Source organism: Phocoena sinus, chromosome 17 (genome assembly GCF_008692025.1).
Source record: "Phocoena sinus isolate mPhoSin1 chromosome 17, mPhoSin1.pri, whole genome shotgun sequence".
NCBI classification, from domain to species: domain Eukaryota; kingdom Metazoa; phylum Chordata; class Mammalia; order Artiodactyla; family Phocoenidae; genus Phocoena; species Phocoena sinus.
The window spans coordinates 79,464,442-79,532,650 of NC_045779.1; the positions used below are offsets into that span (position 1 = coordinate 79,464,442).

Genomic DNA, 68,209 nt, shown 5'->3' on the forward strand with positions numbered 1-68,209 from the left:
CACAGCAGACAATCCTCCTGAGATGCACGTCAGGTCCAAGCCGTCTACATCTTGCCATTCCACCCAGAGTAGAAGCTGCAGGCCTGTGGGGCCCGCCCACGGTCTCACCTGTCTGCTCTCTCTTCGTCACTGTGCCCCTGGCCCACAGGCCCCCTGCTGCTGCCAACCCTAACCCTAACCCACCTGCCTGGGTCATTCTCTCCCTTGCTGCAGGTCATAGCTCACACGACGTCTCACTGAGGCCTTCTCTGCCCCCATTTAAGACTGAGACCCTCAAAACACCCAGACCCCATTTCCTGCTTTACTTTTCATCACAGCAATCATAACTGTTAGACAATTTTCCCTCCCCCGCTGGAATGCAAACTCCTCGACGGCAGACATTTTTGTCTTTCTTGTTTCCTGCTGTATCCCCACTGTGAATGGCACAGAGCAAGTGCACAGCACGTACTTACTGAAAATGGGAGTCATCAAATCCAGGCTGGATGAGGAGCTGCCCTACAGTGAGAGAGTGAGAGGTCTCCTCAGGCAGAGACCGGGGCGGGGAGCTGGAGGGTGGCAGGGCAGGACTGCCGTCCAAGCTGCATCCCACTGGGGTGTTGCCTTGCGGGAGGGGCTGAGGTGGAGAGGAGGGTGTGACAGATGCCTCTGCAGGGCAGCAGTGCCAGCTGCTTTGCAGGGTCTCTGGGGCGAGGGTGGGCAGCCCATGCTGCCCAAGCCCACGGGACACACCTGTGCATCCAAGTCAACCCTTCCACACTCTGTTCTCTCCAAACTCCCACCACCTCTCCCTCCGCATCTGCCACTGCTGGCCTTGCCTCTACTTCCTTGAAAACACAGGAGCCAAGACCTTACCTTCCCACCATAAGTACAAACCTGACGATACCTGCCCATTGCTACCCTTTCTCCTGGAGCAATGCAGGAGGTGCTCCCCACCCCAACCTATCCATCCCATAACACCCCCAGGTCAAGGCCTCCCTGGTGGTAGAGGTGTTGCTTCTGGGCCAAGTTCCCCCGGCTTGGGGATTATGGGACCAGTGCCCACCTCCTAGGGGCACCTAAGTGCCCCATAAATGTCTGATGATGGATCTGGGAAAAAACAGCCTGGGAGCCTGTGGGGTGACAGGAGGGGCATGGAGAGAATGGACCTCTGTGGGTGAGGCCAGGACTGGAGCTTGGGAAAGAGCCTCACGTTTAAATGTGCTGCAGCCCTGAGTGGCCACGGGGGCCTGAGGCACAGCAGAGTGAGAACACACGACCTCAGACTGCAGGCAGGCACCAAGGAAAGGGGGCAGTGGGGGAATCCCATTATGGGATGGGAGGGAGAGGGGTGAGGAGTTGGTGGTGATGAGTATGCACCACCTCTGGGAGAGGGTGACAGCAACCAGACCTGAAACACTCTTGACCTGACTTTATGTAAACAGAATGCCAACTGCAGCCATTGACAGCGAACTCAGTTCTTATGACTAGTGACCAAACAAAAGAAGTGCTGTGGTCATATCTCAAACTGAATGTCAGTCTACTCCCTTGGTTATGTTCCGTTACAGTAATAAACTCTCTTCCTAAGTATGCAGCCTCTATAATTTTTTCCCTTCTAACAAATACGGCAGTCTGATAACAAACTGGAAAAACAAACCGAAAAGAAATGAGGTCACACGCAGCAGGAGCAACGGCAGGGGAGTCGGGGGAGGAGCCTGTCTCACACGGTGGGGAGCCTGTCTCACAGGAGGGTCTCTGGTTTGTGGACAATGGCCGCTGTGGGCAGTGGCTGTGGAGTGGAGGGAATGAGAGAGCCCAACTCAAGTCTCGGGATGGGAGAGGCTGGGACGTTGCCAGGGGAGTTGGGGTGGAGCCTCATGCGGTTTCTTTTCACTCCCTGGTGTGAACCAGCTGGTGCTTGACCAACTTTGACCGCTGGCTGAAGGCTTTCCCACAAGCTGTGCAGTCATAGGGCTTCACCCCAGTGTGAATCCTCTGGTGCTGGATGAGGACTGAGCGCTGGCTGAAGGACTTCCCACACTCACCGCACTGATAGGGCCTCTCACCGGTGTGGATGATCTGATGCTGAATGAGGTGCGAGCTCTGGCTGAAGCCCTTCCCCACACTCGATGCATGCGTAGGGCTTCTCTCCAGTGTGGACTTTCTGGTGGTGGATGAGGTTTGAGCTCCGGTTGAAGGCTTTGCCGCACTGGTTACACTCATGGGGTTTCAACCCATTATGGATCCTCTGATGCTGAATGAGAGTTGAGCTCTGGCTGAAGGTTTTCCCACACTCAGTACATTCATAGGGCTTCTCTCCAGTGTGAACTCGCTGGTGCAGGATGAGGTTGGAGCTGCGACCGAAGGTCTTCCCGCACTCGCGACACTCATAGGGCTTGTCGCCCGTGTGCACACCCTGGTGCTGGATGAGCGCAGAGCTGTGGCTGAAGGCCTTCCCACAGATGCTGCATTCATACGGCTTCTCTCCCGTGTGGATGATCTGGTGCTTTCTGAGCACTGAGCTGTAGCTGAAGGCCTTCCCACACACACCGCACACGTGAGGCTTCTCTCCAGTGTGGATTCTCCGGTGCTGGATGAGGCTCGAGCTCTGGCTGAAGGCCTTCCCACAGTCACTGCACTTGTAGGGCTTCTCCCCCGTGTGGACCCTGTGATGCTTAATGAGGTTGGATACGCGGCTGAAGGGTTTGCCACACTCGCTACACGCGTAAGGCCTCTCCCCGGTGTGGACCCTCTGGTGCTTCCTCAGGTGTGAGCTCTGGCTGAAGGCCTTCCCGCACACATCACACTCGAAGGGCTTCTCCCCTGTGTGGACCCTCTGGTGTTTGATAAGGTTGGAGCTCCGCCTGAAGGCCTTCCCGCAGGCGTTGCACACGTATGGCTTCTCCCCGGAGTGGATTCTTTGATGCTGGATGAGGTTGGAGGTCCTCCTGAAGGCCTTCCCGCACTCACTGCATTCGTAGGGCTTCTCACTCACATGGGACTTCTGGTGCTTTTTAAGGCTGGAGCTCTGGCCAAAGGCCTTTCCACACTCAGTACACACGTGTGGCTTCTCTCCGCGGTGGGTAAGCCGGTGCCTGAGGAGGTCTGAATGTGTGCTAAAGGGCCTTCCACATTCATTACATATGAAGGACTTCTGTCCAGTGTGCGCTGTCTGATGCTGAATAAGATCGGGGCCTCCTTGGAAGGTGTTCCCACACTCGTTGCATATGAACGGGCTTTCGGCTGCGTGAAGCCCCTCACAGCTGATTAGGTCCATGCTGTGTGGGAAGCTCTGGCCATGCGTGTCGTGCGGATGTGGCCTCTCTTCTGCAGGGGCTCCCTGACATGCCACTGGGCTTGGGCTCAGACTGAAGCCTCTCTTGACCTTGTCACAGTCCACCTCTTTCTCTCCTGAGGAGCTCCTGAGAAGCACTTGCACTGGTGTGAAGTCCCCCTCCCAGCAGGGGGACTGCGCCTGTCTCTCATCTTCAGGGACCTCCCAGTCTCTTTCTAATGCACCGTCACAGAGTTCTCCAAGCTCAGGAGTCTGGGAAACATCACTGGCATGGTTTTCTGATGTTTCTGCCTGTGATTCCAAATCCTCAGAAGCTTCTTCCTTCTGAAGAAACTCCTTGCCCTCAGTCCTGGGGTCCCAATCTGAAATGACAAACAGGAAGTCACATGGAAGGAAACAGGGAAACACAGACAAGTCTGGGAGCATGGGACCCAAGGTGGGTGGTGGTCCCAGGTCTCTTGAGGGGACTGTGAGGGGCTGGCAGAGCTGAGGGGACCAGGCTGCACGGCAACTGAAAACCAACCCTAACCTGACCCCCAGACTCCACATCTCAGGAAAGCACCTGCAGTCTCCCGACTAAGGCCACCCAAAATCCTGGCCTGAGTTGAGGCAGTCCCTTGGCTGTCCTTCCCCTGACCCACAGCAGGTCATCAGCAGGTCCTGTTGGCTTTACCTCGGAGCGTGTCACAAACCCAGGCACTCACCCTCCCACCTGTTCAAGGAAAACACAGCTCCCTGCACGTTGCATTGCTAGACATTCTACCTGCCTCCTGTTCCAGATGCACAAGCCTGGAGTCAGCTGCTTGGCCCAGCTCTCATTCTCTGGGCGCCCACCACTGGCTTCACAGGTGTGGGCCTGGGCCCAGGCCAGAAGGTGCAGGGCCCGTTCCCTTCAAGGAAGCAGAACTGGCTCCAACTGCATGGTGATGACTCTGGAATGTCAGACTCCATCCCACTTGACAGAGAAGCCTTCAGCGACCGTGCCCCATTTGCCAAAGCAACCTGTACCTCTCGGTACCTGCACTGTGACTGCACTTTGTTAGCTGGTACCAGGGCTCAGCTGCTGCATCCATCCTTCCGTGACAGAGACGTGCACAAGGCTGCTTGTCACACCGGGAGGCACCCCCTTTTTCACACCTGAAGGACAAGGAAACTCTGCTCTACTGTATCTCTCTCTCTCGTTATACCTGAGACATCCAGGCCAAACCACCCTTTGCTCCTGCCTGGATGGGGAGCAGCTAACCTGGCCTCCCACCTTCCCCTCCCGCCCACAGCAGTCTGGTGACAAGAGCACTTTGACAACCTCCCCCCTCTGCTCCCGCTTCTCCTGAGCAGGAGGGACCTGCTCCCCTTGGGGTCTGCCCTCCCCGATGGTCCTCACGCTCCCTCCTTCCCTTCCCTTCTGCTGGTCTTGGCTCAATCACCTCACGGGAGAGGACTTCTCTGACCACTGCCCCCAACAGGGCTCCATGTCCCAGGGCTGGGGCCACCCAGTGGTGCTGAGTGGGTGGGTGAAGGACACCCCTCCCTACCCCCAGCCTCCTTGGGCCTACTGCCCTCTGACCTACCCCTCAGCTCAAGACAACTGCCTCTCCCCACCTGGAACTTCAATCTACCACCACAATAGCAGTCTGTCTCCCCCACCCCAACTGGAGGCTTCTGTTATGCTTGGGTCTCAGTGCAGACCCAGCTTGGCCATACGCGCAGCCTGTTTGCCTACCATGCCCATGTGCCTGGTGGTGACAATTCACATTCTGGTCACCTGACCCACGGCCCAGCTGGAAGCCCCTGCATAGAGTCTCTGCCAGGACCCCCTCCTTGGAGCTTGGCCATGCGGCCAGCACACAGATGCAGGCACCATGCTTCGCCTTCCTGCTGACCCTCATGCAGGCCTGTCATCACTTGCTGCACGCGGGCTACCATCTTCTCCCAGAGCCCCAGCCCCTGGGCACCTGTGGTAATGTCCACAGGCTGCTGGACTGACTGACGGTGGTGGGGGGAGGCACAGTGACCCCTGCAGGACAGACAGGGAGGTCACTGGAGGAAACAAGGGTCTGGATGGGATGACACAGGGTTCACTATGTCCCCTGCTGCACCCCATGACTGATCTGCGGGGTTCCACCCTCTCCTGGTTGCGTGTGGGGAAGGGACGGAGCTTTTCCATAAAGGGTCAGAGAGGGACCATCTTGGACTTTGTGGCTACACGGTCTCTGTCATATGGTCTGCTTTGTTATAATCCTTAAAAAACCTTCAACCGTTCTTTGCTTGCAGGCCCCAAACAACTGGCTAGCTGGATCTGGCCTGTAGGCCATGGCTTGCTGAACCCTGACTGAGGTAAGGTCATTACTGTGGCTCAGGAAGTGGTGGCAATAGGAACTGGTTTTTGAGCCAGAGCTACTGTCAACCTGGAAGAAGTTTACTGAGACAGGAAACAAGAGCGAGTGAGGTGAGGATGATGAGACGGCATTTTTGATTTGCTAAACTGGATACAATTCTCCTCTGCAACATAAGAACTATTGGAAAAATAATGAAAGTTCCTCTTTTGAAAGGAAATATAAAGTCATAGAAATATGGCTTTCCTTAAGAAAAATCTTTAAAAAAATTGGGTTTAATGGTGAAGGAAAAGATTTGAAAACAAATACACTTGTTTGCACTGTGTTGCCCCCACAAGTGTGACACCAAATGGAGAAAAGGGTGAAGACTCTGAGCCCTTCCAGCACACAGCAAACCTGTTAGACTTCCTGAGAGACAACACTAAAGACCTTTATGATTAGTTGCTTCCATGTTTGTGAAAAAGTACCCCTGTCAAAGCCACGCTTGTGAGCGACACGTGTGGCTGTGGCTGTTGAGGGGCAGAGCTGTGGCTCTCCAGTGCTCACCCTGCCGTCTGCCACACAGACCCCAGCAGCACCGCAGACTCGGGCGGGGTCTCCGTTAGTCTCCCATCTCCCACAGGGGCTCTGTTTTCATTTTACTTAATAGTTTGTTGAGGTGAAATTGACAGACAAAAAATTAACTGTTTGAAATGAGCAATTCAGTGGCATTTAGTGCACTTACAATGTTGTGTGATCAACATCTTCATCTTGTCCCAAGACATTTCCATCACCTCAAAGCCCCTATGCACTAGTTTATCTCCATATTTCCTGGCCCCCAGCTCCTGGTAACCACAAACCTGCATTTTGTCTCCACGGATTTACCTACTCCTGACATCTTATATGAATGAAATCATATGATTATGTAACTTTTGAGGCACACTGCAGCAGGTGTAAATAAGGGAGCTTCACTCCCTTTTTTGACTGAATAATATTCCATGGTGTAGATAAAGCACATTTGGCTTATACATTCATCCAATGATGGATGTCTGGGCTGTTTACACCTCTTGGCTATTGTGAATAGTGCTATGAACACGATATACATGTACTTGTTTGGGTATCTGCCTTGAATTCTTGGCGCATATATCTAGCAGTGGAATTGCTGGGTCATATGGTAATGCTATGTTTCAACTTTCAAGGAACTGCCAAATTGCATTCCAGAGTGGCTGCACCATTTTACATTCCCACCAGCAATGTATGAGGGTTCCAGTTATCTCCAAATCCTTGAAAGCACTTGTTAATTAGTTACTTTATTATTACAGCCATCCTAGTGGGTGTGAAGTGGTAATCTTACTCGGGTTATTTATTTATTTATTTTTGTGGTACGCGGGCCTCTCACTGTTGTGGCCTCTCCCGTTGTGGAGCACAGACTCCGGACATGCAGGCTCAGCGTCCATGGCTCATGGGCCTAGCCACTCCGTGGCATGTGGGATCTTCCCGGACCAGGGCACGAACCCGTGTCCCCTGCATCGGCAGGCGGACTCTCAATCACTGCGCCACCAGGGAAGCCCCTTACTCGGGTTTTGACTTCATTTCTCAAATCACTGATGAATTTGAGCATCTTTTTGTTTGCTAGTTGGTCATTTGTATATTTTCTTTGGAGAAATGTTTATTCAAGTCCCTTGCTCATTTAAAGAGTGGCTTGTTTGTCTTTTGTTGTTGAGTTGTAAGAGTTCTTTATATATTCTGGGTACTAGACCTTTGCCAGATATACAATTTGCAAAGATCTTCTCACATTCTGTAGGATGTCATTTCACTTTTTTCATAATGTCCTTTCATGCCCCGAAGTCTTTAATTTTGATGAAGTCCAATTTACCTTTTTCTTTTGTTGTTCATGCTTTTGGTGTTGTATCTAAGAAGCCACTGCCAAACCCAACGTTATGAAAATGTAATGTTTTCTTCTAACAGTTTTATGACTTCAGTTCCTGAATTTGGTAGTTGGATGATTCTGAGTTAATTTTTGCATATGGCATGAGGTAGGGAGCCAAGTTCACTCTTCTGCACATGGAAATCCACTTGTCCCAGCATCATTTATTTAACAGAGTTCTCTCTCTTCACTGAATGGTCCTGACACACTGGTTGAAAATCAATTGGCCTCAGATGTATGGGCTTACTTCTAGACTCTCAATTCTATTCCATTGTTCTGTATGCTTATCCTACATCAGTACCAAACTGTTTTGATTACTGAAGGTTTGTAGCAAGTTTTGAAACTGGGAAAAATGAGTTCTCAGACTTTGTTCTTTTTCAAGCTTGTTTTGGTTATTTGGGGCCCCTTGAATTCCATATTGAGGACTGACTTTTCCATTTCTGTAAAAAGGCTGTTGGAATTTTGACAGGGATTGTATTGAATCTGTAGGTTGCTCTGGATAGCACTGACATCATAACACTATTAAGACCGAAACATGGACATGGCATGTCTTTTCAATTATTTAGGTATCCTTTCTTTCTTTTTTTTTTTAAATATATAAATTTATTTATTTACAGCTGCATTGGGTTGTTGTTGCTGTGCGCGGGCTTTCTCTAGTCACGGTGCATGGGCTTTCTCTAGTTGTGGTGAGCGGGGACTACTCTTCGTTGCAGTGTATGGGCTTCTCATGGCAGTGACTTCTCTTGTTGCGGAGCATGGGCTCTAGGCACGCGGGCTTCAGTAGTTGTGGCATGTGGGCTCAGTAGTTGTGGCTCGTGGGCTCTAGAGCACAGGCTCAGTAGTTGTGGCACATGGGTTTAGCTGCTCCGTGGCATGTGGGATCTTCCTGGACCAGGGCTTGAGCCTGTGTTCCCTGCATTGGCAGGCAGATTCTTAACCACTGCATCACCAGGCAAGTCCCAGGTATCCTTTAATTTCTTTTGGTGATGATCTGCAGTTCTCAGCCAACACATCTTTCACCCACTTGTTTAAATTTATTTGTAGATTTTTTTCTTTTTGATGCTATTATAAATGAATTGTTTTAATTTCCATTTCAGATTGTACGTTGTTGGTGTACAGAAGCACAACTGATTTTGTGTGTTGACTTGTACCTTGCAACTTTGCTGAATTCATTTATTAGCTCTAGTAGCTTTTTAATGGATTCTTTGGTATTTTCTATATATAGGATCATGCCTTAGGCAAACAGAGGTAGTTTTATTTCTTCTTTCCCAATCTGAATGCCTTTTATTTGTTTTTCTTGCCTGATTGCTCTGGTTACAACTTCCAGTACAATACTGAATAGCACAGGTGAAAGCAGGCATGTTTTCCTGATCTTTGGGGAAAAGCTTTTAATCTTTCACAAATGTGTATTATGTTAGCTATAGGTTTTTCATGAATGCCCTTTATCATGTTGAGGATGTTGCCTTGTACTGAGTTCCCTCAGTGTTTTTATCGTGAAAATGTATTTGGTTTTATCAAATACATTTTTTTGCATCAATTGAGATGATTATAGCTTTTCTCCTTCATTCCATTAATGCAGTAAATGACACTGATTAGTTCTTATGTTGAACCACTCTTGTATTCCTGGGTTACATCTCACTTGGTCACAGGATATAATATTTTAATGTGCTGCTGGATTCAGTTTGCTAGCATTTTGTTGAGGGTTTTGCATATATAGCCATAAAATGTCTTAATATATAATTTTCTTTTCCTGTGATGTCTTTATTTGACTTTCCTTTCTCTTCTATAGTTTGCAAGAGTTTGAGAAAACTTAGTGTTAATCCTTCTTTAAATGTTGTTAGAATTCACCAGTGAAGCCACTTGGTCCTGGATGTTTGTTAGTTTTTTTCTTTTTTTTTTTTTTTGTGGTACGCGGGCCTCTCACTGTTGTGGCCTCTCCCGTTGCGGAGCACAGGCTCCGGACGCGCAGGCTCAGCGGGCCCATGGGCCCAGCCACTCTGTGGCATGTGGGATCCTCCCAGACCAGGGCACGAACCCGTGTCCCCTGCATCGGCAGGTGGACTCTCAACCACTGCGCCACCAGGGAAGCCCAGCAAAATGGTTTTTAAAACATGAGCTACCAACAATCTTTTTTTCCTGGAGCAAGAATCCTGGCCTAACTCACCATTCTCTGCCTGGTATACCCCTGGCCATCTGGCAGCAGGCTTTGTCCCTCAGGGCCACTTCTTTGGCTCTGTCATGTTTTTCATCCTCTATCCATCTCCTCCCTCCAACACACCTAGGACTGCCTTGTGCCATCTCTGCCCTTAGCCCAACCTTCCCTGGCCACACAGGGTCTGAACAGGGTACTCTGGCCAGATGTCCTGAGTATGACAAAAGGTCCCACATAGTTAAGAGTGTCTTCTTGTAAAACAGCCACCATCAGATCCCAGTAAGGAAAGCTAACAGTGAGTAACCATCCTGATCACTGCTGAGAGGTCCACAGAAGAGGTGAGTTAGTGAGTGGTGTCCAGGAAGGACTCTCTGGTATCTGACGGGGATGGGAGCAGCTGGGCAGTGTGAATAGAACAGGGCCAAGGCTTGGATTAGGGCAGAGACCCGAGGGCACGGACTACCACCAGCCTGGTGAGTAAGTTAGGCAGGGCTCAGCTGGTGACCATCATGTCACACCCCTCTATGTCAGGTGAGGAAAGCAGTGTCCCACTCAGGGCACCAGGGCAGCCAGGTGCCAGGCCAATTTCCTCTGTTGGCCCCTTGACCTCCAGCCTTGGCCCCTCAAGTCCACAAGGCACTCTGCCCCTAATGGTGACACACACACCTCCTGAGGTAAGTGCAGGGTGATGTAGACAAAGTCTCCTCAGAACAAGGGCATCGGTGGGGAACTCACACCCAGTACCTGGCTGCTGATGGTGAGGGGGGGTGGCTTCTGGCTCAGCGTCACCACAGCAGAAGGGACCATGAAGTGCAGATCCAGGGTGGGTCACAGCGGGAGCATCACTCACACAGGCCTGTGTTCTGGGGGTCCAAGGAGATGGTCCAGGGACTGAGGGTTCCATTTCTGCCTCTTCAGGGCGTACTCTGAGGCTGGGCATGGCTGGGACCTGGAGACCAGCAAGGACACAGGTGAATGTGCAGAGGGGATAACTCCAGGGGTTCACCCATCCACCAGGTAGGGGTCACTTCCTTCACCCCTGCAGCCTGAGACCTCTGGAAGGCCTGGTGATTGATGCCACATTCCCTGATCTTGGAACCAAGGGAAGGGTCAGCCAGCCACGAGGACACAGACTCACAAGCCAGGGCCACAGGTGGGAAATGGTGAGATGCTGACCACAGAGCAAGGTGAGCACACAGTGCCCTGTTGGCACCACCTGGAAGGGCCCAAGCTTTACCTGATAAGAGGAAAGCAGCTCCCGTGGAGCCTGTGCCTGCTGTGGTGGGCTTGTTCCTGACACAATGCTCTGAAGGTGGACCACTGGACCCACTCACGGGGGAAGAGCAACTCCAAAGGTTGGGCTGCCAGGGGTAGCCTGAGCTGCAGACATGCACAAAGTCATCACAGTGCCACCCTATTGGTCAGCACTGAGTTGTGTCCCCCTGGCAGCATCCAGAGTGGGTGTCCCCATCCCCAACCTCCTGGGCTGTCCTCCCACTGCACCAGTGGCTCCCTCCCAGACTCCTCATCTCCCTCTTCACGTTGGTGCTCCAGGGTTCACTTCTGTATCTATACCAACTTCCTTGGTTAATCTGTCCAGTCCTGAGGCATCAACATCATTTATCCCGTGAAGACTCTCAAACCTGGCTCATCTCCAGGTTTAAGTGGTCTCTCTGAGCAAGGGACAGGACATTCCCACCCAGACACATGATGGGTTCCCCACATGGACCAAGTTACTGATTTCCTCCACCCCTCCCACTACCCTGTCTCTGAGCAAATGCACCATGCCATGCCCAGCAGCCCATCTGGGAGTGGGGCAACATCCCTCAGCCCCTTATTCATATTGTACCATGAGCAGGTACCAGTGACCCGTCTGCCCTTCAGGGGTAGAGAAGATGAGGCAAAAGCCCATTGTAGACACTGCCCGCCAACCCTTGGACTGAATTTCTCCTCTTGGGACACACGCTTTCAGTGTTTCCAAAACACCCACTATATGCCAGCGTGTTTCCAAAACACCCACTATATGCCAGCATCTATTCCAGGGACAATGTGACCATCACCCTCATGGGTTTCAGTGGGGAGACAGATAATAGCAAATGCATCAGTGAGATGGGCAAGTGCTCTGGGCACAGGTAGCAGAGAAGGGGTGGAGCCTGGGGCAGGCGGGCATTTAACCAGGCCCAGAGAAGAGAGGGTTTAGGCCATGCCTGGCTGGAAAGGTAGAAGAAGGCAAGGGTGAGATGGGGCAGAGGTGTGAACAGAGCTCAGAGACAGTTGCTGGAGGACAGACTATAAGAGGTCTTGACTGCCTGATGAAAGTGAGACATCAGCCACATTTCTACATTGGGAGACAGAACTAATGAAACATCTTAGGAAGATTCACCTGGCGTGGGCACTCAGAGGGATGGTGCATAAGATTCAAAGCAAGGAAAGCACTGACTCAAGGCACTCATCCATGTAGCAGCAGACAGAGAAGATGATGCTTCCAAGGGGCGAACCTTCACTTTCTTCCAAGGGGAGAGTCAATCATTTGTAACATTTATTCAGTTCATTTTATTTTAAAATCTTCAAGTTATCATCCCTGTTTCTGAATAGGGGCACAGTCATATGGCTCAAAATTCAAAAGGTTAAAGAGGACTTAAGGTGAAACATCTCCCAGCCAGCCACACTACTCCTTCCCAGTTTCCAACGTGTCCTTCCTGATTACTCTAAGCTTACACAAACAAATATGTGTATTCTTTCTTTGCCTTTTTATTATAAATTGTACCAAACTAAGCTCATTTTAAGATTTTTATTTGTTTATTTATTTATTTAGGGCTGAGTTGGATCTTTGTTGCTGCATGCGCCCTTTCTCTCGTTGCAGTGAGCTGGGGCAACTCTTTGTTGTGGTGTGTGGGCTTCTCATTGCAGTGGCTTCTCTCATTGCAGAGCATGGGCTCTAGGCGCCCGGGCTTCAGTAGTTGTGGCTCGCGGGCTCTAGAGTGCAGGCTCAGTAGTTGTGGCGCACGGGCCTAGTTGCTCCGCGGCATGTGGGATCTTCCCATACCAGGGCTCGAACCTGTGTCCCCTGCATTGGCAGGCGGATCCTTAACCACTGCGCCACCAGGGAAGCCCCGAAAACTAAGCTCATTTTACATTTTGTTTTTCTCACTTCAGTATTTGTGGGATCTTGCCCAGGAGGACACAGACTGATCAGTGGTAGCAGACTGCTCCTCCTCACCCATGTCCACATCCTATCCCTAGAACCTACACTACACAGCGAAAGAGATTTTGCAGAGGAAATTAAGTTTACGGGCCTGGATTACCTTGGTGGACCCAATCTAATCACATGAGCCGTTGCTGACTCAGATGCACGGGTCATATGCAAGGAGTGGGGCCTCCAAGAGCTAAGAACAGTCAGCAAGGAAAAAGCAACCTCGGGAATTGGATTCCACCAGTGAGCTTGGAAGCTGATTCTCCTGGCTAAGGGCTCAACCTGGTGCTAAGCAAAGATACAACTGTGAAGACCAGCAGCCACTTGTCCATAGCAGGCATCCACGGGATGGGCATGACCCAGCCTCAGTCCCACTCCCTTGGGGGAGAATAAATTCCTCCCCATCCCCAGAGCCCCTTCTCCATCTGGAGGGCGAATCCACCACCAACTGGGCCTCCAGGCAGGACATCTGATGCCAAGCGACAACCCCATTCATTTCTCACCCGGCTCCGTACAGTTCCGACGTTCGCACCAATTCCTGAGGCCCTTCCTCCGCCCCAACCCCGCGCGTCAGGACACTATTCGTGCACACTTGCCCGTCGCACTGTAGCAGCCGCGCCACGCGGTCCCGCAGCCCGGCTCCAGGTCAGGGGTTGCTCGGCTCCGCCGCGCACCCTCTGCAGGGCGCCCCTCGCACGCCCTCTCGGGAGGGGCCCTCGAAGGCTGTGACCCGCCCACGCCCCTTTACGGACCCCCGCGCACCGAGCCTAGGCCTCCCGGGGCCGGCACCCACCGCGGCGGCACCGGAGTCACGAGGGAGCGCGGTCAGCAACGCCGAAACGCCACCGCGGCAATCGCCAACTCCGGGAGTCGCTCCGGGAACAGAGGAAGGCCGCGGGCCCCAGGCCACTCGGCCCTTAGGCGGACCCCGGAAGTCCCGCTTCGACTTCCGGCTCGTGGACCCGCCCAGCCCAGCCCAGCCCAGTGTGGCCGCTCTAGACCGCGGGAGGACGAGCGACTCGGTGGATCCATACTTGACCCCCGCGAGGTGCCAGGAGCCGCCGGGAGCCCCGCGATCAGAGTCGGTTCGTGCAACTAACCAGGGTGGCAACTACCTAAAAAAAGACAAGCGATTATAAATGCAGGGAGAACTAGGGACTTAGATACACAGGTACCTAGAATCGGAACAGGTTTTGCTTGATGAAAACATGATGATGCACGTGGAAGAAACTGAATCCCTCAATCAGTAAATGATTCGACAGATAGATGGAAAAACTCAAATTCCTTAAGTGGGACTGTCCATGAAACATTTACAAAAATTGATTATACAGTTAGACATAAAGAATACAAATATTTTAAAGTATGCATTTAAACTACCAAAATTAGAATAGAAATACATAATAAAAAGTTGACTCCCAAAACTCTTTAACTATTGGAGTTTACGAAACGCTATCTACATAACCTTTGAATCAAAAATGATACTAGCTGGAAAATTACAGACTATTTATAAAGCAATGAAAAGCAAAACACTTCATTCTCACACCTACGGAACCCAGTGTAAAGTGTAAAATATATAATATCCACTGAATATTTTCATAGAAAAATATATATGACTATATCGCCTTAAATACTTTTTCTTTATTAAAGAAGACAAAAGCATTTATCCTTAAGAAGTTAGAAAAAGGAACATTTCTCCGAACCAGCAATAACCAATCAGGTAATGTAACAAAAATGAAATCTCTTGGGACTTCCCTGGCGGTCCAGTGGTTAAGACTCCATGCTTCCAATGCAGGGGGCCCGGCTTCGACCCCTGGTCAGGGAACTAGATCCCGCATGCTGCAACTAAAAAAAGGTCCCGAGTGCTGCAACTAAGACCCGGTGCAGCTAAATAAACAAATATTAAAAAAAAAAGAAATATCTTCCACAATAGCAACAAAAACTATGAAATACTGGGGAATTAACAAAGAGCACTCAAGTTTGTACGGCAGGTTCCCCTATGCAGTGATCAGGGACCGGCGTTCCTTGGCTGAGGATTTTCCACTTGCTGACTCGGAGGGGAAGAGGAGAACACATAATAGGAATAAGAAGCTGCTTCTCCCAGTTTTCCCACGTGGCCGCCTGCTGTAGCAGTATGCAGCCCTTGCCAAGAGTACAACCCAAGTCCCATCCCATCCCTGATGCAGCTCAGGTGAGTCCCTCTGGACAAGGTGCAGCCTCTCCACCAGGTCCTATAACTAAAGGGCAAGTTGCCTGCCCCCTGACACCCAAGTTGCAGTGTGGAGAAAGAGGATGGGCAACATAGCAGTGTCCAAACTATGCTGGCTGGGTCCGAGGAAAAGTCTGATGTGGGGTTGTTGTGCAGACTGTGTAGATATTTTATTTTTTAATATTTATTTATTTATTAGAAAAAATCTTTTGGCCACGCTGTGGCATGTGGGATCTTATTCCCCAACCAGGGATCGACCCTGCACCCCCTGCATTGGAATCGTGGAGTCTTAACCACTGGACTGCCAGGGAAGTCCCTGTAGATACAAATAAATATATATATATATATAACATATATATAAATATATATGTTATATATATAAATATATATATTTTTAAAAAATAAATTTATTTTATTTATTTATTTTGTCTGCATTGGGTCTTCGTTGCTGCGCGTAGGCTTTCTCTAGTTGCGGCAAGCGGCAGGGGTTACTCTTCATTGTGGTGCTTGGGCTTCTCATTGCGGTGGCTTCTCTTGTGGAACAAGGGCTCTAGGCACGCAGGCTTCAGTAGTTTTGGCACATGGGCTGAGTAGTTGGGGCTCGCGGGCTCTAGCGCACAGGCTCAGTAGTTGTGGTGCACGGGCTTAGTTGCTCCGCAGCATGTGGGCCCAGACAAGGGCTCGAACCCATGTCCCCTGCATTGGCAGGTGTATTCTTAACCACTGCACCACCAGGGAAGTCCCTGGTAGGTATTTTAAATGCAATGATTTCACACGTATAAGTGACTTTAGCCCTCATCTCTGTGCAGGGTGTGCAGAGTCTCCTGTGGGCAACTCCACATGAGTGCTGGAGACCCTCTCCCTGGGAGGGAGGAGCTCCAGGACAGCACCCGGTACCCAGAATCAGCTCCAGGAGGAGCTCTATGGGCCCTGGGACTCATCAGGTCTGACTTGGCCCTCCGGGGGCCTTCCTTGTCCATGACCCATCCTCTTGCCCACCTGCGGAGGGAGGTAATAGGCTGCCCTGGCTGGGACTGTCCAGATTTACAGGGGCCTCCTCATTGACAGTTGGAAGCCTGGGTCAGCTTCTTGTCTGCATACTTCCATTTAGTTCCACATGCAAAGGCCCCATCTAGTCACAGGTTAAAGCCCGAGGTCCCTTGTCTTTTATTTATTGCCCTCTAGATGCTTGCCCTCCTCCTCTCTCTCTCCAGCTCAAGGTACCTTGAGACCACCTGCAATGCCAGGCCTGCTTACGAGACTTGGTCAGCACAAATCACAGGCCATAGGCAGAGGGAAACTCCCCTTGTCCATCTCTGCTCTCCTCCACCTGTACCTCCATCTGCCTTCCCGCAGCCTGAGTCTCTCTAGGGGGGCTCTGTTGAAAGTGGCAAGAAGTAACCAACCCTTGCCAACATTTCAAACAATTCTGAACCAATTTCTCTAGGGTTATAGTTTTAGTCACACGTTGTCTACTCCTAATACATCATAAGCAAGGGTCATACCAAATACTTTTCCATGCATAGCAAGGGTTACCAGCTTTCTACCTGTAACACCTCTGCCCTAACTGCCTGATCATTAAGCCAACTGCACATGTAGTAGGTTCTGTTTCAGCACCTACCTACTGCCAGGTATCAAGTACTGGATTAGTTAGAATAAAGCTCAGCTGATGTAAAGAGGCTCAAAACTAACATTGGCTTCAGTGAGACAGAGGGCTGTTTCTGTCTCCTGTGATAGACCACATGGCTGTGGTGGCTGTCCTCTTGAAGATGGAGGGGCACAGGCCCCTTCTACCTGAGGGCTCCACCCTGCCCAGAGCTTAGTCACCATTTCAGCCAGTGGGAACAGGACAAGGTGACACCTTGAAGACGCACGTATCGCTTCTGCCTGTGACCCACATGCTACATCTCACAGCATTGCAACTTGGAAACATCACCTTTGCTTGGATGGGCAAGTGTCAGGTAAAATTTCCTGTCTGAAAAGGACAGGGAGAATGCAAAGACAGTCAGGAAGAACCAGCAGGCTCTGCATGTCCACCACAGGGGAAAATAACACAGTCAACCCAAAACCAGGCAGCAACATCAGAAAACTGAGGAAAAAGCTGATAGATGTCCAAGACAAAAACCCACCATAATGTGCCCATTGAAAAGCACGTTTGAATAGAATATGGTTGATCATAGAGCCTTTGACCAGGTCTCTGCCCAAACCCCGTCTCCAGTGGGCCTCAGGTTCTGGTCAGGGGTGGGGTGTAGGCTGGTGGTTAGAAAGTCACCACCTCAGGACCATTGGCTGTCCCTCTCAGTGTCAGCACATCTACCTTTGTTTTTCTGTGACAGTTCAGATTGGCTGAAAAGTAGTGTTTTTCATCAACCTTGCAATAAAATCATTTAATTCTAAACTAATTCATGAGATGGTGGCGTTTTTACTGTAATACATAATAGACCACTAAGAAATGTATTGAGAAGAAGTTATTTAATAAATTTAGAAGGAAAAGAAAGGGGGAAAAAACTGAAAATAAGAATGGGCCATAAAAACTATCCAAAATTGCTTTTCACAAGACAAACTATATAGTGAAGCCTGAAAATTTCTGTTAAATGGTTGATTGCTAAAAAACAAAACCAAAACATAAAACTAGATAAAAGCAAAAAATGAAGAAATCAGAACTAGTTGTTATGGACTGAATGTTTGTGTCCTCCCAACATACATTCATATGTTGAAGCCTAACTTCCCAAAGTGATGGGATCGGGAGGATGGACCTCTGGGAGGTAATTAGGTTTAGATGAGGTCATGTGGGCGTGGCCATTGACAGAACTAGTGTCCTTATAAGACACAGAACTAGAGTCCTTATAAGACACTGCAAAAAAAAAAAAAGAAAGAAAAGAGGAGAGCTGTAGAGAGAGGTCCCGTCTTCTTGGAGAATACATCAGTAATCATGTATAGAATGTCGGTAGAAATATGGACAGTAGAGGCCATTCTGGTGAGGCCTCAAATGGAAAAGAGGAACATGCTATCGGAAATTTGAAGAAAGGTGACCATGGTTATAAAGCGGCAAAGAACTTGGCTGAATTGTGTTTGTGGGAAGTAGAACTTGAGCAATAAAACTGGATTTTTAGCTGAGGAGATTTTTTTTTTGAGGAGATTAAAAAATAATATTTATTTGGTTGCACTGGGTCTTAGTTGCGGCACACGGGATCTTTAGTAGTGACATGTGGGCTCTTAGATGTGGTATGTGGGATCTAGTTCCCTGACCAGGGATCAAACCTGGGCCCCCTGCTTTGGGAGTGTGGAGTCTTAACCACTGGACCACCAGGGAAGTCCCTAGCTGAGATGATTTATAAGCAAAGTGTTGAAGGAGTGACTCTTAGAGTAAAATGTGAGAGGAGTGAAGTGAATTGAAGAGGCATCGTTAAGCAAAAAGGAACTAGAATGTAAAGATTTGGAAAATTCTCAGCCTGTCCATATTGCAAAAAATGAGAAAGTACATTTGGAAGAGGACACCACGGATGTGGCTAGGTTATTACTCAGTAAAGAGATCATGGGATTATATGAGCAGAAACACTTCTGAGATCCCGCAGGACTGAACCATAGAGCTATTTAGCTATGATGTGCACTTTTCTGCAAGACATGGGAAGAATGGTCATAAAGGCGATTCAGGTATCATCAGGGCCACCTTCTCGGTTTCAAAGGGGGAGCCCATCACCATGGTTTCAACAGGCCAAATAGTGGCCAACTGATGCCTTGGGGGTGTTCTCTGGAGCCTTCTCTTTTTTTTTTTTTTTTTTTTGCGGTACGCGGGCCTCTCACTGTTGTGGCCTCTCCCGTTGCGGAGCACAGGCTCCGGACGCGCAGGCCCAATGGCCATGGCTCACAGGTCCAGCCGCTCCGCGGCATGTGGGATCTTCCCGGACAGGGGCATGAACCCGTGTCCCCTGCATCGGCAGGCGGACTCAACCACTGCACCACCAGGGTAGCCCTCTGGAGCCTTCCTGATGCGACCCCGGGGGGTCACTGCTCACTCCCCATGTCCATCCTGCGGAGGCCCCTCACTGCTTTAACCCCGCAGAGTTGGCTCCCTCACTGTGCCAGCAGCAGCTCCACCGCTCCTCTCCAGGGCACCCCATTCTACACCTGGGGCCTCAAGTGTTCCCCGTGGCCAACACCATGCTGTCTTCAAGCAGCCCCACATTTTGAGGACTAGACTCCCGCTCCCCAGCAGCCCCCCTGTGCCCGTCCCAAAGCCTCACTGCAGGTGCATGCACTGTCTCTCTCAGACCTTGGGGCCCGTGCTTCATGCCCTTGTGCGGACTCCCCTCAGCTCACTGCCCTCCACGCCCTTCCTGCTGACCTTACCCAGCCTCACTGCTAGACTGGCCCTGGCTCTTTTGGTTCGGGATGTCACGGAAGACTGTCTGCACTTGCCGCCCACACGTGTGCATGCCTGAGACAGCCTGGCTCCGGCCCCTCTCCCACCTCTCCCAGGGCTTTATGGGCCAAGCACCTGGAGGTGTGAGAATGAACGCGTGGGTTGAACGGAAGCTCCATGGGGCTCCCAGCTTCCACGTTGATTCTCTGCTGCTTCCTGGGTCTCAGGGCTGCCATAGCCTGGTTCTCTAGTTTTTCTCATAATAAATGCCATGCGGAAGACTGGCAGGTCTGCTGCCTCAGGGAGGATCTGGTAGAGGTGGGTTCTGGGCAGCCCGCACTCCCTCCCACTGCCCTGTTCTCCCTTAGCTCCCGGGACCTAGGGGAGCTGTCAGTCCTTGGAGCCTGGGTGCACTAGATCAAAGCCTGTGATCCCAAACCCAGAAATCTGATCCCCTAACTTCTTCCCAAGGGTGTGCAGTTAGAAGTAAGAGGTGGGGAACGAGTGACTTGAGATTTCTCCATGGTTGGCCAGTGTTTGAAACACGCAGCGACCACTGGTCTACATGAAATGCTTAGGATATGGAAGCAAATAAAGACCAGGCCCCACCCTCAAGCAGGCCCCACAGTGTTGAGGGGAAAACAACTGTGCCCATCCCAGGGCACGCAGCCTGCAGGGCCTGGGGACCCGGGCCCTGCAGCTACTTGCTGTATTCTTCTAAGATGAGAGCTTCCTGAGGTGTTCCTTCAGCCGTAGTAGATGGAAAGGATACCTTACTTCTTCTGTTCCATGCCCAGCTATTCTACTCCCTTCCCCCCTCTATTTTTCTTCATAGAAAAACAGAATGTTGGAGCATTCACCACCGTCCATTTATCTGCTCACCATCTTTCTCCCATGCTAGAATGTATGCTCTATGAGGGCAGGGATTTTGTTTCATTCACGGCTCTGTCCCCAGCATCTAGAACCATACTCACAATAGGTACTAATTATATATGTTTGTGATTACATGAACCCATGAATCAACGATACTAGTTCTCTGTTAAGGTAAGAGAGTGCTCTCTGGGAAAAAATGATGCCACAACGTTCCATGGGTTATCACACATAAATCTCTTTGTAATACGAGTTGCCCCACACCCCCACCCCCTCTTCTTTTTTGGCCTGAGAAAACAGGCCAGTGAGGTAGAGGTAGGATTATTACCCAGGCTGTCCCTCTCCAAAGGCAATATGCTCTTTCTACAGTTCTTGCTGCTCTGACAAGCGTGGCAGGGAAGACAGCTGGCTTTGCTCTGCCCCTGCTGTGTTCTGAGCAGCACACTGGTTACTCTGTAAACTTGGTTCTACCTAACCCCCTAATAGTCCTTCAGAGATTGGTATTTTTATCCCCATTTTGCCCACAAGCACAGTCTGAGAGTTTAGTTTGCTCAGAGTAATCCAGTATACAAGGGGGGAGCTGGACCCACCTCCTGTCCTGTCTAATCCAAATATTCCTATCATAACAGCCCTCGCTCTGTGAGCCAGAGAACTCACGTGAGGATTCTGACATGGTCAGTGTGTGTACCCCTCCTATGTATTCTTGATCTGGGTAAATACCATGGGGTGATTTTTGGGTCCCTCCGATACTACCATGAGATGGTCTTGAGCTAAAACTTCATTTGCCCGTTGACTCCCTAAGCTCCTACACTGGCTGCTGAACAAGATTTTGAATTAACATCAATTCAGAGCCAGAGTCCAGTAACCCCTGCCATAGCCCAATCAACCTCAGACCACTTATACTCTGACAAAGTCAGGGTTATAGATCCATTACAGTGAGGGCGACAAACACACGAACGGCAAGTGTCTCACCAAAGAAAGGAAAACAGAGTTACAGGACTTGGGGAGGGGTGGAGTTTAGGTGAAATCTAAGCGGAGCACTGTCTTGATAGGCAGGCAAGGCAGGGCTGAGTCATCGTGGGTCATCCTCAGGTCTGGACTGTGAAATGGACCTAAGCTCCTGTTTCCTTGGAAACCACAAAATTTAGATGTGGAACTTGGTGTCCAAAACTTATCCGATTCCAGCTGTAAATCAAGGCTGCTCCTCTGTGTCAGTGACTTAGATCCACCAAGAGTGGGGTGTTTCATTCTTGATGTCGTTTCCAACACTTGCTGATGTTACAGAATAAAGTTTCTCCACGAGCAAGAAAGCAGAGGTAGAATGTTACATTTTGTAGCTGCACATCTCTTTGGGAGAAATATTGTTTCCTATTAACTCTGAAGCTGGTTTTTTTTTTATCTGTGTCTGTTATTCTAGCCTGATGAACAGTTTACCAGATTTTTTCTTTCTGAGTCCGAGCTAATTTTTACTTTCACATCCTTGAAAAGTGTGGGTATTTCCTGTCCTCTAATGTACAGTTACCCCATCAAATGGCCACATTCCCTTTGGGGGAGAGAATAAAACATAGTATAAATTTTTGGGAGAGTATCAGGGTCTTTCCCCAAGGGAAAGCTTGCCTCTTCTTTCATGAGGTTCAGGTGTCTTTTCACCAGATTTAATGTTTTTTTCACTAGTATTGATATAACCTTTAGTAGGCTGCCTACTTATTTCAGTCACCATCACCATTATCCAGGGCCAAAACATGTGGTCAAACAATTCTATTACTACTCTGGCCCTGGGCCTGTTACAGTGACATGACTGCCCTGTCTTTGAAAGGGTTACATGCTACTGTCTGCTATTTGACCACCCCCACTGAGCGTGGAAACCATTTTCATGACAGCCCCTCTTACCATCATTCCCAGCCTATAGAAAATAGCCACTGTAGTCTTTCATGGATGCTGGCACGTCCATCACCAATGCATTTCTCAAAACCTGGGTGAAAGAAGTGTCTCTAGACTCTCCTGGAGGACACAGGCAGGGGTGGGTGGACAGGTCCCGCAGCATCCACTCAGCATTCCCATCGCCCGAGCCTCTGACTGTCCTGCACTGTGAATTCTGGCAGATCTGACATACCAGCCTCATCAATGCAGGCCACAGCACATACAGACTTCCATAAGCCAGTCACTGCTGAGATAGCTCCCTGAATTAGCCATCTGCCATGTAACAAATTCAGTACCTTCTCTCCTCTAGTCTAACAGCCCTAGAATCTATTCCCATTTACATTACCCAGGTTTCTGTTGATAGTAAACTGACAAAGTCTTGCCATTCTTTGCTATGAGGCATTCCCTCTCAGGTCACACTGCACTCATCCCCTGGGTACGCTGGGGTTCAGTTGCTAGAAGCAATCAAAATTGGTGTGTATTTAGGAAAACCCACATTCCACTGCAAGGTGACAGCTCGTTGAGGCGGGTAGCTGAGGGTAATGCATTCTGATAAAGTTTTCCACTGTATGTATGAATAAAACCTTTTGTCTTCTCTCCACCTACATTAGATTGTTATCAGGTATTGCTATTACAAACACGGCTGCTATGAACATTTTGGGACACATCTCCTGGTTTTCACACAAGTCTCTGCTGTGTGTGTGTGTAGGAGTGGAACTGGGTTGTGGGCTATTTGCATCTTTGTTAACAGTGCCGGAGTATTTTCCAGTGTGTTGTTCCAACTTCATTCCTATCAACAGTGTGTGAGAGTAACTGTTGCTCTACATTTTTTGCAACACTTGTCGTCATCAAACTTTTAATTTTTGCTAATCTGGTGAGTGTAATACAGCATCTCACAGTGATATCATTTTGCAGGCCCGCGATTACTAATGAGCTTTGCCCATCTTTTCATACAGGTCGGTTGTGGGAATACCTTGAGCAGTGGAGAAGCTTTAGCAGGTTTTGTAGCAGAGGCTGGTGGCGGAGGCAGGAAATCCTGGAGGCTGGACACAGGGGTGGATGCTAGACCACGTGGTGCAGCCCGCATGCTAGGGACAGGGCATCTGCCAGCACTTCTGCCCACTGCTGAAGGAATGTCTCCAGGAGTCAGGCCTGGAACACAACTGCTGAACCCTAGCTCTTCTGTAGAGCTCACAGACTCAGGAGCAGCTGAGATGCCCCCCCCACCCCAAGCCCACATTTTAGGGACTTGGAACCTCAGTCCAGATGCCCTTGTGTCAGCATCTTTGTGCACCATCCCAGACCTACCCCTGTCCCCCCACCCCCTGCACTCACTCTAACCCTCTGTCCAGACCAGGCCACACCTGGCACGATGCTCCAACACCTGGAGACGTGGCCAAGCCCAAAGCCGATGCTGCTAGGACTATCTGAGTCCCCAGAGCAGGTTGCTAAGGTCGGGGCAGGACTTGCCCAGGCCAATTCTGGTGCCTATTTCTCCCATAGAGCCTGGTGCTGGCTGGGGGCTCATAAGTTCTGCTAAGAGCAGTAGGTTCCTTTCCAGCCCCTTTCCCATTCACAAGGCCCTCCTGTCCTCCAGCTATCCCTTCCTAGGTCGCTACGTACATGGCCTTCTATAATGCCCCCATGCCCTATTCAAGGATCTGCTCTTGTCCACTCAACAAATACAGTAGCCCCAGCAGCCATCCTGCCCCTCTGGACACAGCCAACTGGTCAGGTGTTGACATCCAACCCAGGTGGGCCAGAGTCCACTCCCCAAACTCTGCACCCATGGCCACATTCATTGGAGTCCCACAGGTTTATGGGTACGTGAATGGACACCAGACCAGAGACTGGACAGCATCCTCTCCTTAGAATATGAATTAAAATACTAAGTTCCCAGCCTTATTCTGGCAGGTCTCTTGGAAGAAGCAGATGTGAACCCAGTAACTGTGGTGGCAGCCAGTTTTTCAGCCCAGTGCACTATTAAACTGAGAAGGCAGGTCTGCAGGGAAACCAGGATATAATCCAGGGGTGGGAAATCCAGAAACCTTTCCAGTTCCTGACTGCAGCTGTTTCCTCACCTGGGGCCCCGTAAGACCCCCCTGGATCCTGACAGATGGTGCTCCCTTCTTTGCTCAGGTTATCTTAAGTAGGTGTCTGTTACTTACAACTAGGTAGTGCCCACAACTAAGCCCTCCAATTTCCATCCTGCAGTTTTCTTCTGGTCCCATCTTCAGATATACAGAAGATGCTGCACGTATGCAGTGTTAAAGTGAAAACATCCCAGTGCAGTCCCGCTGCCTGGAAACTCAGGTCCTCAGACTCAAGGCAGCAGCTTGAGTCACTTGCGACCCACTCTTGCATGAACATAAGCAATAATGGAATCCACCCGCTACCTTTCAATGCTTGTGAATAAACGCATGAAACTCAAGTAAAACCTAGAATTAGTGGGGAAAGAAGAAATGTCAACTACACATGATAAACCAGTAGGATTGGCAGGGGAACACACAACACATTAACAGGCACTTATGGGCAGACCACCGTTTACAGCAGAAAGAGCAGATCTTGGTCCCCTTATGATTCACATCTGCAGTTGTGGCTCAAGAGCTAGTGGTGGAGGTCAAGGACATGGGTCATCCTCAGGAGTCCACCACACCAAGGCATCAGTGGAAATACCATAAGACAGGCAGACACAGGAAAAGTGAAGGGCTCCTGTGACCCCTCAGCCCCTGCCCCCACTGTCTGGGCGTCCTTTCTCCCGACAGCAAAGGCCGCCCGAAGTCTCTGGGAATTTTACCTAATAATCCCATGTTCTGGCAATAGGCAGACACCAGAAATAACAAAACAACTCTGGATTTACAAATACGACACTCCTGACACCCACACAGGGAGCAGGTCCTGGCTGGGCCCCATGACCCACACCTTCATAGTGACGGCTGTCTGCCAGGAAGGCTGAGTCCTTGGGCAGCTCCTGCCGCACAAGCTTGAAGGTAGGGGCCCTTCTCAACACCCCCACACCAACCCCACCTACTGCCAATGTCCGGCCCCCAAGTCCAGTTAGGCTACAAAAGTGTTTCATGGGGAGCAGATCAACCAAACTGCAACCAACTCTACTAGTTCAATGAGTAGTAAACAATGTCTTCCTCCAAGTATTAACTGCCCTGAGTTCCTTCCAGTCATAATCCCACACAGCCTGTGGCAAGAACTACCAATACATGGAGATCTAAGGCAGGAGACTTCACCCGCCTGCTGTGCAGCAGGTAGGTGAGAGAGAACACCTGTCACCTCACCAGAACAGCGGCTCCAGGGGGGCCTGAAAATATCCTTATTCTTCCCCGTGTGAGGGTATTGAGCCCAACCAAATAGAGCAGCAGGAATAGGGGCGTCTTCGGGATGAGTGCTAGACAGACGGTACGATGTCTGCTGACCAGAGCTCAACCTCCTGAATGTCAAAACTGTCCTGGCCACTGTCCATCTCCCTGTTTCTAGTACCTTTCAGGTGATGAAAGCCCGGGCCACAGGGGGGATTTTGGAAGGTTGTACATCTGCTGGCACTGTCACAAAACTCCTTTAGAAACAGCTTCTTCGCATCAACTGGGGAAACCGAAATACCCTTCTCAACCGCAGGTAATCGGCTGGGTTTAGACGCCAGGCGGCACCAGGTGGATGGGCGCCCTGTGCTCCTCACCATGCAGCACAGAGAGGCTTCGAACCGTCAGGAGACAGTCTGGCTCCAACCAATACTAATGCCATCGCCCAGCTAGGTAAGGCTGGCTAACAGGGATATTTATGAATGAAATGGACAACATTAGCTATGTAAATAAAATTCAGTACAATTTGGGTAAAACATTTAACCGAAAACTAAGACATAATCCAAACTCACTGCAGGAATTACTCATAAAGACGTTTTAGACATACAACCTAAAACAGAGAATTAGAATAAAAGCTGAGGTTCTCAATTAAGTAATCTGTCCACCGTATGTAAAGATGAATGTATAAAGAAAAAAACCCCACATATTTCCTCCCGATTTGGCATTCTAATTGTATGGCTGCGAGGAAGACACTGCCACAGCCTCCGAGTCCTTGTGTCTCTTGCAAGGACGCCAAGGAGATCCTTGGAGCAAGAACAGGGAACTTCTTTTCCTTCCTCCCAGAAGTCCTTTCTCTACAGCAGAAGGTGTAACTGGATAAAAAGCTCCAAGGCCCCATCTCAGACTGAAGCCAGGAGAGCCATGGGAGGAGCTTCTGACACAGCTCAGGAGATGAAGGTGTCCAGTCACCTCAGGAAAAGACAGACATGCCCTCTCTTTTTGGAACACGGCAATCGGGCAATGATTAGTAAAGTCACAAGCCAGAGGCTCCCAACTTTGGACCATTTTCCCATTTTCCTTCATTGATGACACATCTACAAGACCTATCCACCAAACCACATTAAGTGAAACATACAACTTCAATGGGCCAGAATTAGTCAGATGGGTCAGCCTCAGGACTGCAAGCTCCCTGCCTGGGGTGCTGGGGGTGCAGCGGGTGTGGGCCTGGGGCAGGTGCCCAGTGGGGGATCCACAACTGTGGGCGGCAGAGCCATGTGGTACCAGAGCCACCCCCGAGCAGCCTCTCTCTGCCTCAGTCTCATTGTGGAACAGGGCTAATAAAAGTATCTGCTTCACTGAAGTGATGTGAGGATTAAATGAGAAAACCCAGGAGAAGCATTCATCACAGTGCCTCGCACATACTAAGGTAAAAAGGTAAAGGTTTGTTGACTCAGTCAGAATTTTTGTCTAGCACATGATAACCATTATTATCACAGTGTATTAATTCCAGTTTTAAAAAATGTCAAAGCTATTTGTGGTGAAGTGTGCTTAGGAGAAGTATCATTAAGAGGCAGATTTTTCAATCAGCTCCTCAAAATTCTAAAACGAGTGAAGACCAATACTACTGCTATATAGACAAGAGCCTGGAAAATAAGACCTGAGCCATAGGTCAAGTCAACATAAGGAAAAAAGGTCAGTTAACTTCTAAGAGAAAGTTTCTTTAATAAAGCAGGAAAATAGGAATAAACTTATTATTGAAAAGGATACTATAAAGGAATAGAATGTCCAGCTATTAAGCAATCCACTGCTCCTCTTTTACTCCATTCTTACCCTGCCTTATTCTTACCCTGCCTTATAAAGCGCCGTCCCACTGCAGCCCATGCCAGATCCTGTTAGCCCCTTCTCACGGGTTCACACACGGTACCAGCTTCTCATCAGACTCTCAACAGCCACTTTCAATTCCCAGATTTGTTTCTAGAACTGTCTCTCACAGACTCCTTCTGCTGAATCTCTCATATTTATAACCCTTTTTCAGCCCATTTTGATGCTAATCTTTCCTCCACAAAAACAGAAGGAAGTGCCATAGAAACTTCTGGAGAATGGGGTTCTGAGGACACTGCAGTGAACCACACGTGATGAACCAGGGGCAGCCACTCTGAAGACTGTGCTCAGGAAATCAGCTCCCAGGAGGTTTAGCATCACCTCAAGCATCAGGTGGGAGGACCACAGGCACTGAGATACCACTGACTAATACAGCTCCCAGGAGGGACAAAAGCATGTTTACAGCATGCAGACAGGGGTCCAAGGCTGACAAACAGCCTGCACGATAACCTACCCATGAAAAGGTGCTTAATGCCATGTCCCTGCCTCACCTGGAGTCCTGTCCTCTGGCAGCAGGAGGACCTGCCCTCCTCACCAGAGTCTGCTTGGTGCGAGGCCACCCAGTGAAAGGGAACAGCTCCAACCACTCACCTCCTTTCCCTCAGAAGTGGATCTAGAATATACCAACAGAATCTGTAAGCTGTGTCCCAGGTCCCACGCGAGCCTATGTCTACTTTATGCCTATTCCACCCCTCCAATTCATGGGGTTTTTTGTTTTCAAATTACCCTGTAGGAAACCCCAGTTTACATGAGTCACCTGACTTCCTAGCACCACCTCAACAGTTTGAATCTACACACAAGCCTCACCTCATTCCTTAACAAACTCTACTTATACTCATATGCCTTCTCACCTCTGTGGATTACTGGATGCTGAAAAGGGACAACCCCTTTGAAGTTAAAGGTATCATATCCCTCAAAATAGAACAAAAACATTTTGAAAAGGCCCTACAAACAAACAAATAAGAAAACCCCAACCCAATCACACTCGAAAGTTCAAGGATCTCAGTTACTTTTCCTGAAGCTGAAATAGATGATGAAGAGGAAAGAAAAGAAAGACAGGGGCCAAATGAAACACCTAACTGTACACTAAGGTCTGGTGCTATAAAAACATGATCTAGGAAAGTATATTTAAGTTGCATTCATTTAAAACACGCAAGCAGAGAGCCATCCTCTGGGTCTGAGGGAAGGCATGTTACCTTGGAACATTTACCACATAATTCAGCAGCCTGCCTTCAGTGAACAGCACATTGGGAGATAGTTTAATTCCTTAAGAGCTGAATTTCCAAAAGGAAAGTCATAAAGTGAGCTTTCTTATCAGTAGAACTCTCCTGCTGTAAAACTGTGAAGAATGTATCAGACAGAGTGAGTCACTCTCCACTATGAACCTTCCGGTGCTGCATGAACGCTGCCTGTGCGCCAAAGAGCTCCCCACACTCGTCACGCCGACAGGTTTGCTCTCCACCGTGGAGTCTGTGAACTTTCTCATGACTAATAAGAGATATTCTCTGGTTGTAAGTTTTCCCACATCTACTACACATGTAAGGTCGCTCTCCACTGTGGATTCTCTGATGTCGAATGAGGTGAGAGCTTTGTCGGAAGGATTTTTGACATTCAGTGCATTTATAGGGCTTCTCTCCAGTGTGAATTCTCTGGTGTTGGATAAGGGACAAGCGTGCACTGAATGATTTCTCACATTCACTGCACATGTAGGGTTTCTCTCCAGTGTGAACCCTCTGATGCTGAATAAACTGTGAATGCTGGCTGAAGGCCTTGCCACACTCACTGCACTCATAAGGCTTCTCGCCAGTGTGAACCCTGAGATGCTGAATGAGGGAGGAGCGGACGTTGAAGGCCTTCCCACAGTCACTACACGTGTAAGGGCTCTCCCCAGTGTGAATTCTTCGATGGCGGATGAGGTGTGCGCTCTGGCTGAAAGCTTTCCCACAGTCGCCGCACTCATAGGGTTTCTCCCCATTGTGTGTCCTCTCATGCTTAATTAGGGTGGATATCTGTCCAAAGGTTTTCCCACACTCGCTACACTCATAGGGCTTCTCTCCAGTGTGACTCCTCTGGTGCTGGATTAGGTGTGAGCCCTGACTAAAGGCCTTTCCACAGCTGTGGCACTCATAGGGCTTCTCTCCATTGTGCACTCTCTGATGCTGAACAAGGGAGGAGAGAACACTGAAGGTTTTGTCACACTCGTTACATTCATAGGGCCTCTCGCCATTGTGTGTCCTTTGATGGTGAATGAGATTAAAACTCTGGCTGAAAGCTTTTCCACACTCATTACACTCATAGGGCTTCTCTCCAGTGTGAATTCGCTGATGCTGAGTAAGGTGTCCCTTTTGACTGAAGGTTTTCCCACACTCATTACACCCATAAGGTTTCTCTCCAGTGTGAATTCTCTGATGCTGGATGAGGGACAGGCGAGCACTGAAGGATTTCCCACACTCATTGCAGATATAAGGCTTCTCTCCAGTGTGAACCCTCTTATGTTGAATAACTTGTGAGTGCTGACTGAAGGATTTTCCACATTCATTACACCTATAGGGTTTCTCTCCAGTGTGGATTCTCTGATGAACAATAAGGGTTCGGTTCAGGCTAAAGAATTTTCCACATTCATTACACTCATAGGGCTTTTCTCCTGTGTGAGTTTTCTGATGTTGAATGAGAGACAATCGTGCGCTGAAGGCTTTGCCGCACTCAGCACAGTCATGGGGTTTCTCTCCAGAATGGGTTCTCTTATGCTGAGTGAGGTGTGACTGTCTCCGGAAGGCTTTCCCACACTCCACACACATGTATGGCTCCTCTGCACTATGCACTCTCTGATGATGGATCAGGTTAGAGCTATGACTAAAGGTTTTTCCACACTGACTGCACTCATGGGGCTTCACCCCAGTGTGAACTTTACAATGCTGAATGTAAGACGGACATGTGCTAAGAGCTTTCTCACATTCGTTAGCCTCACAGGGTCTTTCTCCAGTGTAAGTGTTACAGTGCTGCACGGCGTAGGGACGGGCATGCGAAGCTCTGCCACCTTCCTCACACCTGCAGGGCTTCTCTCCACTGTGAATTCTCGGGTGCTGAATGAGAGCTCTGCTCTGACCAAAAGCTATTCCACACACAGCACACTTTTCAAAGGCTTTTTCTGGACTGTTAATCCTCTGGTTCTCACTGAAAACTGAACTCTGCCCGGGCACTTTCACAAACACATCTGCCTGACAGGCTTGTTCTCCTACACAGAAACTTTGGAGGTTAGTGAGGTCCTTACTCGTTTGGAAGTTTTCTACACATGACACACACTGGTGGAGACTTTTCCCTGAAGACAGTCTGCAGTTTCTGACAGAAGTTGCGTCTGCAGCGCAGTTTACCTCAGCTGCACTGAATTTCGGACCTCTTTCCCCCAAGGGGGTTTTCACATGTGTCACTGTCACTGGCCTGAAATTACTCTTCTGGGGGAAATCCTTCTTAAGTCCCTCCACTGCATATTTCCCCCAGCAATTATTTAGCTTTCCCTCAGTTTTAGTCATCTCTTCAAAATCAGATTCCTTGGAAATATTCCTTACATGCTCTTCTAATTTTGTTCTCTGGGATTCCATTTCTTCAGAAATTTCCTGCTTTGGAGTCAATTCTTTTTTTTCCTTCCTAGAAACATAACCTGAAAAAAAAAAAAAAAAGAGTTACTCATGTTTTACTATGGGAAATACTTAGAGCATAAATAGAAACATTTATATGAAACAATTATCTCCTAGGAGGATTTGGATTTTCAGAATGCAAAACCAAAAATGACCTTACTGGGAAGAGAAAAGAGAAGGTGAGGAGAGAGAAGCATGCTCTCAGAGCAATGAAAGCTGGTGTGGGAAGGAAGGAGGGAAGGAGGGAGGGAGGGAAGAAACCCAAGGTGAAATGCCTCCATTTCAGATGGGCTAACCAGGAACAGATGCAGCAGGAACCTCGAGGTGTGACCTGAGGGAGAGGCGCCCTCAGAAGGTGAGGAGGGGGGACTTCCCTGGTGGTCCAGTGGTTAGGACTTCACCTTCCAATGCAAGGGGTGAGGGTTCCATCCCTGGTCAGGGAGCTCAGATCCCACATGCCTCAAACCAAAACATAAAACAGAAGCAATATTGTAACAACTTCAATAAAGACTTAAAAAAAAAAGGTCCACATCAACAAAAAAAAAAAAAAAAAGAAGAAGGCAAGGAGGGAGATGGGGAAGTCAGGAGGGAAGTCAGTGGTGGAGGCTTGGATGGTCAGCACCTACACTGATGTCACTGCTGCACACTCTGTAAAAAAGGCATCTTCCGTGGCTTATACATAACAGGAATTCAAACATTTGTTGAAAAGTAAATGTATCACAAACGATATATAATGAATGAAGGGCATACTGAGTAACACATAATGGGAAAAATTATTTGATGTGGACAAGTTGGTTTCACAGAAGTAAATCATGGAAAATAGAAACAAAGAAGCAACCTACCCATTCAAATAGCAGGTATAGCACAAGGCAAAAAAGCCAAATGTGTACAACAGTCCACACCACATGTTCCCAACGGATAAAAGTACCTGAAAATTTGTAAAAACTGTGACACAACTGAATTCTGAGACTCAGTGAAAGGAAATGTACCAAAAACAAAACCACCCAGCCAAAAGCACTGAACAGTGAAAGGAAATGTACCAAAAACAAAACCACCCAGCCAAAAGCACTGAATCACGTGGCTACAAAGACCAGTGGAAGGACAACCTGGTGAGACCTGTGAGAGGGTAGCCTCTCACAGTTTTGAGAGACTGTGAAAGCACAATGGACTCTCTCTTTTGTAAACAGTGGTTATTATTAGGGCTGTCACTTTCAGACTGTTTAGCCAGAACAGAGAGACTGAGCTGAAAATATTAACTGGGTGGGATCTAACACTGGGCTAAGTTGTCTTTGCAGAACTACGCCCAGTACTTCAAAGGGACTGATTTTTACCATTCAAGTCTGAAAGGTAAAAAGCAAACAATACTTCATTCTAGAAACCTAGGAGCAGTCTGAAGGGGCAGGTTGCGGATGGTAAAGGTCCTGAATTCCTGTGGCTTCTGTCAGGAGTATCTGAGGAGTTAAGAGTCTTCAACATCCTGGGACCAGAGTTTAAAAAGATGATTCTTGTCAAGAAGTGCTATTTCACCAGGTAGGAAACAGAATGAAGAATGTGACGAAAAAAAGAGACCACAGAACAGAGTGATCTATGAGTCAAGAAGCAACATCTCCGGGACCTCCTTGGTGGTGCAGCAGTTAAGAATCTGCCTGCCGGGGCTTCCCTGGTAGCACAGTGGTTGAGAATCTGCCTGTTAATGCAGGTAACACGGGTTCAAGCCCTGGTCTGGGAGGATCCCACATGCCGCAGAACAACTAGGTCCGTGAGCCACAACTACTGAGCCTGTGCGTCTGGAGCCTGTGCTCCGCAACAAGAAAGGCTGCAATAGTGAGAGGCCCGCACACCACGATGAAGAGTGGCCCCCGCTTGCCACAACTAGAGAAAGCCCTCGCACAGAAACGAAGACCCAACACAGCAAAAATAAATAAATAAACTCCTACCACCACTTATGAAAAAAAAAAAGAATCTGCCTGCCAAGGCAGGGGACACGGGTTTGAGCCCTGGTCCAGGAAGATCCCACATGCTGCGGAGCAACTAAGCCCGTGACCCACAACTACTGAGCCTGTGCTCTAGAGCTCGCGAGCCACAGCTACTGAGCCCGCGCACCACAACTACTGAAGCCCATGTACCTAGAGCCCGTGCTCTGCAACAAAGAGAAGCCACTGTAGTGAGAAGCCCGCGCACCACAACGAAGAGTAGCCACCACTCACCTCAACTAAAGAAAGCCTGCGTGCAGCAACGAGGACCCAAAGCAGCCAAAAAAAAAAAAAAGAAGCGACGGCTCACACCAGTTCACACTGCTTCAGATGTCAGGGATCCTTGGTTGTCTGTTTGTGTTTTAGTTTATTTTTAATTTACTTTTATTATTTTTTTAGTTCTTTTGAAAATTGAATTATAGTTGATGCCTGTTTGTATTTTAAATTGAGGCAATAAAAAGATACTTGGGAACTCTATGAATGAGGGTATTCATGAATCAGAAGGGCATTTGAATGAGATGGTGGCTATAAGTCCAGGGCACCCCCAAATGCCAAAATTTGCAAGTCTTTACCTAGGGCTATTTGGTTTTTTGAGGCAATTCCTTTGTTTTTGCCCTAGGTAGAAGATATTTTACTGCTGGGTGTTCTTTGTACAGGGTTAGAGGAAGGAGGTGGTAGGATTAGTTGTCTTCTGTATTTAGAATTTTTAGCTGGTATCTCAGGATTCAGGTTTGACCTTTTTATTTAAACCCTTAACGTTTCTATGAAGAAACTTTTACTCATGAATTGTCTAGTTATCCTGAGGGATAACCCATTTAGTAAAAGCAGAATCAATCCTTGATTCTTTTATTTACTGGTTTTCAGAATAATGAACCAGGTCCCTAACATTCCTCAAAGGGGAACAATGAGTAGGGAATTTTCCTCTGAGTATCAGACCAGCCCTAACAAAGCTTAAGACCAACCCCTTAACATGCGAAGGTGATCCAATGGCATTTTATCTGTCTGCCAGAAGGAGACTTGATCCTCTTTCAAGAATGTAACATCACATAAAGCCTCTATAATTTTTAATCTATAATAACTGATACAACTGAATATCAGAAATCATGTTTTAAAAAAAAGACTAAACGACAAGAAACCAGGAGAAAAATATACAATTGAAGCAAACCCACAGGCAATTCAGATATTATCAAGAACCAGCTTAAAACAAACAAACCATGATTAGTATATGTAAGAAAACAAAGAGATAGAGAATTCACTAGAAATCAAATGAAAACTGAAATTAAGAGTTCAACAGACAAGACAGTACATTGGCAGATAGCAGGTAACAAAACAGAGGATTATGTAACTGAAAGGTGCGTTAAGTAATATCTGAAAAGTATTCAGATTGAAACACAGCAAGGAAAAAAATAGGACAGGGAATACAGAAAAGAGCATAAGAAGCAGGTGCAACAAGGTGGAAAGTGTAATGTGTATATTCTCAAAATCCCAGGAGGAGAGGAGAAAAGGAATAGAAGAAATAATTTGAGAAATTTTGGCCTAGATTTTCCTACAACTGACAAAAGTCTATAAACTATAGATTCAGAAAGCTCGAAGAACCCTAAGTAATGTCAATGCAAAGAAAATCACACATGGGTATAACATAACCAAACTGCTGAAAACCAAAAAAAGAAATGTTAAAAGCAGCAAGAGGAAAAAGATGTATCACTTTCAAAGCAAAATCGCAGGCTGACTTTTCGACTTCAGAAGTGGAAGATGGCAGACAGAACGATATTTTTAACGTACTGAAGAATACAACTGCCAACCTAGAATTCTACGTCCAGCAAAAATATTCTTCAAAATTGAAAGTCAGGAAATTCCACTTTGATAACAGTGTAATAAACTCCATGGATCCAAGTCACAGCAAAACAAAGCTGGCAAGAACTATTAAAACAAAACAAAACAAAAAACCCAACCCCAACTAACAACCATTTTAATGTCTCTGGAAATTGTCCCAAGAGCAAAAAGCAAATGAAGAAACGGTTTTTCAAGAAAATCTACTAAAACTTGGCAAGAGCAGCAAGAGTGTGTGGCATGTGAGCCCTAACCCGCCGCACCTCCACCCACCCAGCTCAGCAATGACAGATGCTCTACTCCTCTTGGGTGGGGCCAAGAAGGGGCTCCCTCTCCCTGCAGCTCCCAGGGGAAGCTCCCCACATCTCATCAGGCTAGGCCACCAGCACCTATCATCCCCTCCAACTCCAACCTAAAGAGGTGAAATTCCTGGTGAGTGTGGCTGAGAGGGTGGGGGATTCCTTTCTGCATCCAGCCTCCTTGAGTCACAACAAACCTCCAAGACTGACTTTTAAAAATACTGCTGCGCAGATTTTACTGGACTGGACTGCTAGGGCATTTTCAAAAACAACAGAGCAATTTTCACTACTCTCATTACTTCGGAAATTCCGAGGGTTTTAGGAGCTCTGTGCCAGAAACGGGATGAGGACCAAATACATACTTCTTCTTATAAATCACAATATCACAGATAGAAATGTATTGCACGCGACAAAAACAGCACAAAGGAGGTGGGTAAGAGGAAAGATACACTGGAGTAAGGAAACGACAGCAGATGTAACTTAAACGCACAGGAACAAATGAAGAGAAATGGTAAATAAGAAAGTAGATGATATAACAAACTGTGTACATATATGCTGGTCTCATTTCTTTTAGTTCCCACGACAGACATAAAATTATATAAAGTATTATAAGAATGTATTGTTGAATTTATAACACACACAGATACACAACAATGCACAAAAAGGGAGGAGAGGGACTTCCCTGGTGATCCAGTGGTTAAGACTGGGGGCCCAGGTTCCCTGGGTCAGGGAACTAGATCCCGCATGCTGCAACCAAGGCCTGGCACAGCCAAATAAATAAATAAATATTTAAAAACAACAACAAAAAACAAAAACGAAGGAGAGGAAATGGCGTTCTATAGTCATAACTATTCTATAGTCACTGCAATTGTTAGTATAAACCAGAAGTAGATTCTGATAAGTTAAGATGTACACGGTAAGTTCCAGAACAACCACTAAGAAAATAACAGTATTAGCTGTGGCCACATAACTGAATTCTCAGCAGTGGAATGTGAGTAGAAGTGACATGGGCAACTTCAAGGTCACAGACAAGGTCATAGACTCCATGGCAGTGAAATGGCCTCCTCCACTCTCTCCTCCCATAACCCAGTGTTAAACCTGGAGGTGAGTGTTTAGGCATGTCGCTCTAGAGGGTGGCGGAGAAATAAGACAGACGAGCTGGCCTCCTAACAAGCATGTCAAACTGAGAATCCACCAAACAGGGACGCTGTTACACGAGGGAGACAAACTTCTATCTGGTCGAGCCAATGCATCTGGGGTCCATGAAATACTGTCACCTAATGCCGAGAATGAACGTTTCTGCAAGGCAAGATTTGGGGTGATGTTTTATTCTTGTCACCACACTTCTCTACAGGGATCAGTTCTGTTGTTCTACTAAAATGACACATGTTCACTGCACAAAAATAAATTATTTTTAAACACACATTCCATAGCTTTTCACCCTCCTAGGATAAGAAATCCAACAGAGCCTGACGTGGTCCTGTCTACCTCTCCTTTGACACCTCTGTCTCGGTTGATGTTTCTCTTCCCCTGGACACTATGGGCTCAGACATCAGACCTCTCCTGGGAGATGAACCACTTCTTAGTCCAGGTAAGGAGGAAAGACAAGATAGAAAAAAGGGTCACCAGGGGATGATGTTTAACAGATTGTGTGCCCCACAGAGGGTGGTGCATTGTATGTGGAGAAACTAAGAGGGACCCTAAAAGTAAGTTTAACTGGTTATGTTTTATCAGGGAAAATCCAGGTGAGAGAAACAGAGGCCATGGTACCACCTGTTTATTTCCAGCACTTTGTTACCCCTAACTCCTTCCTGCCATCATGGGCCCATTCCCCTACATGCCTACTGTTCCCATGGTACGCACCCAAAAATCAATTCTGTTTTTTATTTATAAGTAATAAACAACTAGAAATTGGAATTAAAAAAAAATACCATGTACAAAAACATGAAAAATATGAAAGAGGGCTTCCCTGGTGGTGCAGTGGTTAAGAATCCGCCTGCCAATGCAGGGTACACGGGTTTGAGCCCTGGTCTGGGAAGATCCCACATGCCGCGGAGCAACAAAGCCCATACGCCACAACTACTAAGACTGCGCTCCAGATCTCGTGAGCCACAACTACTGAGCCCGTGAGCCACAACTACTGAGCCCATGTGCTGAAGCCCACACGTCTAAAGCCTGTGCTCCGCAACAAGAGAAGCCATCCCAGTGAGAAGCCCACACACTGCAACGAAGAGTACACCCTGCTCGTCACAACTAGAGAAAGCCCACATGCAGCAACAAAGACCCAATGCAGCCAAAAATAAATAAATAAAATAAATTAATTAAAAAAAAGAATATATATATATATATATATAAAAAATGGTACAGCAGAAATTAACACAACTTTGTAAATCAACTATACTTCAATAAATGTGTAAAAAATATATGAAATACTTAGGAATAAATCTGACAAAAGATGTAAAATGCCTGTACACAGAAAAGTGTAAAATACTACTGAGAAATTAAGACAAATAAATGGAGACATACATCTTGTTCATGGGTTAGAAAACAATATATGTCAATTTCCCTCAAACTGATCTATGGATTCAATGCAATCTTAACAAAAATGCTAGCAGGACTTTTTTCAGATAGCAATAAGCTGATTTTTCAATTCATATGAAAATACAAAGGATCTAGAATAGCCAAAACAACTCTGAAAATGAAGAACAAAATTGGAGGACAAATGCTACCTGATTCCAGACTTTTAATGAAGCATCCACAACAGTGTGGTGTCGGAGTATAAAGATCGACAATAGAATAACGGAAGAGAACAGAGAGCTCCAAATAATCTCACATATATATGGACAACTCTCTTTTTTTTTTTTTTGGTTGTGCTACACAGCTTGCAGGATCTCAGTTCCTCAACCAGGGATTGAACTCAGGCCACAGCAGTGAAAATGCCAAATCCTAACCACTAGACCATCAGGCAGCTCCCATGGACAACTGATTTTTTTGACAAAGGTACAAAGGCAGTGCAGGTGGAGAATGGATAGTCTTTTCAACAAATGGTACTGGAACAACTGGACATTCACTTGTAAAAAATTAAACTTGGATCCATACCTCACACCAAAAATTAACTCAACATGAATCAAAACTTAAATGCAACACACAAAAATTTTAACTTATAAAATTTTCTTTTCAAAGAAGAAAATCTTCTGGGTTAGGCAAAGATTTCTTAGATATGACACTAAAAGCACAATCCATGAAAGAACAAATTAACAAACTGGACTTTACCAAAATTTAAAACTTCTACTCTTCAAAAGACACTGTTAAGAGAATAAAAAGACAAGGCACAGAGTGAGAGAATAATCCATGCAAAGTATATATCTGATAAAGGACCTGTAAATAGAACATTCCTGTATTTAGAAAGGAACTCTTTTAAAATCAACAATAAGGAAAGAAAAACACAATTAAAAAATAGGCAAAGATCTAAACAGACATTCACCAGTGAAGAAATCCAGAAGGAAAACAAGCACATGGAAAGATGCTCAACATCTTTAATCATCAGGGGAATTAAAAATAAGATACCACTACACATCCATCACAGTGGCTACAATTAAAAGACTGAGCACACCAACTGTTGGCAAGGAAGTTGAGGAAATGAAACTCTCATCCTTGCTGGTGGGAATGTAAAATAGTACAACTGCTTTGGAAAGCACTTTGGCAGTTTCCTAAAAGTTTAAATAAACACCTGCCATGTAATGCAGCCATTTTTTTTTTTTTTTTGCGGTACGCGGGCCTCTCACTGTTGTGGCCTCTCCCATTGCGGAGCACAGGCTCCGGACGCGCAGGCTCAGCGGCCATGGCTCACAGGCCCAGCTGCTCCGCGGCATGTGGGATCCTCCCAGACCGGGGCACGAACCTGTGTCCCCTGCATCGGCAGGCGGACTCTCAACCACTGCGCCACCAGGGAAGCCCTAATGCAGCCATTTTATTCCTAGGTATTGCCAAGAGAAAAGGGAATGTATGGCCAAGCAAACAAAGGTTTGTACACAAGTGTTCATGGCAGCTTTATTTGTATTAACCACAAATTGGAAACAATCTAAATGTCCATTAACAGAGAATGGATAAACAAATTGTGGTATATCCATATAACAGAATACCTATCAGAAATAAAAAAGAACTGAATTATTGACACACAACATGAATGGATTGCAAAATAATTATGTGAGTCAAGAAAAGCCAGGCAAAAAAAAACACATGCTCCATGATGTCAATTATATAAAACTCTAGAAAATGTAATCTATAGTGACAGTAAGAAGATCAGTAATTGCTTCAGGATAGAGGTGGGAAGCGGTGAGAGGGAGGGATTACAAAGAGACATGAGAAAACTTTTAGGGGTAATAAATATGTTTGCTATCTCTACCATAGTGGACAGTTTCATAGGTGCATACATACGCAAAAATGTTTCCAAATTGTACATTTAAACATGTACAGCAGGGACTTCCTTGGTGGCGCAGTGGTTAAGAATCTGCTCGCCAATGCAGGGGACAGAGGTTCGATCCCTCATCCAGGAAGATCCCATGCTGTGGAGCAACTGAGCCCGCGTGCCACAACTACTGAAGCCCGTGCACCTAGAGGCTGTGCTCCACAACAAGAGAAGCCACTGCAACGAGAAGCCTGTGCACTGCGACGAAGAGTAGTAGTCCCTGTTCGCTGCAACTAGAGAAAGCCCGCTCGCAGCAATGAAGACCCAAAGCAGCCAAAAATAAATAAGATAAATTTATTTTTAAAAAAGTTTAAAAAATATGCATAGCATATTATATGCTAATTATACCTTTAAAAAGCTGTTTTTAAAAAGAAAAAAAAAAAGGCGTGTGGTAGGGAGCCAGTCCACCTGAGATCCAACTCACCTCTGTCCCTGGCTGGCTGTGTGACCTTGGGCTAGCAACTGAACCTCTCTGTGCCTCATTTTCCTGAGCACCGACTCTGCAGGGATGTTGGAGGATTGTGTAAGTTCACTGTGCCAGCACAGTGCTAGGAATGCACAACAGGCCAAGCAATGTTAGTTGCCATGCAGCAAAGAGCACAGGAACTCTGCTCCGCTTACTATGTACGTGCCCAAATCCTTCGCCACACAAGAAGCAGCCCTAAGTCACGTGTTTCTCGGAAGCCCAGAATCAGCCTGGGAACTCTGAGTGAACAGCAGGGGTGAGAGTCTGGGCAGGATGGCAAGCCTCCAGGTGGACTCTCTAAGTGGTGTCTCCAGCAGCTAAGGCAGAGCTGGCCAGCAAGGCCTGAGGACTGGGTGACATGGAAACGACTGAGAGGCAGCCAGGGTAGGGAGGCAGCTGCTAGGGAGACACCCAAGCTCTTTTCAGGAACTGAAAGAGCATCTTCTAGGGTAGGGTAAACATGACCCCATTCAGGGGCACAGAATAGGGGCCATTAATAGCAAAAAAGAGAAAGAAGGTGGAGAAGGAAAGCAAAGCTCTAGTGGTGACGCAATTTGGCCCGGTGAAGTGGTGGCACCTGCCAGCAGGCGCACGAGAACGTGGGGGTGTTCCTGCAGACTCACCTGCACGCCTGCGTCTCCAAATCCAGCTCCCCTCAATTCTTGGTGAGTGTGGGGCCCATGGCTCTTCCCCCTGCTCCAGCTTGGAGATGACATCAGGTTTGGAACCTTGAAGTCCTGCTCCAGAGAAAGAAAGCAAGACTGACAACTCATCCAGGTCCAGGGCAGGATGGCCCCATGGGCAGCGTCTGTGTGCTGTCATGACCTTGCCTGCCACCTGGTCTCCAAAGCATGGACACAGAAGTAGGCCTCTGTCCCAGCTGAAGAAAAGTCAAACCCAGCTTTTCTGGGGGTCACAGTTAAGGGACAGACTTGGGGCCTGAACACATCATGGCAGAAGACTCATGGTAGAGGAGGTGTTGATGTACAGCAAACTAAGTATAAGGCAGGTATAAAGCAGGGCTCTGAAGCTAAATGGATGCAAAGCCCAGATCTGCCCTGACAGCCTGTGTGAACTTAATGAAGGAATATTTGCCAGTCTCAGGTTCACCTATAAACTATGTATCCTACCACCAACCTCGAAGATGCATGAAGATTAACTGAGGGGATATGAATATACTTGGCGTTCAATGAATAATGTTCTCCCATACTTCCTACAAAGAACCTGGGGGAGTCCCTGGCACCACCTGTCCCCTCCTCTGCCCAGACCAGGCCTGCCTGGGCCCAGGGTCACAAATGCCCCATGTCTGGCCCCAGGGGCTGAGAAGCCTCTGAGCCTTGAGCCCAGCCCCAGTCCCAGTTCCCAGAGCCATTCATGGAGCAGGAAGCCCAGAGCTGAGCTCCTGGGAAGAGCCTCACCCAGCGAGACCAGGTTCCCATAGGTTTCCAGCATCACATCCCTGTAGAGCCTCTTCTGAGCAGGGCCCAGATGGCCCCACTCCTCTTGGGAAAGGAGCACGGCCACTTCCTCGAAGGAAACCAAGACCTGGAATGACAAGATCTTGTTGCAACCCCAGGACAGGCCTGGGGGTAGGGAGGCACTAGGCTCAGGATGGGCAAAACCCCTCTGAGCACATGCACCAGACTGCCTTCCCCACAAGAGCGGGCTCTTTGGGGCAGACACCATTCTGACTCGTGTTTACCTGCCCATTCCTTGCCCTCCTCTGTGCCCAGTCCAGGGGTGAGATGACACAGTCCAGAGTGCATTTCAGGGACTTGAACCCAAGGGTTGAGGACATCAATGAAGACAGGGAGCCAACTACCCTGAGACCAGTGCCTCAGAGGGAACCGTGGATACTCCAGCCAGGAAAGGGCTGAGGCCACACTGAGGCGTCTCCACGAAGACCACTCACCTGGGGCCCAGGAAAAAGCTGCCTGTGGGCCATCACTGGGTCTCCAAGCTTGTCCCGAGGAGGCAGGCAGAGCTGTAGCAAAAGGGAAGAGTGTGATGGAGCCTGACCCGCCTTCTGCTCCCCACAGCAACTTGAGACTTCCGCGCCTGTACCTCAAGAGGTCTGTGGCAGCAGAGACCCAGTTGTAGGCTACTTGAAATCCCCAAGAAGGAACAATGGTCTCAGCACCCAGTGGCCTGAGACTATATATTCCCTTGCCCCCCAGGAAGCGTCCTCAGCAGCCCGTAGTACAACAGCATAACAAGGCCACACGCGAAAGCCAGGTCCCCGGCGGTGCACCTGACAAGGGGAGACGACGGTTTGCATCTCAGGCCCACCCAGGAGAATCCTGCGCAGCGGGCAAACAGCTGAGGACAAGAAGAACAAGCTCCTACTCTACAGCAGTGCACAAGCCGTAGGGAAGTTGACAGACATGATGCTTGTGTCAGGGGATAAGGAAGAGAAACAACACGCAGCACGAGGGCAGCAACTACTGGGAGGAGACATTTCACGAAAGGCAGCCAGGGAAGGCACCTCTGATAAAGTAACATCAAAACAGATATGGATGGAGTGAGGGCCGGCACTAAGTAGGTATCAGGGGAGATACATCCTGATACATGGGGAGGCGCAAGTGCAAAGGTTGCAAGGTGCAAGCATACTTGACGTGTTCAAGGAAGGGCAAGGAGGCCAGAGGGGCTGAAGCAGAGTAGGGGAGGGCAAGACAGAGGAGGGTGGGGTAACTTTAGGGCTACAGGACTTAGGCTTTTATTCTGAATGAGATTAGGAGCATCTGGAAGGTCTGGGCAGAGTGATATGACTTGACATGCGGCTGCTCCGGCTGCTGCTTTGAAAATGGACTAGGGGGCAGGGAGGAGGGTGTAAGGGTAGAAGCAGGAAAACCAACCGGAAGGTCCCAGCAATAACACAGCTAGAGACGATAGTGTCTTGGACCAGATGGTGGTAGCAGGTGATAAGCAGTCAGACTGCAGATACCTTTCAAAGGTACAGTCAATAGGATTTGCTGACAAATTAGATGTGGGATGAAACACCAAGATCTTTGGCCCATACACCTGAGATGATGAAATCTCCAATTACCCAGGAAGACTGTAGAAGTATATCTGAAGGATAAAAATTAAAAGTTGTCTTGTACATGTTATGTACAAGATGCCTATCAGACCTACAAGTGGAGAATGAGGGCATTTCGATCCACAAGTCCAAATTTCAGGAGAGAGGCTGAAGCTGGCTGGGTATACACTGGTAACTGTCAGCATACATATGACATTTAGAACCACAGATCTGGTGATAGTTTAGGGTGACAGGTGACACGGGGTGTCACTCCCATGAAAACCTTCCCAACTGGCCTCTGATACACAGTCAGCCTCTGCCCCCACAGCCTGCTCCATACAAACAGACCCCTTAATTCAGGTAGAAATGTGCCCGCTTTCCTTGGCCCCAGCTACTTTGGCCCTAGGCCCATCTTCTGGTCAACAAGATGTAAGGGAAGTTTTCAAAAAGGCTTCTAGAAAAGGCTTTTCCTCCCTGATGATAAAAAAGAAACAGGGAGAAACACTTCTGTCTAGTGTGACCATGAGGGTAAAACCCAGGGAACCTCAGAGACACAACCCAGAACAAACCCTGCCTGCCCTGCCTTCGTCACTTAAGCCTCTGTTGGGCTCTAACTGACAGCTGAACCCAAGCTTATTAATGCCCAGTTCATTTCTCTTGGGCCATCCCGGAATCTCCTCCTCAGGCCACCCAGGCCAGAGGCAGCCTCTCGGTCCTCAGCCAGGGCTTGCCTTTGACAGGTCCCTGGTGCTCACGCCCTTTGCGTGCTGTGCACAAGTGGTCCTTCCAAATGCACTCTGCCTCCCCTTTCAGCCTCATGTGGGAGGCACGTAACACTCCTGTTAGAAGCATAGGCCCTGGGCTCCACCAGACTGAGTTCCAATCTCAGATACACCACCTCCTAACGAAGGGTCTCGAGTAAGTGACGTGTTTCTCCACAGACCATAAAATGAGAACATCACCACTTACCTTAAGTGACTATTTTGAGTTAAGTGAGAAAAATGTATAAAGTGCTTCGCATAGTGTTCGCAAACCACAAACAAAACCCAGTAAATCTTAATCATCACCAAGGCAGTGCGTACTGGGCGCCCACCGAGCGAATGAATGGGCCCTGGGATTGTTCAGCGCCGGGATGTGCACCAACGTCCCCTCGCTGCACAGACTTCGCGACTTCATCCTTTCACTGAACCTACCCCTAATGAGTGAAAGGTACTCTCTCTCATCTGAGAAAAAGCACAGGTTCGGTGCATCCCCAGACCGTGCCTAAACTTCGCCTCCTCCGTGAAGCCTGGCTCTTGTCCGCCGCCCCGCCTCCGCGCCGGGGTAGCCCGGACCCCACCCCCGCGCGGGTTTCCGCCCGGCCCGCCCCTCAGGCCACACGAACAGGCGCTCCCTCGGCTCGGCCAGCCCCGCGCCGTCCCGCCTGTCGCAGCGCCGCAGGCACCTCAGCGCGAGGGGAGTCTAGGACTCCCTCGGCTCCGCCGAGAAAGGTACACGTACCCCACACACCAGGCCGGCGAGGGTTAACCCGCCAGGCCGGAAACGTCCGCTAGGAACTTCCGCCCCGTCGCCAGCTTACCGGCCAATCAGATCCTAGGGTTCTGTCGGGTCGCTCTAGGCGGCTCAGAGGACTCTATGCCACTGGCCCCACTTGTCTTGGGAGAGGTTTTAGAAGTTCGTCAGAGAATTAGGAAGTGACACAAGAAACTCGGATCTACCCAGAGAAGGGAAAAGGATCAGAGAGGGAATAAGTGAAGGTAAAATAAAATCTTTTACTTGTCTTACTCCTAAGCAAAATAAAAGGTCATTGTTTTTCAGAGTAATATTGAATATTCGTGACAGTGTATTGGGTAACTGTCGCACATGTAAGGTGAGTGGCAGCGGTGTCCTAGGGACGGAAGAGAGGAATCGGGACACTGGGTTACAAGTACCTGTGCTACCCGTGAGGCGGTGTAGTGTTATTTGAAGGTGGACTTACATTAGTCCTAATATATATTGCAAACTTCTAAGACAACCATTAAAATTTTTTTGAAGTATAGTTGATATGCTAAATAGGAGAAAAAAATCTAATCTGATAAAATGCTCAATTAAACCGGAGAAGGCAGGAGAAGCGGGAAAGATTTTTTAAAAGAAACAAGTGTAATGAATAAAAAACAGTAACAACCATATTAATACTCACTTTAAAAGTGAATGGTCTAGGGCTTCCCTGGTGGCGCAGTGGTTGGGAGTCCGCCTGTCAATGGGGACGCGGGTTCACGCCCTGGGCTGGGAGGATCCCACATGCCGCGGAGCGACTGGGCTGGTGAGCCACGATTACTGAGCCTGTGCGTCTGGAGCCTGTGCTCCGCAAAAAGAGAGGCCGCGGTAGTGAGAGGCCCGCGCACCGCGATGAAGAGTGGCCCCCGTTTGCCACAACTAAAGAAAGCCCTCGCACAGAAACGAAGACCCAACACAGCCATAAATAAATAAATTTAAAAAGTGAATGGTTTAGATACACCAATTAAAAGACTGAACTGTCAAAGCAGGTAAAAAAAATAAGACATATAACATATAATTATATATTGTCCATAAGAAGCCCATTTTAAACACGAAGACACAGATAGATTAAAAATAAAGGGAGGAGAAAGGCATACCATGCTAACACTAATGGAAAGAAAGTTGGAGTATCTATATCGATTTCAGACAAAGCTGACTTCAGAGCAAGTAAAATTATCAGGGAGAAAAAGGGGTATTAAATATGATAAAGGGATCAAGTCTATAGGAAAACACAAGGATCCTTACCGTGTATGCACCTAACAACAGAGCATCAAAATACATGAGACAGAAACTGATAGCACAGCACATTTTTCCAACAGCATTTGCTCACTTCATGTCTTTGTATCATATTTTTGTAATTTTCGCAATATTTCACACCTATCATTATTATATTTGTTATGGTGATCTGCAATCAGTGATATTTGATGTTTTGACTATGACTTGCTGAAGACTCATATGATGGTTGGCAATTTTTTTTTTTTTTTTTCGGTACGCGGGCCTCTCACTGTTGTGGCCTCTCCCGTTGCAGAGCTCCAGACGCGCAGGCTCAGCGGCCATGGCTCACAGGCCCAGCCGCTCCGTGGCATGTGGGATCCTCCCGGACCGGGGCATGAACCCGTGTCCCCTGCATCGGCAGGCGGACTCTCAACCACTGCGCCACCAGGGAAGCCCAATGGTTGGCATTTTTTAGCAATATTTTTTATTAACGTATGCACATTGTTTTTTAGACATAATGCTATTGCACACTTAACAGACTATATTGCAGTGTAAGTAAACAGACTGTTATATTCTGGAAAACCAAAAAAATTCGTGTGACTTTTATTGCAACATCTACTTTATTGCAGTAGTCTGGAACCGAACCTGCCATATCTCTGAGGTGTGCCTGTATATTAACTGCCACATTTTGTATTTTTATGCTTTTTCTTGGGGATTTCACTGTTTAAAATGACCCTCAAGCATAGTGCTGAAGTGCTGTCTAATGTCCCTAAGTGCAAGAGGGCTGTGATGTGATGCCTTTATAGAGGAAGCGTGCTAGATGAACTTCATTCAGCACAAGCCATAGTGCTGTTGGCTGAGTTCAGTGTTTATGAATCAACAGTATATATCAAATAAGGTATCTTTAAGCAGAAACACACATAAAACAAGGTTATGTATTGATTGGTTGATGAAAATGTCGTGACCAGAGGCTCCGAGGAAGCTAACTCTATTTCCCCTAGGAGCAACGGTTTGTTATTCCCTAATTCAGTGTTCTCAGCTACTTTAGAGAACTACCATGGATGATGAGAATTGGCTGTATGTAAATATTTGTATTTGCACATATGAAATATATAGTATATTTTCTAAACAGGCCAGGGGAGTAGGCCAAGGAAAGACTGTGTCAGTGGAGACTAGTGTGTCTCAAGAGACAGAAAGCAACCATGATGGTTGAGAGTGAAATGCTAGGCATGATTCCTGCAGTGGCTGTGGAGGTGCAGACAGCCAGGCACAGCTAGATGAAGACTTGCTGTTCATTTTATGAGCCTTTATTACATGCCAGGGTGGGAGGCAATGTAGAGGAGATTTGGGGACTTAGAGACATGGAGGACTAGATTGTCTATGCTTTCCTCTCTAGACCTCTTCAAGGACCTACTGTCTGAGTCTGGGGGTTTGAACAGGTGCTAGTACTGTCAGGGAAGAAAAATGAGGTGGCTGGCTGGGCAGAGGGCCGTGGGGGCTGCAGGGGCCTGTAAGGAGAGGTGGGGGGTGAGGCTCGGAAGGCTGGCAGATCAGCAGGGCCAGAGCAGAGTGAGGTCTGGAAATAGTTGCCTCTGTATGACTTACGGGGCATGTGCTGGCTGGAAGAAAGGAGCTTGGACTTTATGCTGGAGGAAATAGAAGATTTCTAGGCAGGAGAGCAACACAGTTTTCTGTTTTTAGAAAGACCACTCTCACCACAGGGTGGTTCAAAAAAGAGAAGAGAGTGAAAGTGCAGGCAGAGAGATGAGTGAGGACTTGATTGCAGTTCAGGCCAGAGATGGTGTGTATTGGGGGGTGGGGGTGGGTAGGGGTGGAGATTACTTAGGAGATAAACTGATTGGATTCAGTGGCTGACTGGGAATAGAGGCTGTGGAAGGGGAAGCATCTGGTGTGAGGCCTGTGCTCAGGCACACATGTCTGGGCTGAGAAGGCTTCTGTAGGAAGCAGTTTTGGGCCAAGTCATAGAGGGTTTCACAGCCAAAGGAGGCAGGGAGAGGCCCCTTAGGGTCTGGAGTCCACTCACCACCAAAACCTCAGTCTCCCAGGACTGAAATACATCCTAACTGTGGTTGTTTTTAAATATGTCTAAAAAGTCTTTGGTCTTCCTCCAAAAGGTGAAGCAGCCTCAAAGAGAGCCTGAGCTAGAACCAACCAGCTATGCTTTTGCTAGGTTCCTGACCATCAGAAACTATGAGATAAAGAGTGATTGCTGTTTTCAATCTGATAAGTTTTGTGGTAATTTGTTACACCTCAGTAAATAGCTAATATATTAGCTATTTGGGTTGGCCAAAAAGTTCATTTGCTTTTTTCTGTAAGATGGCTATAGTAGTGCTTAGTTGTCTTTAACTTCATTGGAAACAATTTTGTTAGGTTGTATTGCAACAGCAGTCATATCAGCATACACTTAAAAAAACTTATCAAAATTGGTGAATTTTTGTGTAGCCATTTTATTTTACTTTAAAAACATTTTTTAAATAAATTTATTTATTTAGGTTTTTTTTTGGCTGTGTTGGGTCTTCGTTGCTGTGTGTGGGCCTTCTCTAGTTGCGGCAAGCGGGAGCTACTCTTTGTTGTGGTGCATGGGCTTCTAATTGCGGTGGCTTCTCTTGTTGTGGAGCACGGGCTCTAGGTGAGTGGGCTTCAGTTGCTGTGGCACACAGGCTCAGTAGTTGTGGCTTGCAGGCTCTAGAGCGCAGGCTCAGTAGTTATGGTGCACAGGATTAGTTGCTCCACGGCATGTGGGATCTTCCCGGACCAGGTCTCGAACCCGTGTCCCCTGCACTGGCCGGCGGATTCTTAACGACTGAGCCACCAGGGATGTCCCTGTGTAGCCATTTTAATATTGGAGAAGAAAGAAAACCCCCAACATTTTGAGCATATTATGCTTTATTATTTCAAGGAAGGTAAAAACGCAACTGAAACACACACAAAAAATTGTGCAGTGTATGGAGAAGGTGCTGTGACGGATCGAACGTGTCCAAAGTGGTTTGCGAAGTTTTGTGCTGGAGATTTCTTGCTGGACGATGCTCCATGGTTGGGTAGACCAGTTCAAGTTGATAGCGATCAAACAGAGAACATTAATTGAGAACAATCAACGTTATACCACACGGGAGAGAGCCGACATACTCAAAATATCCAAATCAAGCGTTGAACATCATTGGCAGCAGCTTGGTTCTGTTCATCGCTTTGATGTTTGGCTTCCACAAGAAGTTACGCCGGAAAAGCCTTCTTGACCATATTTCTGCGTGTGATTCTCTACTTGAACATAATGAAAACGTTCCATTTTTAAAACAAATTGTGATGGGTGATGCAACGTGGATACTGTACAATAATGTGGAACGGAAGAGGTCGTGGGGCAAGTGAAATGAACCACCACCAACCACACTGAAGGCTAGGCTTCATCTAAAGAAGGTGATGTTGTGTATATGGTGGGACTAGAAGGGAGTCCTCTATTATGAGCTCCTTCTGGAAAATCGAACGAGTAATTCCAACAAGTACTGCTCCCAATTAGACCAAATGAAAGCAGCACTCATCGAAAAGCGTCTGGAATTAGTCAACAGAAAACACATAATCTTCCATCAGGATACCACAAGACTGCATGTTTCTTTGATGACCAGGCAAAAACTGTTACAACTTGGCTGGGAAGTTCTGATTCAGCTCCCGTATTCACCAGACATTGCACCTTTGGATTTCCATTTATTTCAGTCTTTACAAAATTCTCTTGATGGAAAAAATTTCCATTCCCAGAAGACTGTAAAAGGCACCTGGAACAGTTCTTTGCTCAAAAAGATAAGAATTTTGGGGAAGACGCAATTATGAAGTTGCCTGAAAAATGGCAGGAGGTAGTGGAACAAAACGGTGAATACGTTGTTCAATAAAGTTCTTGGTGAAGATGAAAAATATGTCTTTTGTTTTTACATAAAAACCTAAGGAACTTTTTCACCAACCCGGGACTAACTACTGGGATGACCAAACTCTACCTTCTGAGACCTCCCATCCCCTCGCCTCAGGAAACAACGCCGATTTCACTGACAGGAATCATCGGACAGCAGCACCTCAGACTCCTGTCCTCTCAAGCAGCACCAGGGCACCCGGGTCCTCCTGACGCCTGTGATGCGGGGCCAGGAGCGGCGCGTGGTTGGGGGGGCGGCCCTGGGCAGGGAGCGCAGAAGGGCCGGTAGATGGTGCCCACGTCGGGACGCCAGCAGGTGCGCGGGGTCTTCCTGTTTCTGAATCCCCTCCAGGTCCTCCCTTCCCCTACCCCAGCCCCTCTGGGCCCTCACCACACAGCAGCATCTGGGTAAGGCCGCGTCACTCCTCGGATGGATGAACGTCCCCCAGTGCTTCCACTGCGCTTACAACAGAAGCCGCCTCCCGCTGCGGTCCAGGGCCCTGCAACTCCCCCACCTCGCCTTGCACCTCGGCCCCGCCCTCCTTTCCGCTGCCGGACCAGACCCTCCAGGGCTGCTACTCCTCGCAGGACTTTGCTGATCACCCGGCGCCCCGTTGGGGCCGCTGTTATTCACAGCGCCGCTCTGGGTGACAGCTTTTCATGTCTGTTTACCTGCTTTTCCCTCCCCACTAGCAGGTGAGCTTTAAGGGCACATTCCCTTGTGTAGGCGTAGCCCTTTCATCCAGAGCAGTACCTGCAACTTTGTCAGTGTTGGGGAGGGTCTCCTGCAGACCGCGCTCCGAAAGGCCCGGGCCCCGCCCGCCGCGCCCCGCCCACCACGCTCCGCCCACAGCGCTCCGAAAGGCCCGGGCCCGCCCAGCGCGCCGCCCGCGCTCTGCGGAACTCTGCTACGCAGACGTGTTTCGCGGGGAGCGAATTCGGCGTCGGTCCTGAAGCCCTCCTCAGGGTCTGGCTGCGGCTGCAGCGCATGGCGGTGAGTGCTACGGTGAGGGCGCACCGGTGTCGGGGCCCTGGGCCCTTGGTGGCTCTTCGTGACCTTCGTACTGTCCCCCTTTCTCCAGGCTCCAGGACATCCTGCTCGGGAGACATCGGCAGCCCCAGGTACTGCCCGCGCACCCCGCAGCCCCCGGTTCCCTCCGCCGCTTCCTGGAGCCCCGAGTCCTTCCACTGTAAGGCCCTATCAAGTCTGTCTGCTTAGGGCACCCTACGTACAGTGACGCTGCCTCCAGGGCCAAGAAACAAAAGAAGAAGAAGAAAACCCGGAATGGGGCCTCTGCGGCGAATGGAGGCGGGAAAGCCACAGAAACGCCGGCCTCAGAGGAAGCCCCCCTAAGTGCGGAGGCCCAGGCAAGGGCGGGCCTTAGTCGGGAAGGGTGGAGCCTCGGGGTGCATTCTGGGTGGGAATCCGCCGGTGGGTGTAAGTCTCGGATTTGCGGATTTAAAGCGGGGAGAGGATGAGACGGGGAGTTTTGTGTTCCTGTGGAATGGGGCTGGAGGCCGCGGGGTCCAGGTACGCTCTCACAGCCACTATCCCCGATCCACCACAGGCGGAGCAGCTGGCCCGGGAACTGGCCTGGTGCGTGGAAAAGCTGGAGCTGGGGCTGAAGATGCAGAGACCCACCCCTAAGCAGAGTGAGGGGCCTGTCTGTAGAGTTGCGGGGGGCGGGGGCGCGTGAACGGTGACAGTCCTGTGGCCAGCAGGTGCTCCCAAGGGGTGGAATCGTTACCTTTGCGGTAGGACAGTTGGAGGTGAGGATAGAGAAGGTTACTAGTCCTGTGTTTTCATTTGCAGAAGAGCAAGCTCTTGGGGCAATCCGAATCCTGCGCAGCCAAAGAACCCCCCTGCCCCGGAAGAGGCAGCTGATGCGCTCCTTGTTCGGGGACTACAGGGCTCAGATGGAAGCCGAGTGGTGGCATGGCCCTGCGGGCTCTCAGGACCGGTGAGGACCTGGGAACTGTTGGTGCACACCTGCCTAGTTCAAGGGGGCGGGGAGGAAGAGCCTGGGCAGTGGAAGGAGGAAGCCCAGAGCAGTAGGGCTGGCGGGGGTAGAAGATGGCTCAGGAGCGTCAGGGAGCAGGGAGAGAGAAAGCCTGGATCTCAGGAACACAGAACTTGGGCTTGGACCAGGGAGGCAGGGGCAGGAGAGTTAGTGAATCTCTCTGTGATTCTCAAGGGGGTGTGATACCTTATAATTTTGAGAAGTAAGTCAGTTAATTTTTACAATGGGGATAGAGTTGTATGGGCACAGTTAGCATTACCCATTATCATTTAATTCTGATACAGTCTCTCCCCTCCCTTACAGCTGCCCACTCAGTCCAGGTGCAGCCTGTAGGTGAGGCGGCCAGAAAGAAGAGCCGAAGGGTCTGCAGGCCTCGTCTAACAGGGAGAGCCAAGGACACCCTAGACACTCCTGATGAAGAGTTTAGGTTCAATTTCTTTTAGCCTCTTCCCCATTCTGGAACGGTCCTCCTCTGCAGTTGGTGCAGGGGTTTGTCTTGAGTGCAGAGCTTTCCAGGAATGCTCTGTCAGACAGATGTGGGGTTGCTCTCTCCCTGGCTGGTCAGTGAATCTGGTGCCATGGCTGTTGGGAAGATGCAAGACCTGCATGTTGGGTACTGACCTGACTGTCAGACAAGTCCAGGACCCCATTTATAGGTTTTCAGCTGAAATGTCTCTCCTGCCAGAAGAGGGAGGTCCGTTCAGAAGTTTCTACAGTAAACTGAAGTGAGTGTTTAGCATGTTGTAGAAGGACTCTTTTAACAGGCTTAGGAGCAGACTAAGTAGATGTTGGTAATAAGGATTAGTAGGGAAGTGACATAGTTATGCACTGGTGCTCACTTATGGGAGGATGTTCTGTCAGGTGGTGTAGAGCTCCATGCCATTGTGTCTTATTGCCATAATAAAAGTATTCCTCACAAAAGTGGAAGAGTGAAAGCGTGTGTTAACTGTCTATATAGATGAGGTGGTGTATGGCACTGCTGGGTCCTGGCTCTCACCCCAGTGCTTGGTCTTTTGTCTGTATTGCCTTCATTCCTGAGCAGGTAGCATCCTTGGGGAGCCATCGTAGCCCCCAGCAGCCCAGGCTTTGTTCTGAGGAGCAGATAGCTTCCTGCCCTAAGAATCCCAGCCAGACACTAACATTGAGCCTCAGTGGACAAGCTCTGATGTCAGCTGCTCCAGGTGATAGTCCCAGGCCTTCTGCATTAAGTTGGGTTTTCAAGGGGGCTTAATCCTCTTCAGTGGTTGTGGTGCCATCTTTGGTGGTGTCTCCCAAACTTGCAGACCAGACTAGATAGATACCTGGAGCCCACCTGCCTACTCAACATCTCTTATTTTGCTGTTTCACAGGCATTTCAAACTTGACATGTCCCAAACATCCGATTAGTCCCTAAATCTCCATTTGTTTTCTGCTTTTCAGTGAATGGCACTACTGCCCGACTAGTTGATCAGGCCAAAAATCTGTGTCACCTCTGCAAAAGAGGTTCGTGGATCCAGTTCCAATGTGTGTGTGTGTTTGTGTTGAGGGTTCCCGACACCAACAGCAATTCTTGGATGTCAGCAGCGTGTCCAAGAATGCAACTCAATTCTGACACTGTCTACCCAGAGATGGAATCAGATTCCACAGGAAAAGCGCTCAGTCCCACAAGACCCCCCCTCCACTTCACATGCCAGTCACGAGTCCTATAGTTGTTCCCTATACTTCTGACCAACTGGCTATAAATCAGGTTCCTGTGTTTTTTTTTTTACATCTTTATTGGAGTATAATTGCTTTACAATGGTGTGTTAGTTTCTGCTTTATAACAAAGTGAATCAGTTGTACATATATATATATGTTCCCATATCTCTTCCCTCTTGCATCTCCCTCCCTCCCACCCTCCCTATCCCACCCCTCTAGGTGGTCACAAAGCACCGAGCTGATCTCCCTGTGCTATGCGGCTGCTTCCCACTAGCTATCTATTTTATGTTTGGTAGTTATATATGTCCATGCTACTCTCTCACTTTGTCACAGCTTACCCTTCCCCCTCCCCATATTCTCAAGTCCATTCTCTGGTAGGTCTGTGTCTTTATTCCTGTCTTACCCCTAGGTTCTTCATGAGTTTTTTTTTTTCCTTAAATTCCATATATATGTGTCAGCATACGGTATTTGTCTTTCTCTTTCTGACTTAATTCACTCTGTATGACAGACTCTAGATCCATCCACCTCATTACAAATAGCTCAGTTTCGTTTCTTTTTATGGCTGAGTAATATTCCATTGTATATATGTGCCACATCTTCTTTATCCATTCGTCCGATGATGGATACTTAGGTTGTTTCCATCTCCTGGCTATTGTAAATAGAGCTGCAATGAACATTTTGGTACATGACTCTTTTTGAATTATGGTTTTCTCAGGGTATATGCCCAGTAGTGGGATTGCTGGGTCATATGGTAGTTCTATTTGTATTTTTTTAAGGAACCTCCATACTGTTCTCCATAGTGGCTGTACCAATTCACATTCCCACCAGCAGTGCAAGAGTGTTCCCTTTTCTACACACCCTCTCCAGCATTTATTGTTTCTAGATTTTTTGACGATGGCTGTTCTGACTGGTGTGAGATGATATCTCATTGTAGTTTTGATTTGCATTTCTCTAATGATTAATGATGTTGAGCATTCTTTCATGTGTTTGTTGGCAGTCTGTATATCTTCTTTGGAGAAATGTCTATTTTGATCTTCTGCCCATTTTTTGATTGGGTTGTTTGTTCTTTTGTTATTGAGCTGCATGAGCTGCTTGTAAATTTTGGAGATTAATCCTTTGTCAGTTGCTTCATTTGCAAATACTTTCTCCCATTCTGAGGGTTGTCTTTTCATCTTGTTTATGGTTTCCTTTGCTGTGCAAAAGCTATGAAGTTTCATTAGGTCCCATTTGTTTATTTTTGTTTTTATTTCCATTTCTCTAGGAGGTGGGTCAAAAAGGATCTTGCTGTGATTTATGTCATAGAGTGTTCTGCCTATGTTTTCCTCTAAGAGTTTGATAGTTTCTGGCCTTACATTTAGGTCTTTAATCCATTTTGAGCTTATTTTTGTGTATGGTGTCAGGGAGTGATCTAATCTCATACTTTTACATGTACCTGTCCAGTTTTCCCAGCACCACTTATTGAAGAGGCTGTCCTTTCTCCACTGTACATTCCTGCCTCCTTTATCAAAGATAAGGTGACCATATGTGCCTGGGTTTATCTCTGGGCTTTCTATCCTGTTCCATTGATATCTTTCTGTTTTTGTGCCAGTACCATACTGTCTTGATTACTGTAGCTTTGTAGTATAGTCTGAAGTCAGGGAGCCTGATTCCTCCAGCTCCGTTTTTCGTTTTCAAGATTGCTTTGGCTATTCGGGGTCTTTTGTGTTTCCATACAAATTGTGAAATTTTTTGTTCTAGTTCTGTGAAAAATGCCAGTGGTAGTTTGATAGGGATTGCATTGAATCTGTAGATTGCTTTGGGTAGTAGAGTCATTTTCACAATGATGATTCTTCCAATCCAAGAACATGGTATATCTCTCCATCTATTTGTATCATCTTTAATTTCTTTCATCAGTGTCTTATAATTTTCTGCATAGAGGTCTTTTGTCTCCTTAGGTAGGTTTATTCCTAGCTATTTTATTCTTTTTGTTGCCATGGTAAATGGGAGTGTTTTCTTGATTTCACTTTCAGATTTTTCATCATTAATGTATAGGAATGCCAGAGATTTCTGTGCATTAATTTTGTATCCTGCTACTTTACCAAATTCATTGATTGGCTCTAGTAGTTTTCTGGTAGCATCTTTAGGATTCTCTCTATATAGTATCATGTCATCTGCAAACAGTGACAGCTTTACTCCTTCTTTTCCGATTTGGATTCCTTTTATTTCCTTTTGTTCTCTGATTGCTGTGGCTAAAACTTCCAAAACTATGTTGAGTAAGAGTGGTGAGAGTGGGCAACCTTGTCTTGTTCCTGATCTTAGTGGAAATGCTTTCAGTTTTTCACCATTGAGGACGATGTTGGCTGTGGGTTTGTCATATATGGCCTTTATTATGTTGAGGAAAGTTCCCTCTATGCCTACTTTTTGGAGGGTTTTTATCATAAATGGGTGTTGAATTTTGTTGAAAGCTTTCTCTGCATCTATTGAGATGACCATATGGTTTTTCTCCTTCAATTTGTTAATATGGTTTATCACATTGATTGATTTGCATATATTGAAGAATCCTTGCATTCCTGGAATAAACCCCACTTGATCATGGTGTATGATCCTTTTCATGTGCTGTTGGATTCTGTTTGCTAGTATTTTGTTGAGGATTTTTGCATCTATGTTCATCAGTGATATTGGCCTGTAGTTTTCTTTCTTTGTGACATCCTTGTCTGGTTTTGGTATCAGGGTGATGGTGGCCTTGTAGAATGAGTTTGGGAGTGTTCCTCCCTCTGCTATATTTTGGAAGAGTTTGAGAAGGATAGGTGATAGCTCTTCTCCAAATGTTTGATAGACTTCGCCTATGAAGCCATCTGGTCCTGGGCTTTTGCTTGTTGGAAGATTTTTAATCACAGTTTCAATTTCAGTGCTTGTGATTGGTCTGTTCATATTTTCTATTTCTTCCTGATTCAGTCTTGGCAGGTTGTGCATTTCTAAGAATTTGTGCATTTCTTCCAGGTTGTCCATTTTATTGGCATAGAGTTGCTTGTAGTAATCTCTCATGATCTTTTGTATTTCTGCAGTGTCAGTTGTTACATCTCCTTTTTCATTTCTAATTCTATTGATTTGAGTCTTCTCCCTTTTTTTCTTGATGAGTCTGGCTAATGGTTTATCAATTTTGTTTATCTTCTCAAAGAACCAGCTTTTATTTTTATTGATCTTTGCTATCGTTTCCTTCATTTCTTTTTCATTTATTTCAGATCTGATTTTTATGATTTCTTTCCTTCTGCTAACTTTGGGGTTTTTTTGTTCTTCTTTCTCTAATTGCTTTAGGTGCAAGGTTAAGTTGTTTATTTGAGATGTTTCCTGTTTCTTAAGGTAGGATTGTGTTGCTATAAACTTCCCTCTTAGAACTGCTTTTGCTGCATCCCATAGGTTTTGGGTCGTCATGTCTCCATTGTCATTTGTTTCTAGGTATTTTTTGATTTCCTCTTTGATTTCTTCAGTGATCACTTCATTATTAAGTAGCGTATTGTTTAGCCTCCATGTGTTTGTATTTTTTACAGATCTTTTCCTGTAACTGATATCTAGTCTTATAGTGTTGTGGTCGGAAAAGATACTTGATACGATTTCAATTTTCTTAAATTTACCAAGGCTTGATTTGTGACCCAAGATATGATCTATCCTGGAGAATGTTCCATGAGCACTTGAGAAAAACGTGTGTTCTGTTGTTTTTGGATGGAATGTCCTATAAATATCAATTAAGTCCATCTTGTTTAATGTATCACTTAAAGCTTGTGTTTCCTTATTTATTTTCATTTTGGATGATCTGTCCATTGGTGAACATGGGGTGTTAAAGTCCCCTACTATGAATGTGTTACTGTCGATCTCCCCTTTTATGGCTGTTAGTATTTGCCTTATGTATTGAGGTGCTCCTGTGTTGGGTGCATAAATATTTACAATTGTTATATCTTCTTCTTGGATCGATCCATTGATCATTATGTAGTGTCCTTCTTTGTCTCTTCTAATAGTCTTTATTTTAAAGTCTATTTTGTCTGATATGAGAATTGCTACTCCAGCTTTCTTTTGGTTTCCATTTGCATGGAATATCTTTTTCCATCCCCTCACTTTCAGTCTATATGTGTCTCTAGGTCTGAAGCGGGTCTCTTGTAGACAGCATATATATGGGTCTTGTTTTTGTATCCATTCAGCCAGTCTATGTCTTTTGGTGGGAGCATTTAATCCATTTACATTTAAGGTAATTATCGATATGTATGTTCCTATTCCCATTTTCTTAATTGTTTTGGGTTTGTTATTGTAGGTCTTTTCCTTCTCTTGTGTTTCTTGCCGAGAGAAGATCCTTTAGCATTTGTCGTAAAGCTGGTTTGGTGGTGCTGAACTCTCTCAGCTTTTGCTTGTCTGTAAAGGTTTTAATTTCTCCATCAAATCTGAATGAGATCCTTGCTGGGTAGAGTAATCTTGGTTGTAGGTTTTTCTCCTTCATCACTTTAAATATGTCCTGCCACTCCCTTCTGGCTTGCAGAGTTTCTGCTGAAAGATCAGCTGTTAACTTTATGGGGATTCCCTTGTGTGTTATTTGTTGTTTTTCCCTTGCTTTTAATATGTTTTCTTTGTATTTAATTTTTGACAGTTTTATTAATATGTGTCTTGGCGTGCTTCTCCTTGGATTTATCCTGTATGGGACTCTCTGTGCTTCCTGGACTTGATTAACTATTTCCTTTCCCATATTAGGGAAGTTTTCAACTATAATCTCTTCAAATATTTTCTCAGTCCCTTTCTTTTTCTCTTCTTCTTCTGGAACCCCTATAATTCGAATGTTGGTGCGTTTAATGTTAGCCCAGAGGTCTCTGAGACTGTCCTCAGTTCTTTACATTCTTTTTTCTTTATCCTGCTTTGTAGTAGTTATTTCCACTATTTTATCTTCCAGGTCACTTATCCGTTCTTCTGCCTCAGTTATTCTGCTATTGATCCCTTCTAGAGTATTTTTAATTTCATTTATTGTGTTGTTCATCGTTGCTTGTTTCATCTTTAGTTCTTCTAGGTCCTTGTTAAATGTTTCTTGCATTTTCTCTGTTCTATTTCCAAGATTTTGGATCATCTTTTCTATCATTATTCTGAATTCTTTTTCAGGTAGACTGCCTATTTCCTCTTCATTTGTTAGGTCTGGTGGGTTTTTATCTTGCTCCTTCACCTGCTGTGTGTTTTTCTGTCTTCTCATTTTGCTTATCTTACTGTGTTTGGGGTCTCCTTTTTGCAGCCTGCAGGTTCGTAGTTCCCGTTGTTTTTGGTGTCTGTCCCCAGTGGCTAAAGTTGGTTCAGTGGGTTGTGTAGGCTTCCTGGTGGAGGGGACTAGTGCCTGTGTTCTGGTGGATGAGGCTGGATCTTGTCTTTCTGGTGGGCAGGTCCACGTCTGCTGGTGTGTTTTGGGGTGTCTGTGGACTTACTAGGATTTTAGGCAGCCTCTCTGCTAATGGATGGGGTTGTGTTCCTGTCTTGCTAGTTGTTTGGCATAGGATGTCCAGCACTGTAGCTTGCTGGTCGTTGAGTGAAGCTGGGTGCTGGTGTTGAGATGGAGATCTCTGGGAGATTTTCACCGTTTGATATTACGTGGAGCTGGGAGGTCTCTTGTAGACCAGTGTCCTGAAGTTGGCTCTCCCACCTCAGAGGCACAGCACTGACTCCTGGCTGCAGCACCAAGAGCCTTTCATCCACACGGCTGTTAGTGCTGGAGGGTCTCCTGTAGAGGCAGGCGGTGGCTCTCTTTCACCATGGGGACAAGGACACTGGCAGCAGAAGTTCTGGGAAGTACTCCTGGGTGTGTCTGTGACCCCCTTCTTGGGTTCAGTTAACTTGCTATAATGAATACCAGAACTCAGGAAAACTTGTTCACTCACTAGGTTACCAGTTTATTACTAGTATATGAATAAAAGCCAGATACATAGCACCAGGCACGGGGAAAGGTATGGAACTCTCCTTCCGTCTCCGTGTTCACCCCCTGGAAGCTCTCTAAACCCCGTCCTTTTGTATTTTATGGAGTCTTCCTTACGTAGACATTATTGATTCAACTTTTAGCCCTCCTCCACTCCCCAGAGGTGGGGAGTTTTAACCCTCTAATCACATGCTTAGTTCTGCCAGCCAGCCTCCATCTTTGGTCGGAATTTGAAAGTCACCTTCCCTGAGGTGTTTTTCAGGAACTGAGGACAAGAGACCAAATAGCCTATCGCCATTGTTCCTCAGAAAATTCCAAGGGTTTTTTGGAGCAGTGAGCCAGAAACTGTGGATGAAGACCAAATACATGTGAGAAATATTTTGATCATTTGAATGAAACACACACACACACACATATATATATATTTCTTATAAATCACGGTATTGTGTCCTCTATTGCCCTTTCTCCCCCACATGTGTTCAGTACTTCAGCTGGTACGAGCTCTGTCTTCAAAAAATCTCAGATCTTCTGTGCTTTCTTTGTCTTCTCTGCTAAGTATTCTCATCCTGGCCAGATCTCTCACCCTGAATGCTGTGTGATCCTCCAGGTGTGAGTCCCCTCTGACCGCCACTCTTGCCTCCTGTCTGTTCACCAGCTAGAGTTCGTCCTCCATGTGTGTTGGGTTCTGCTCCTCTGACCCAGTGGCTTGATCGTACCTAGGATACCATATGAAGGCTGGTGGATGAGGCCCCACACAGGGCCTGCACACGTTTAGGCTCCTGACGCCCTGTCTGATGTGGCTCCCTCCCCGCCACCCACATTCCTGCCTTGCTGGCTTCCTGTCTGCTCCTGAGGTAACCAACTTAATCCTGCTTAAAGGTCTTCAGTTGTGCTGCTGCCTTTGCCTGATTGTTCTTCCTTCAGATCTTAGCAGGACTGGCCTCTGGGAGAGTAAATGGCTTTGATGGGGAAGTAACTCCACCCTGTCACTCCTCAGTTTGAGCTGGGGAGGGGCACACACGGGTGAGCAGCTCTGAGGTGCAGCGCAGCAGGTTCCGTAGAGAGTCCACCTGCAGCAGGCCCTGGACTTTGGGAAACACGGGACAAGGAAACAGGACGCATGTGGAGACCAGAGATGAGGGGGAACTGCCTGGCCTCTGGGTGGGCAGTCAGCTAGGCCGCCCTCTCCAGTCTCGGATCATCTTTCTACTTGGGGTGCGCCTCCTTTGGCCTGTACCCAGTGGTGGTCTTGGTGGGGCCCCCTCTGTGACTTTTTTGTTGTGCAGCTACAGCTAAGTCACATCCCTTCCCCTGTCCTCTGTTCAGCCATCTGTGCATGGGGTGGGTAGCGGTAGTGGTGGGCAAGGTGAACTGGAGGCCCTCACCCACCTGCCGTGCTCTTTAGCGTGTTCTGGTCTGTGCAGCAGGTCCCGGTGTGGGGTGGGGGTCTCAGGCCGACACCAGCTCCACGGCTTAGCGGCTCACCTGCAGATCCTCCAGGTGGCCTTTGCCCTCTTTGTGAGCTACACCCACATGTGTGACACAAACCCCTGGACGATGTCCTCCTGGCCTGACCCCTGCAGGGGTGCTGGTGTCCAGCCACACTGTGAGCCTCCCGACTCCCACCCCAGTTGCCCAGTGACCCCACTCAGGGACCCTATTTCTTTTCCTAGTCCCTGCTTTCCTGGGGCCCCTCTCATCCTCTTCTCCTTCCTGCTCTGAGAAGACAGTCTTCCCCAGCCCGCTCTTCCCCCGGTGTCCCGCTCTGCCTGCCCCGCCCCCAGGCCCGACTCTTCTCACTGCTCTGCACACTCAGTACCCGTGCACTCGTGGGCTCCCTGCACCCCGCTCTCTACCTAGTGTCCCACTCCTGCTCCTTGTGGAGACATCTGCCTCCTACCTTTAAGAAACCCGTCGTCCGCCTGCCCCCCCCCCAGGTTCCTTGTTCCCACCTGGGTCCCCATCCAGTCAGTTCTCTCACCCGCTTCTAGATCAGCTATATCTTGGACTTCTTTAATCCTGCCTGGAGAAGGAGGCGCTGGGATGGAAACCCTGCCTGTCCCTGCACTGGCCCCGGGCAGTGCTGACCACAATTGTGCTGCCTGGTCTCTTCCTCCTGCCGCTTGGAGCCACCCAGGCAGGGCCCACCTGTGAATCCAGTTGAGGTTCAGCCTGTGGGTCACTGTGTCTGTGGTCCTGGCAGGACCCTCACCTGGGATGGCGGCGAGGACTCTGGACAGGCTCTAGGTGTCCTGAGCTGGTGGCAGCAGTATGCTGGCTCCACTGCTCCCACATCCCTGTGTGCACTGGACCAGGGCTCCGGGGGTGCCTGGGCAGCCTTGAGCATTGTAGGAGGGACCCTGTCCTCATAGCTCACTGAGTACCCCCTTTTTTTGTGGAGTTAGGGAAGGGGCCAAGAGGTCAGAATGGATGCAGTTTTGTAAAATGTAATGTACACGTTGGTTTTTAGTAAAATAGACCATTTGTTTTTCCTACAAAACTTTATCAGCGCCTACTCTGTTCCCTATGGCCTGTTCTGAGGACTGTGTTCCTTCCAGCAGAGGGAAGCCCTCCCCCTTACTTTGAGTCCTGCTGTCTCCTGAAAAATGGAGGTGTGTCCCCCACCCTCTGGATGCCTGGACAGGTTTGGCGCATTCTGCCCCTGAGATTTCAGAGCCCCAGCTATGTCCACCTGCAACTACACATACCTTGGTGTCCTGGGGTCCCAGCCTAGTTTGTCTGCTTGCTGTGCCCCCATGGAACTCAGCAGAAGCTGATCCCCACCTAAAGTCTTGCCCTTCCAGTCCTGGGCCCCAGCTGCCCACTCCCCTCTGGTCATGTGGACCCCACACCTGGGGAGCTTCAGAAACAGTGACACCCAGACACTCTCCTGTTGCCTTCCTTCGAAAGGGATGCTAGCTTCTCACTCACCATTCACAATAATGAACGCTGGAAGAGTAGATCTAAAGCTGTAAACTAACCTCTAGAAATGCTGGGAAGAAAGCGAGAAAACGTTCAAGACTGGAGTGTGGGGAAGATTTGCAGAATTTTATAATTCATTCCACACGCTGGGAAGAATATATCTAAAATGACATTCAAGCCTTTGAAACTGATAACTGAGAGGCTGACATTCCTGAAGGAATTCCTGAACACACAGCTTACTTTCTTCAGTAAGAGGGTGAGTAGTAAATCTAGCTTTAGTTAGGATAAGAGGCAGGACATTAGCTAGGGACAGTGTCAGGTTAAGGGCTAGGGATAGTGTCAGGAAATGAGCTAGGCATAGTGTCAAGACCTTAGTTATTGAGACATCAAGACCTTATTTACTACCAATGTCAGGGCCTCAAATAGTACAAGCATCAGGGCTAGAGGTAGGGACAGAATCAGAGCCTGAGTTAGCGAGAGTGACAGGCTTTGAGTCAGGGATTTCGTCAGTGCCTGAGTTAGGGGCAACGCCCCTAACAATAGAGGGACAGGTCTCATCCTTGCTTCTCCACCTGCATCTTACAGAGGTGGAAAGTAGGAACTGCGGCCCAGCAAGCCAGGGACCCTGGCAATCCTGAAACTGCAAAGTCACGTGTGTTGATTCCAGCCAGCTTTTAGTAAGTAAATCCGTGACTCTTGTAAGAAGAGATTTCTGAAGATGTGTACCTTCTACAGAATTCACATGTAGTGAGGGGCATGTGAAAAGGTATACACAATTTTAATCTTTTCATTTTACTAATAGCGTATCGTATTGACTGAAAAACAGAAATTCCTGTAAATAAAAAGAAAACCAGAAAGTACTCAGACTTTACACACCTGGTGTTCACGATCTAATGGGCCTGCTTTGCTCTCCCCTCTCTCGTCTATCTGAGCCTCCACGATGGACAGGACTCACCTGGTGCAAGTGACGTGGGGTCAAGCTGGACTGTTGGTTTTCTGCTCCGCCTCTGCTTCCTCTCTGCATCCTGGACTCTAAAGAAGATGAAAGAAATGTCTGCTCTGGTTGCTGACTGTTTCATCTCCAACTTAACCTCAGTCTGTGGTTGTGGAGGGCCTCAGAAGTCAGGAAGGTCCCCTGCCACCAACATGAGGAGGGTGGGGCTGGACCCAGGTTCCAGCCCAGCTCTGACATGCAGTGCGCTCAGTGGGACGTGTTGGCATGCATGCAAGGCTGTAGCGCTGCCAGCCCCCATATGCTGCCTTCTTGAGGGCTGGCGGTGCCCTTCAGGACTGGCTGCATCCTTCATCCCATTTGAGTGGGCAGTAGTAGATAATAAAACCTCAGAATATCCCTTTACCGCTGACCACCCAGGCAGGCATCTGTGGTCCTCCAGCTCAGGCCTGCCTGGGCCCTGTCAGGCCCCTGTGGCCAATCACTGAGCTGACCTTGCTGCTGGGCAATTGAACAGCTCCCTGGGCAGCGTAGACGGCCCCTTGGGATGTTTCAGTTCCATACATCCACGTGATTGAGAAAAGGGCCTCCTCCCTCATAGCTACCCAGCCTTCTGAGAGGAAATAACCCTCCAGACATTGAGTGTGGCCCTGGCCACCATCAGCATACAGCAGACGGTGGCCCTGCAATCCTCTGGCCTTTGGGTTGTTGCAAACCTTTGCCATTCATACTCATGAGAAATCAAAGGTATGGGAGCAAGTGGCTTCCCAGCTGGTGTTTTCCCACAGAGACTGCGTGGTCTCCAGGAGCCATGTGCATCCTGGACCCAGTGCCTGTGCCCTCCGGAAAGCCAGCCTACTGTGGCTTCCACGGTATAGAATAATCCTTGAGACGCTGCTCCGTTGAGTAACAGTTTCCTTACCACCTACCATTTGGTTTCTGTTCTCTGTAAAGGAGAGAGCAGAGACAGGAAAATGAGCAGATGTGTTCTGTGGAGATGGGTGATTAATATAGACAGAGGGCAGGTGTGACTCCTGGGCTCCCACCTCCCAGGGACACAAATGAAGTCTATGTGCCTTTTGAGGTACACAGGCAATCAGGGCCAGCCTCGGATGTGATGCCCAAAGCAAGAGTGTTGAGTTTACCACCAACAGCAAAGTTGGTATTTTAGCTAGTGGAAGAGCTTCCTGCCTCAAGGGAGGACAGCCAAAGCCCTGGATGGGTGACCACAATCACTGACCGTAACTGAACCTCTTCCTTTCTGTTAAAATGGACATTGAGTGGGTGTCGCCTGCAGTTTCTGGAAGCCCTGGATGCAGCGAGAGAGACTGTTCCTGTGAATGGGGCCACCCAAAGGCATTTAGCAGGACAAAGGATTGGAGAGAGACCAGACCACACTGCAAGAGAGTGAGCCACCAGAACTGCCAGGTCCACATCCACTCTTAAACCTGTCTCTTGCAGTTATTAATTTATATCATTAAAAATGATTTGGGCTTTCCTGGTGGCGCAGTGGTTGAGAGTCCGCCTGCAGATGCAGGGGGCACTGGTTCGTGTCCTGGTCCGGGAAGATCCCACATACTGCGGAGCGGCTGGGCCCGTGAGCCATGGCCGCTGAGCCTGCGCGTCCGGAGCCTGTGCTCCAGAACGGGAGAGGCCACGACAGTGAGAGGCCCTCTTACCACAAAAACAAAAATGAAAACAAAAACAAAAACAAAAAAGATTTATTTTACTTTAGTAAGTGTGTCCAGTCCATTGGAATCACAAAAATCATAGCTGATAACATCAGAACCAGTAATCCCTGAGACTCCCTTGGGTGCCCTACTGGATGGGGCATGGCTGGGCGAGATGAAGACACCGAGAGCGGTCCGAACTTAGGGGAGCTGCCAGGTTGCTCTGTCTCCATTCCTTCCCTGTCCCAGGCGAGTGAAATCCTGGAACAATGAAAGGAGAAGCAAAATGGGGAAGAGGTCTTTTGGTGGCTAACTGTTCTGTTTGTATTTTCCTTTGTTACGTTCCATTTTGTTAATGTGTGTTTTTACTAGGAAGTTATCCATTTCGTCTAGATTTCTAGTGTGATGCAATAGGTTTCTCATTCTAGTTTTCAACCGAATTGTCACAATTAATGATGAAATATCAATACCTTATTATTAACTGACATCCATATTTCACTTGGGTTTCCTTCATTCTAACTTTTTCTCTTCCAGGATGCCATCCAGGGGTATCATGTGACATTTAGTCATCATGTCTGTTCAGGCTTCTCTGGGCTTTCACAGTTTCTGAGACTCTCCTTGTTTCTATGACCTTGACATTGGTGAGGAGTACTGGTCAGCTATTTTGTTGACTGTCCCACATTGGAATTTACTTGTGTTTTTCTCAGGATTAGGCTTGAGTTATGGGTGTTGAGTAAGCAGATCACAGGGGTAAAGTGCTTTCTCATCACTTTATATCGAGGGAACAGGCTCTCAGGGCAACTTATCACTGTTAATATTAACTTTGGTCACCTGGCTGAGGTAGTTTGTCAGATTCCCCCACAATGAAGTTAAGTTTTTCCCATTTCCATACTGTGTGTCTTCTTTAGGAGGAAGCTACTTTGGGAACCAGCACTTATGGAGACAGGAGTTATCTCCACCTCCACACTCCATGGATGGCTGAGTGTCCACATCAATTATTTGGACTTCCACATAGGAGATTTCTATTCAACCCTAGTCATTAAAACAAACAAACAAACAAAACCTGTGCAGTTACTTATTTTTACCAGCATGGACGCCTGGGGATAGTAGTTTTTGTTTTGCTTTGTTATTTTAACTTTTGTTATAATCCAGCAGTCCAGATTTTGTTGCTAAATTCATCCCTACTTTGGCTATTGAGAGCTCTTTCCATTGGTTCCTGTCTTTCTTTGACATCATTCCATCCTGTGGATTTTTTCTCTTGGTATTTCCTTATTTTCTGATATAAGATTCAAGATTGTCCTGGCTCATATATTTACTGTGTCAGTCCTAGTGTCAGCCATTATTTCAAAGAGCTCTGGTTCCTTTTACTAGAGAATGTTATTAAAAAGTTACATATGGGAGCTAAAAGTGCTCAGCTGATAATGCAAGGAAATACATGCATGTATTCCCACCTCTGTGTATTGTTGGGTCTCAGGGAGGACTGCTCCACAGTGCCATATCGATTATTTTGAATTACAGTTCCTTAATAAATGGCTGATGCAAGAGGGACACTCTGACTCTCTATCTTCTTGAAAGCAGGAAATAAGCCTCTCATGTGAAAGGTACAGAAGCCTGTATGAACAACCCTTGGTACTTCTTCAATTTACTGCCCCCAAGCCCAAACTCTGTTTAGATTCTTCACTAATTGAGTGTCCCAAAGCTAAGTTTCTTAGGCCTGTAAGTTCCTCATAACTTTATTCTGTGAGGAACTTAAGCCTCACTTTCTGTTATAGTTGGGGAGGGATCTGTAAAGCATCTTGGTTTTTAAAGCAAAGGTTTGTTACTGGAACAAAGTGTCCCCCCAAAATGGGCTGAAGCTCAAGATGTCTCTGTCCCCTTCATGTGATACTTCAGGGCAGGTGGGTGCTGGAGCCCAGGCTCTGTCCTCCTTGTTTCTCTTCCCTGCTTTCAGGTGGAGGGCTCCAACCAGCAGGGGATGGGGTGACCACATGGCTCCATCCTAGGACACAGGCTGGCCAAGGCCCTCACCACCTCCACTGCTTCCCCTTCGAGCTGCAATGGGTGGGAAAGCTGGGAGGTGCAGGGTGGATGTGAACAGGAAAAAGGGCCACGGGTTCTGATGGGCAGCTGGGCGGCTCTGCTGTGGCAGGGCCACCCGGAAGCTAGCGCACAGTCTCTGGGTCCTGTGAAACGTGATTACGCATCAGCATGCAGTCTTTGATGCTTTGTGGTTGTGGAAATCCTATAGGAGGTGGCTCAGAGCAGATTAAGGTAATGCTCTCAGTGGAGGTGGTGAAGCGAAAGGTCTGCACTTCAGACTGAAGGTGCTAATGTGGGTGTATATACAGCACAAAACCATCTCGTGTGAATGTAGATCAGGCTCGTTTAAGATCAGTGCAGTCGTGTTATGCCTAAAATCTCATATCTTGTGCCTCTCCTCGGGGACACCTTCCTCAGTTCCTGAGGCTCCTGTAACTCACATACAGGGGAATGGAGAGTGGGCTGTCTAGTGTGAGACCTGCTTTACCCTGTGTGTGAGTCTGCTCTGGGCTGCCATAACGAATACCACAGACAGGGCAACTTGAACAACAGACCTACCTCCCAGTCCTGGATGCTGTCTGAGATCAAGGTGTCTGCAGGCTGGTTTCTCCTTGAGGCTTTTCTGCTTGGCGTGTAGACAGCCATCTTCTCCTCACATGATCTTCTGTGTCCTAATCTCTTCTTGTAGGACATCAATCCTATTGGATTAGGATCCACCCTAGTGACCTCATTTTACCTTGATCATCTCTTTAAAAACCCCATCTCCAGATACAGCCACATCCTGGGGTCCTGGGGGTTAGGGATTCAGCATGTGAATTTGGAGGGACGTGACTGAGCCTATACCATCCTCCTTAGGAACCAAGTGTGCCTCGGTCCTTCCTTCCCTCAAGTCACACGAGGTGATGTAATGGCTCAAGGAGAGGCCACTCGTGCAGAGTGTGTTTCCCAGCTGGGGACCCCTTCTCTGCTCTCTCTGATCAGGCCGTGGCAGTGCCTGCCCAGTCCTGAGGTGAGCAGTTCTGGGGTTTCCTGCCGTGTCGCCCGGCCTGCTGAGGTGCCCATTGTCAGGGAGCTCAGGAGCCAGCAGCCTAGTGGGGATGCCGGGGACACTCAGGGCCTTGGCAGATGTCTCTCCCGGCAGATACCCTAGCGAAAGTGGGGAAACATCTGGGGGATTACAGGTGGGAGAGAGTTAGTCTCGTTTATGCTTCAGAAAGACCACGTTGGGGTGGGATGTGAGACGCACCGTGTGGGCAGGG

The 68,209-nt window shown here is 47.8% G+C and overlaps 3 protein-coding genes across 12 annotated transcripts; 1 reads left to right on the forward strand and 2 right to left on the reverse strand.

The window, feature by feature from the left end:
* Window positions 1-1,393: 1,393 nt before the first annotated feature.
* On the reverse strand, window positions 1,394-13,776 carry ZNF16 (zinc finger protein 16). The gene is given in 4 exon segments (XM_032610170.1): window positions 1,394-2,097; window positions 2,099-3,633; window positions 10,407-10,611; window positions 13,649-13,776. Coding segments are annotated over 3 exon segments (1,962 nt in total). The 5' UTR covers window positions 10,603-10,611; window positions 13,649-13,776; the 3' UTR covers window positions 1,394-1,866.
* Window positions 13,777-25,937: 12,161 nt separating this feature from the next.
* Window positions 25,938-44,651, reverse strand: LOC116742664 (zinc finger protein 252-like). 10 transcript variants are annotated; one of them, XM_032610494.1, is made up of 6 exons: window positions 44,594-44,651; window positions 41,990-42,061; window positions 41,496-41,622; window positions 40,701-40,814; window positions 40,036-40,111; window positions 25,938-31,064 (listed from the first exon to the last, which is right to left on the reverse strand). In XM_032610494.1, exon 6 carries the CDS (start codon window positions 31,003-31,005, stop codon window positions 28,774-28,776), a length of 2,232 nt encoding a protein of 743 aa, XP_032466385.1. In that variant the 5' UTR covers window positions 31,006-31,064; window positions 40,036-40,111; window positions 40,701-40,814; window positions 41,496-41,622; window positions 41,990-42,061; window positions 44,594-44,651; the 3' UTR covers window positions 25,938-28,773. The 10 variants fall into 10 exon arrangements, with proteins under 10 accessions (XP_032466385.1, XP_032466384.1, XP_032466386.1 ...); XM_032610493.1 differs by lacking the exon at window positions 44,594-44,651 and adding an exon at window positions 44,063-44,586; XM_032610495.1 differs by lacking the exon at window positions 44,594-44,651 and adding an exon at window positions 44,063-44,586 and having other exon boundaries at window positions 40,701-40,817.
* Window positions 44,652-44,763: 112 nt separating this feature from the next.
* On the forward strand, window positions 44,764-52,702 carry LOC116742496 (UPF0488 protein C8orf33 homolog). Its single transcript, XM_032610175.1, is given in 8 exon segments — window positions 44,764-44,850; window positions 48,765-50,751; window positions 50,840-50,879; window positions 50,977-51,125; window positions 51,326-51,410; window positions 51,571-51,695; window positions 51,697-51,718; window positions 52,082-52,702. Coding segments are annotated over 7 exon segments (567 nt in total). The 5' UTR covers window positions 44,764-44,850; window positions 48,765-50,745; the 3' UTR covers window positions 52,222-52,702.
* Window positions 52,703-68,209: the final 15,507 nt, after the last annotated feature.

What these genes read in the sequence shown, in the direction of transcription:
- LOC116742664 (XM_032610486.1), bottom strand. Translation starts at nt 41,763, where the DNA reads ATGGTGTCTGCCCCAAAGAGCCCGCTCTTGTGGGGAAGGCAGTCTGGT. An exon ending in TGGGAACCTGGTCTCGCTGG is followed by an intron (nt 40,815 to 41,495) that starts GTGAGGCTCTTC and finishes TCTCTGGAGCAG; the next exon opens with GACTTCAAGGTTCCAAACCT. An exon ending in TTGGAGACGCAGGCGTGCAG is followed by an intron (nt 31,065 to 40,700) that starts GTGAGTCTGCAG and finishes TTTTTTTTTCAG; the next exon opens with GTTATGTTTCTAGGAAGGAA.